We start from the raw sequence: 60,948 nt of genomic DNA, 5'->3' as shown, positions 1-60,948 counted from the left end.
TTGAACCGGGATAAAAACCGTTTACAACGCACCGTTAACAAACCGCAACCCGTCTGCACCAAACCGTTTACTACCGGGACTGTTTACAACCCGAACCGAATTAAAACGCTTAAGAATAAACCGAATCGAACCGATAACTATTTAAACCGAACCAAAACCGACCCGTGAGACAATTAAACCGATTCCAAATCGACCCGATTAAATACCGAACCGATTTCAAACCGAACCGAAACCGAACTGTTAAACCGTTTTGACAGTGCTACATATGACTATATGAGCAGGTTCACCTAATTACTGTTGACTTAGATACCAAAGAATTTGAGGCCTAATTTCAGGTCATGATCCAAACTATTACTTCGTACTATTTTTTGAATCTATTTTGAAATTTTTTTGCCTGCAACTAAAATTTAATTAAACCATGTAAAAGCTAATATTCAAGGTGCCTTACATTGCAACAATACTACTGACTTATTAAATTTTATTCAAGTATATAACATTGATCAATCACCATTAGTATATGTTATACAGATAATATAATGTGGAGAATTACCAGAAAATGAGTACAAAGTATAATTAACTAATTTTAGTATGACTTTGGCCTAACAAAATTTGGCCTGAATATCAGATAAACTCCTTAACTAAGTTGGTACACTCCCATTAGAGTGTTACTTCAACTCGAACAAGTGACAATGTTCATAGCAAGCTTATGTTATAAAAGGAAACATGGAGGAGAACATCCTTAAAACACACATCAAAACTAGAGTAATCAATCCAAGAAAATGAAGGGAGTAACATTGGTGGTCATAGTAGTTGTCTTCATCCTTGCCTCAGCGTTTGCTGAGGCAGGTCCTCCGAAACACAAGCCTAAGAAAGTGAGGTGCAATAACAAGTACTCCCCTTGTTATAAAAAAGATCTGTTTTGTCCTGCTTCGTGCCCTCGGACTTGTTCAGTTAATTGTAACAGTTGTCAGGCTGTCTGTGGACCTGTGCCACCACTTCCGCCTCCACCACCTAAGGTACAGAAGCCTAAGAAAGTGGAATGCAAGGACAAGAAGTTCCCTTCTTGCCACAACAAGCCTCTTTTCTGTCCTGCTTCTTGTCCGCGTAGTTGTAGTGTTGATTGTGCAACCTGTCAGCCTGTTTGTCATGCTGTCAAATCACCGCCTTTGTCTAGCCCCAAGCGTGTTAGGTGTATGAACAAGAAGTATCCGGCGTGCTATTACAGGGAGTTCACTTGCCCTGCTGCATGCCCTCAGACCTGTCAGGTTGACAGTGTCACTTGCAGTCCTGTTTGCAGTAAGCTAGCTCATCTCATTTTCCTTACTGTCTAATTCTTCCTTAAACTTACAGAAATACAGCATTGCCATTAGTAGTTGCACATTGTGAATAAGAGTTGCAGGCTTTAAAAGCATCCGAATTAGGACAAAAACATCATGAAACACCTAAAACTTTCAATGAAATTAGTCCTTTGATTATAAATTAATCAGCTAACATCAATGTATGTAACATACAGTAAATCGAGTCCTAGTGTGCAGTGTCTAAACAAAGTTACTAAATTCTCGATTTGCATCAAATGCAGACTGCAACAAACCCGGAGCAGTGTGTGAGGATCCAAGATTCATCGGAGCAGATGGCATAACATTCTACTTCCATGGAAAGAAAGACCAAGATTTCTGCCTTGTTACTGACTCCAATCTCCACATCAACGCTCACTTCATAGGCAAGCGCGATTCCAACGTGGGAAGGGACTTCACTTGGGTGCAGTCCTTAGGAATCCTGTTTGACAACCACAAACTCTACATAGGAGCTCAGAAAACTGCCACTTGGAACGATGTCCTAGACCGTCTCTCACTTTCCTACGATGACCACCCCATCACCCTACTAGAGACCGAGGGTGCAAGCTGGAAATCCAAATCTGGTGGTGTTACAATCACAAGGTCTAAACCCACAAACGCGGTTGAGGTAGAGGCAGAGGGCAAGTTCAAAATCAAGGCCGTGGTTGTCCCAATAACGGATAAGGATTCATTGATACACAAGTATGGGATAACCCCCCAAGAGGACTGTTTTGCACACCTTGACTTAAGCTTCAAGTTTAACTCCTTAAGTGATGAAGTAAATGGAGTGTTAGGCCAAACCTATGGAAGCAACTACACGAGTCGAGTTAAGATGGGAGTAGCTAATCCTGTCCTTGGAGGTGATAAGGAATTCCATTCCTCAAGCATGTTTGCTACTGATTGCGCCGTTGCACGGTTCAATGGTAATGGAGATGAGAATGAGGTTCGTTCTTATCAAGGAATTGAGTTTGCTGATCTTAACTGTGCTTCTGGCATAAGTGGCAGCGGAGTCGTCTGCAAGCGCTGATAAAGTTCAATTCTTAAACACTTATTTATTAATTAATTTCATTACAATATATATCAAAATGTTGTTATATTGTGTGATTGTTTGTTGTATTAGATCATGTTATTTTCACTTATAATTTCATTATCAATTGATGTACACAGTACACCATTATAAAATAAAGCTACTTGTATAAAATTTTAAGTTTGTTACTTGCTCTGTATCACTGTATGTTTTTAATTTCTTAGTAACAGCCTCTGAAGTCTGAAATGGTTCTAATAATGGACCGCCCCATGCATAGCCCCGGCCCCATATGACCATATCACAAGTCAGGTGGTTACCGCGGTTCAAGTATCTGATGTATGGAGCCCCGACCCAAGCGACCTTGAGAGGTTAAATGTCTAATAAGAATGCCTAATGAATAGTTAAGCTATTTAATTAGCTCAAATTACTTGGTGGCGAGTTTATTAAAAGACCAAAGTACGAGTACTACGTGTATGTTTTCTCTAAGAATATGTATTTCTAAAGAATTTGTTTTCCACCTATATTTCTATAATTCTATGTACTATTCCACTAGCAAATAATTTTTTTTATTTTTTATATTTTATGATTCTAGAATTTATATCCGTATTCGTTTCCATGCAACCTAATTTAGACCGTTAATTTTTTTAAACAAAAAGTCAAGCTAAGGCCTAAGGGTAACCTATGTCCTTAACCTTAGGTTACAAGTCTACAACCATGCATACACTAATTAAAGAAATTAAATATGACTTGTCATGAACGTTGAAATTAAACACTTCATAAACATTGTAAAACAACATATATGAAATATTTTCCCACTTGAACATGAACTGGATCGAAAGCCATGCATGGACGGCTTACTTCTTTTATAGTTTTATTTAGTTTATTTACGATTTAATTGATTCTACCAATAATAGTTGACTTAGCTTGCAAATGTTTAAGGGTCTAGGCTTCATTATATTTCAAGCCATTGACTAAAACAATGGATTTTACTCACATTAATTATTACGGGCTTCTAAATATGAAAGTAGAACTTGTTTTTCACATACATTAACAACCGTATAAAAAAATATTTCACATTTTATGTTGTACTGATGGTATAATTGAAGTACTACCTTCGTTTTTTTTAGTTGCGTTTTGAATTTAGCATTATTTATACAATTTTCTTTGACCGTATTTTGTAATTTATATGTAATAAAAAAAAAAGTCATGCGAAATCTAGTCATATTTGCCGCGATATATATTTCTACCAATCATTTTTTTTATTTATAATTTTTACTTAATTATTGGTATTCAAAGATATTAATGATTGAATTTGTGCATTATCAAACTGAATAAATTAAGAAATTTGTCAACTAAAAATGAAATAAATGGAGGAAGTATATATGTACTAATAAATTGATCGTGTGATGTAGAATAGGAGAGCCTATGAAAATTTGATTGCTATCTAGAATATCTAAGAAAAATTTGGCAACTAATTAAGGCCACAGCTATGTCAGTTTAGTCCATCTTAAACTATGATTAACTAAAAACAAACTTAATATAAACTTAATTATATATTTCAATTCGTAAATTGAGTCACATTGTAGGTTAACCTATGGTACATGACATTCACATAACCTTGCAGTTGATGACTTTCATAATAAACACCATACACTATAATACGGTAATTAATTAACCGTATGTCTCTCGCCTATAGTTCAATCTAAGTAACGTAAAATATAATCTAGCTATCAACACACTACTAGCATTAGTTTATATAATCTCTCCTCCTTAATTTGATGGGAGTACTAAAATCCCAAATGTAATAAGGTACTTAAAAAATGTTGTAATTTCATGTACTCGGTATTCTCTTGTGAAAATTTTGTTATGATGCTTAATTTTACAGGACGAATACTCCAAAGTCAAAACATATTCAAACATTTTAATTTTAGTTTTTTTCAGATCTCTTATTAATGATACCAAAACTTATTATGTATGAGTGAGTTTTCGAAAAAGAAAAAATTATATGAGTAAAAAATAACTGAAAAATGATCAGCTTTGTTTCTATACGCAATACTATTATGTACAACTTCAGAAAACTAATTAAGATACAATTTAGTTTTAAAAAAAATGAAGCTGAAAGGAAGGCCATCTCCATGTGAAAACTAGAGTAGAATACCATTAAAGGAACGCCATTTACAGAATATTACTTCTACTTAAAAACAACATTAAAAATTAAGATATGCATCTTATTAACTCCACTATAAAAGGAAACATACAAGTATTGGAATTCTCATTACCAAAACATTAATCTGTATCTTAAACACCTTCCCTTCTAATTATTTTCAATAATCAGTTACTAAAAACCTCCGCGAAAATGAAGCTTTCGCGGACTAGAGTGATGGCTGTCATCCTCCTCCTTGTCTTGGCTGTGGCCGAGGCAGCAGCCGTTGATTACACTTCCCCTAGTGATACAACTACTACCAGTCCTTCCACTCCCACCAAGGAGCCTAAGGATTCCAATGTCTCATCCAAAGAACCAAAAGAGCCCAAAGATAAGGAACCTAAGGAACCCAAGGAGCCTAAAGGGCCGGGGGGTACTCCACCTTATACCCCTCCATCACCACCCACGCCCACCCCGTCTCCACCAACACCCACTCCATCGCCACCAACACCTACCCCGTCACCACCCACTCCCACCTCGTCACCACCAACACCCACCCGGTCACCACCCACTCCCACCCCATCGCCACCCACTCCCACCCCGTCACCACCAACACCCACCCCGTCACCACCCACTCCCACCCCATCGCCACCAACACCCACCCCGTCACCACCCACTCCCACCCCGTCACCACCAACACCCACCCCATCACCACCCACTCCAACCCCATCACCACCCACTCCCACCCCGTCACCACCAACACCCACCCCGCCTTCATCCTCTAATCCTAAGCAAGTAAGGTGCATGGACAGGTACTATTCATCTTGCTACTATAGGCAGTTTACTTGTCCAGCTGCATGTGCTGATACTTGCCAAGTTGACTGTGTTACTTGTAGTCCTGTTTGTGGTAAGTTTCAATCTTATACTCCTCTACTCTATTTATTATTCAATTCGTTGATCATGTATTAATATACGAACTAGCTTTTAAAATTTGTACATTTTATTTTCAAAATTAAGCATTCCAAACCTGTCTAATGATAATGTTCCACACCTTCTAGTTGCATTTTAGTCTTAAGAAAAAAACAAAATAAAATAACCTTGCATGGATAATTTGCAATTTTTTTTCCATAGAAATATAGAATTACGTAAATTTTACCATAAATATGAACCAAAATTTAAGAGTAATAATTCATCTAGATTTTGGCAAATAATACTCCGTATAAGGCTTGATACACATACAACTATTGTATGTTGTCCCTATATACAACAACATTAGAAATTTGACACATCAACAGAAAATGGGAATAAATTAGGAGTCAAATATAAATTAAATTTAATAGAACTTGTGCCTATTATTTTAACTAATAGAAACATGACAGATTAAAGTTGTATATAGAGGGCCACATACAACAATTGTATGTGTAGCCTTTATCGGCTACATAACAACTTTATCAAAAAGTCTAGATTCTAATAATTTGGATGGTACACATACAGATTGCAACAAGCCAGGTGCAGTGTGCCAAGACCCAAGGTTCGTAGGAGCTGATGGAATTACCTTTTACTTCCACGGTAAGAAAGACCAACACTTTTGTCTAGTCTCCGACTCTAACCTCCACATCAACGCTCATTTCATCGGAAAGCGAACCGCCAACATGGGAAGAGACTTCACCTGGGTCCAAGCCCTAGGTCTCCTCTTCAACAACCACAAGATCTACCTCGGTGCCCAAAAGACCGCCACATGGAACGATGCCATTGACCGTATCTCCCTCTCCTTTGACGGCCAACCCATTGACCTCCCAGAGGAGGAAGGTGCCAGCTGGCAATCACCAGCTGGGGATGTTTCCATCACCAGAGCTAGGGCTACAAACGCGGTAGTGATAGAGGCCGAGGGTAACTTCAAGATCAAGGCAGTAGTTGTCCCAATCACCGAAAAAGATTCCTTGATCCACAAGTATGGTGTAACCCAAGAAGATTGTTTAGCTCATCTTGACTTGAGCTTCAAGTTTAAGTCATTGAGTAGACAAGTCAACGGTGTCTTAGGTCAAACTTATGCGAGTAACTACGTGAGTAGGGTTAAGATGGGCGTTGCAATGCCGGTCCTAGGAGGCGAAAGGGAGTTCCATTCATCCTCTATTTTCGCTACCGATTGCGCCGTAGCTAGGTTCAATGGAAATGGGATTGAGAGCTCTGAGGAGAGTATTGAGTTTGCTGATCTTAACTGTGCTTCTGGTTTCAGTGGACGTGGTGTTGTTTGCAAGCGTTGATGCATGAATTAAACTAACTTAAGAGTAGTATATAAGTTATTACTCATTTAATTATTATCTATTTCTACTTCTTTAATTATTTGATTACCAAGGAATCATGTTTAATTTGTATGTGGCATATTTATACTTTGATCAATTATTTGATTGTACAATAAAGAAAATTGTGAGCCTTGTAATGTGTAATTATGACCACTGACCACTGTTTTATTATTAATAATAAATTTTCAGTGTATGTTAGTTTAATAAATAAGTGAAAAAATTAAAAATGGAACATAATTAAAAATTTACGTATGAGGACGGAGGACAGATAATGATTCAAGTCATAGTAGTTTATATAAGAACAAACCTTCACTTTCTGCCCACCAGCTAATTAAGCTTGATTCTTTACACTTACATTCCAAATTGAGTCGGATTTTAATTTACAATTTATAGTTATTTATTAAAAATTTGTAATAATACGAATCTAATAAGATCAAACTTAATAATATGTTTCCTTATATATACACACATGATCAAATTTAATATGCAACTCAAAAAAGGGGTAGTATTAGCTTATTGCTATATAACTACGTTTGTTCTAAATTTATTTAAATTTCTCACCAATATTGTTTAAATTTCAACTGAAAAAAAAAAAAAAAAAATCGAGCATGTTCACAACCTTTTCAAGTCAATATTTATTATACTAAGTCTATGTCCAGTTTACCATCATTTTACTTATTTGATTTGATCTAATTATGAGACAATAAAATATGATCACAACTTCTTTTTTCTAATTTGATGTTAAATAATCCATAAGTATTAAACCAACTCTAAACAAATGAAATTTGGACCCGATGACCTCTGATAGGGATCGCCCATGCTCCAAAGTTAGTTCCCAACTACCTGTACTCTATAAATCTATAATACTCGTACACAGATTATGAGTTCGGTTTTCGGGTACCGCCCATATGTTTAATATCCATACATGGTACTTGTATTTAATTGGTCATGTGATGATTGTTCATTTGGGCCTTAGTGATAGGCTGATGCCCACGTGGGTCGATGTCTACATGGGCTGTAAGCCTAATTGCAACTTCGTTACTTTCACCAAATATTACATTCGTTACATATTATTTGTAATTTTAAATGATCACGCATACTTTTAGGCTAGATGAGTTTGAGAGTTGAGAGTGCAAATAAAAAGATAAAATATGAATGTATGTGATGAGGAGAGAGATAAAAACAAATGATAATTTAAAAAGAAAAGAAAACATTTATGACAAATAACGATTAGCATACATTTTCGGCAATAGTTGAACATAATACTTTTTTTTTTTTTGAACTTAGATGTTAATGATTGAAATAACAGATTGACAAGCATGAGATGAGAAATATTGTATTGAAAAAAGAAAAGATATTAATTAAAGACATAGACTTAACTTAGACAAAGATTTGAAGATATAAGTTATAATGTTCAGGAAATTTTGACAATTACCACCTTCTATTATGTCCATTTTAGCAATTACCACCTTGTATTTTTTTTTTTGAAAATTACCACCTTCTATTTTCAAAAACATCAAAAGTTACCACCTTCTCCACCACATGACATCATGTGGGCCCCACCCTTTACCTTTCCCTCCTATTTCCCCTTCCTCACTTCGATTCTCATCTCCCTTGTCTCTCTTCTCTCTCCTTCACCATTAATGGCAATCAATTCTTCCTCACCCACCTAATACTTTCTGAAAATTTACTTCCTATTGTCACATCCTCTCTCTCCCTCATAATTCTTGGTCAAAATAGTTGCTAAATTGCCCAAAATCGTACCTTGTTCCAGGCGCACTATCATAGTACAATTGGGTTGGAAACGTCATTGTTGAAGGGGGGGACCAAGCTAGGATATCTCAATTAGTTCACCAATTGAACACCCTCACCCCTAATTTGATTCACAAAACCCTAATTTCAACCAGGTAATAATTCACAATTTGTTGTCAATTAGTTCATCAATTGAACACCCTCACCCCTAAATTGATTCGCAAAACCATAATTTCAACCCTAATTTGTTGTTAATTTGATTCGCAAAATTACAATCATAAACCCTAAAACGCATTGAAAACCCCTAAATTAAAAAATTAAGATGAACAACATACCTTTCTTTTGGGAATCATTGTCATGTTGCAGCAATCACCAATAATTGTTCGTCAATTTGGATTTAGAGTAGTGAATTGAAGTGTTCTGATTTTTTGGGGGGAAAAAAAGTGAGAGGAGGGATGAGAATCGAAGAAATGGGAGGGAAAGGTAAAGGGTGGGCCCACATGACGTCATGTGGTGGAGAAGGTGGTAACTTTTGATGTTTTTGAAAATAAAAGGTGGTAATTTTCAAAAAAAAAAAAAATACAAGGTGGTAATTGCTAAAATGGACATAATAGAAGGTGGTAATTGTCAAAAATTCCAAATGATCATTAACAAATATGAAGACTTTATAAAGTAAGGTGCTGGTAGTTGGGAAAATGATGTAAATTATATTTCTCCGATTTTTTTTTGCTTGACTTGTTTCTTTTATTACACTTGTCGATACATAACTTAAACCACTAATAAAATTAATTTTCTTTAAGAAAAAATTATAAAAGTTGTATATTATGATAGTACTTCAAAATCCCACACGGTTAAAGGGGTACTGGTGAAAAGTGTAAAAGTTAAACAATGTCAAATAATAAAAAAAGAACAAAGGAAGTATTTTTCATTTTTATATTTATTTTTTAGGGGAACATAAATTAGATTATGATGCTTAAGTGAGCCATTACTCAAAAAAAAAAAAAAAAAAAAAAAAAAAAAAAAAAAAAAAAAAAAAAAGCTCAATTGAACCAAACTCCTTTAAATATATTACTGGGACACCAGCTTGCACTACATTAAATGTAAGCTGCCCAAATAAATGGAGTATTCATTATTTTTTGCAATTTGTCAATATTCACTCAATACTAATCGAGTGTATATATATCTTTTTAAAAAATAATTAAAAAATAAAAATAATAGAGTGTATTACTGTATATATAAGCACGAGTGTACTACATTTCTATTGGAGAGCCACCACAATTTCTTAAATATTTTCTCTTAATTCCTTATAGTAATTATCGATCACCTTAGTTAATATTCCTCTTAGTATTATTCAATCACCTTAATATAATAATTCATCAAAGATGGAAGCTGAAAACGGAGTTGAGTTTCTTTGCAACAAAACTCTTTTAGTCACTGGCGCCACTGGCTTCCTAGCAAAAGGTGATGACCTTAGCCTCATCTATGCAACTAAATAGCTTAGAAAGGTGATGACCTTTAGGACTCGGTCGAATGGCAAACTACAATATTTTAACATTTTTATTCGAGCTTTTTAAGAGTTTGACTTGTTCGAGTTTTAGTCATCTAAATGTATTCATTTCCATTTTGAGACTAAACTTCAGCTGAATAAGCATCCCACATAACAAAAATAGCTTAAACACGACATCTTTTACATCTTTAAATGCATATAATATAATATTTGTCTTATTGTCTATTCAAAGAATAAAGGTAAATTTGGCATACATTTAATTTGTTTGTCTTTATAATTTAATTTTTTTTTCAAAAAATTAAACAAAAATTTAATTTCGGGAAAAGTTATACAAATATGTCAAAGTTACAAAGTATCAAGTTTGAATAAGCCTTAAAAACCTATATATACTTGTAGTTGTACTCCATATATGATTAAATTTATATCATGTAAATAAAATTAAACAAGGTTTTCACAAACATTAATGATCAGTTGAACAAGGAGTAATTAATGTATTTTGCTCGTATTTTTCAATGAAATACTTTTTCTCACATCAAGTTAATCATTTATTTGATTATGTATAGATTATAGCCAAGGAATTGTTTCAAGTGCTAAGAGAAGTACATGGAGCCAAGTTCGATTCATTCATATCTAAAAAAGTTGCACCAATTGACGGGGATACATCATTGATCAATTTGGGATTAAATGACGACAATGAAATATACAAGGAAATTGACGTTATCATTCATTCGGCTGCGGTGACTAAGTTCCAAGAGAGGTAATGATTTTACATACTTATCATAATATTTCAAACATAGTCGTGACATTTTTGGTTTAGAAAGACCAACTTCATGCTAGCAAATGACGTAGATAGCCAGATAGGATTTGACAGTGTCTTATCTGACATTTTTGTGGCCTGGAGTGAAAACTAAATAAGGCCCCCTAAGACCTAACTAATGAACTCTTATTTCATAAAAAATACATCGATGAATAATTTCATGAATTTTTAACTCATGTCTTAGCATTCACTTTGTTAATGGTTATTTGCAAATTTGGAATTTTTTATATTTCACAAATAATATCCTAAAGTTGCAGATAATCGTTAACAAAGGTAGTATATAATATTTTGTTGTTATAAACTCCCTCTGTCCCTAATTGTTTGCTCCACTTTCTTTTTTAACGTGTCCCCAAAAGATTGTCCCATACTATTTTTGACATGTTTTTCCACTTGCACTCTCTCTATCTCTCTTCTCATTGATATTTGTGTCAATCCATATGCACCATTTTTTACCCAAAGTCTTAATAAAGTGAATTTATAGTTTGGGGCAAACAATTAGGGACAGAGGGAGTAATGCATTAAGCCATTAATGCATGTCAATATATAATTACGCAGGTATAATCTGTCACTAGAAATCAACACCCTTGGGGCTAAAAATGTGTTGCAATACGCAAAGACGTGCCCAAAGCTGCAGATTCTTCTTCATGTATCAACTGGTTAGAATTTCAAATCACTTTGCATTCTTTTCTAATTATTCTCTTTCTGATAACTCTATTTCCCACAATCCTTAAAAAAACTACCCCTAAACGCATTCATCTCAATTTTAGCATAATTTCTTGTATAGCTGGTAAAAGAAGTACTAATATTAGCATTATTCTTGCTAATAAGCTACTCCCTCCGTCCCTAAATTACATTTCTGATCTACTTCTAGCATTTATTTCTCACATAATAGAGAGAAGTAGGAATACAATTTAGGGACAGAGGGAGTACCGAAATAGTAAAAGAAGTACAAGTATATAGAATAGATGATAAACTTTTTGTTTCATTAGCTTATGTTTGCAGACAAAAGGCAGGGCTAATACCTGAAACCCTGTGTAAGACATTAAGTGACATAGTTGGGTTAAACATTGAAGTAGAAAAGAAGTTAGTTGATAATAAGTTGAATGATCTCGCGAGGAAGGGAGCTTCCACAAAGAAAATCCGAGATACGATGAAAAGTTTAGGCCAAAAAAGGTGAGTTCACGTTTCGATTTTTAAAACAAATTCATTACTTAGCTAAGCTAGTTAAAGAAGCAAGTATAGTGTAAGATTTGTTATGTCATTGTGACTTTGGTTAATTGTGCTTCTATACATGTAGGGCGAATATGTACGGATGGGTTAATACATACGCGTTCACAAAAGCAATGGGAGAAATGCTTATATGGGAGCACAAAGAAGATTTACCAATTGTTATTGTTCGCCCTACAATGATTGGTAGTACTTACAAAGAACCATTTCCTTGTTGGATCGAAAGTGTAGGGTAAGACTTTTTTATAACTACGATTTTATTTGCTTAGAGATTATTTGATAAAACCTAAGCTACTTTTAAAACTTCGCTTATATGATTTTAAATTATTCTCGTAAAATAAATGAAAAAAATAAGGCGAGGAAACATATAGTATGATAATCGATGTATTGAAATGGTGCTTAAATTAATTTTTCAAGTTTATTCTTCTTTGGACATATCGACGTTTTTTTGAAGTAATTAACTAATATATAATTTGTTCTATTTTCTTTATGTTGTTTTTTCACAGAAGCATAAGCATGCTTTCAATTGTATATGGCAAAGGACTAACTCATTTTACACACGCTGATAGTAACGCTATCATTGATATGGTGAGTGGAATCTTATTACGGGCGTGCCAATCACGTGAATTTTCCCTCCTTTTTTCTTAATTGGCACGTGACATGATCAACGCCGAAAAATAAATGTCAATGATGACTTTTCGACTAAGGGTAGTCTCTTACAACCTTTATCCTCTTATTAGGTAGTTTCTTACAACATTTTTTTTTATTAGGTAGTTTCTCGCAAAGAAAGTGCTTTATAAGGTAGTTTTTAGGCCATGTTTGAGCTTTGACCTAAAAACGCATTTTCGGGCTACCCAAACCCGCACTTTTTTTCTCTATTGATGGTCCGCTCTATTTATGACCAATATATTATCGAATGGATATTGGATGATTGCAGATTCCAGTTGATATGGTGGTAAATTCAATAATCATGGGAATGGTGGCAAATGCGAATAAGCCATGTTTAACAATATATCATGTGGGTTCATCTATGAGAAATCCGTTAGCTCTACATAAGTTGGTTGAAAACAATTATCGATACTTTAACAATAACCCATGGATTGATGCTCAAGGAATGCCTGTGAATATTAAGAAAGCCTTGTTGGTGAAAGGTCGACTCCATTTTTCAATGCTTTTGGTGCGGGACATCCTTAAATTAATGGTACGTATTTGTTTAATGGCAATTTTCTATGTATAATCATATCGGTTTATATCTTATGTTTGGTATGATTAGAATATTTTTTTGTTCATTTGCAACATATATAGTCTCATATAATAATATAGGGATTACTCACTTATTCTGTCAGTGTTATAAAGGTTACTCGATCTGTTGTTTAATGATTATTCCATAAGTTGATAAGTATAATAAATTAATAAATGTAGGTAGTTATACAGTGTGGCCAACTAGATTATAGTATTATACGGAGTACTTAATACCAACCACTTTTTCTTTTCTTTTTTTTTTCCTTGAAAAATGCCAACCAGTCAACCACTTTTTTTTTTAATGTCAGCCAAATTAGTTGACAACAACGTTATTTATTTCAATTGAAGATATATACTACTCCGTATCTGTAGCCATGTACTCATGTACGTAGGTGGAATACGAGTATCTTTTTAGGGATCATGGTTACGATGAAAGACTGTCTATCCATTTGTTCAGTTTGTTATACTTCGTATATGATGTCATATTACTTTCAATTTTATTACTCCATAGTAAATTGATTCTACTATTAAAACAACAGAGGTTTTTCAGTGCGGCAAGCCACATGGTGTGGCAGAGGTTATTTGTAAGGTGTTACTTGTATTTTAGGGTTACTTATATGGGTTATTTGTAAGGTGTTACTTGTATTTTAGGGTTACTTATATGGGTTATTTGTAGGGTGTTACTTGTATTATGAGGTTACTTGTATGGGTTACTTGTAGGGGTGAACATGGTCTAGTTTGGTGTGGTTTGAGTCTAAACCAAACCAAACCGCAAAATACGGTTTGGTCAATTTTCCAAACCAAATCAAACCGTAATAATGCGGTTTGGTGCGGTTTGGTTTGCGGTTTATAATTAGACGATATTTTTTCCTATAAATTGTCAAATATTAATAAAGTTCAAATAATTAGCCTAAAGGGATTAAATTCTACTACAAATTTTTAATAAAAATAACAACCAACTAATCAAGTGCTAAGTGCAACACAATAACAAATTAACAGTGGAAAAAAACATAATACATTTGTCCAAAAAAATAATTCATACTACATCACACTACATTATAGTTATACGACCTATTGAATTTTAAGTATTGATATTTGAGATTGAGTATAGAGTATAGTAGTATACTGACCGTATAGTCTTCTAATGATTTTTTATTTTTTTTATAATATATAATAACTATTTTAATTTATTTAAAAATTACATAAATATAAAAATGCGGTTTACTGGTTTACGGTTTGGTTTGATTTATAATTTTTGAAAAACTAAACCAAATCGCAAACCGTATTTCCCAAAAAATCGAAACCAAACCGTATTTTTTCAAACCGTAAACCAAACCAAACCGCTAAACTGTGTACAGCCCTAGTTACTTGTATGAGTTACTTGTAGGTGTTACTTTTATTCTGAGTAACTACTACAACCTACAAGTAACTCTAAACCAAAATCCCATACCAAACTAGTAACACCCTACAAGTAATCCCAGAGTACAAGTAACACCTACAAGTAACCCCTGACCAAAACCAGTAACACTTGTACAAGTAACCTCATGATACAAGTAACACCTACAAGTCACCCCTGACAAAACCAGTAACACTCTACAAGTAACCCTTGACCAAAACTAGTAACACCCATACAAGTAACCCCATAATACAAGTAACATCTACAAGTAACTCCTAACAAAACCAGTAACACCCTACAAGTAACCCCTGCCGCACCATGTGATCAGCCGCATTCAAAAATTTGTATTAAAACAAAGCAATATTTTCAATGAAAATGCTTAATCTTTATAGAGTATAGACACACTAATTTTGTCAATATATTATGTAGGTGTTGAAAATAGTGGATGGAGCATCATGCCATAAATTCAATGTTAATCAAGAAAAACTTGAGTTTCAAATAAAAGTGTCAGCGACAATGGCGATGGTATTTAGGCACTATTTGTTCTTTGTTGGCATGTAAGTTCAATGATTTAAAACATACATATTTGTATGTATTTTTTATCTTTGATTTTTGGTGTTGCAAAAATAAAATTCAAATACAAATTATTGAAGATAGATACTACGTATATAGTATAATCTGATTTTAGTTTATAATAAAAGTATTAATAAACTGATTTAATATTATTATTGCAGCTTTGATGACGAGAATACCGAGAAGCTAAGGAGAGCAATGAGCAAAGAAGGAATGGATGGAAAAGTTTTAAACTTTGATCCCAATTGTATTAATTGGGATGACTATCTTCTTAACAATCACATTCCAGCAACAGTCAAATACTTGTTTTGATATTTCATTTCCTTAGCTTATTACTCTCCCTTGTATGTTTAGATGATGTTGTATCATTACTCATTAGGGTAACATGTAATATTAGTATTAGTTTTCACAATATACAAAGTAATGAATTTGGTTATTATGAATTATATATGTATATGCGTGGCCATCTTCATTACACTCGTACATATGTATTATATTATAACTTTATAAGCATGTAGGGTCTGTTCTCATACGATATTTTTATTTCAGTTCAGTTTAGTTCAAATCTAATAAGTTCAGTTCAGTCAATGAGAACAAATTCGTGGACTTTAATGTACTCTATAATAAAAATTAAGGTACAACTGGTTAATTATACAATGAAATTGCTATCAAATGGGTTAGTGAACATTTTTGGTGTATGTGTTTGAGAAAGACCCATTATATTATTATTATTAATAAACAAGGAAGAGGAGAGTATAACCCATAAATATGAGTATACCAAGAAGCAAAGAAGGAATGGATGAGAAAGTTTTCAGCTTTAATCCCGATTGTATTAATTGGGATTACTATCTTGTTAACAATCACATTCCAGCAATAGTTAAATACTTTTTTTGATATTTCATTTCCTTTCTCAATCTATACTCTTTTACATGTCGATTTATTATGCATCACATGTACGTACTACGGAATAATTTTTATTTTGCCCCTTTTGCCAACAAATATAGTATGTCACCTTTGTTCTATTAGCATTTTTCCTAAAATCATTTCTAATTGTGAGACTTGATGGAGATTTTTTAGGAAAAGGAGAGTATTTTTTTACAAAAAAATACCAATAAATTAGGGTCTATTCTAATAGAATGAAATCAACTGAACTAAACTGAGCTAAACTGAACTAAAATGAATATTTTATAAGAGAAGGAAATTAGGAGCTGAACTGAACTGAAAATAAACGTATGAGAATAGACCCTTAGTATCTAAACTTAGCAGCACTAAAACACAGTTGCTAAGTTTAGATACTTAACTTTGAGTCTCATTTGATAAAAAGTGTGGGTCATTTATCAATATTATAATATATATTGTAATTTATTTTTTGAAAAACTTACAATATTGACTTGGTGGGCCATAAATTGAAAAGTGACATTAGTATACTTTAGAGACTATCACCGAGAAACTAAACTTCACATGATTTGCTAAATTGAGAAGTGAATTAGATATCGCTAATGGAGTTAAAAAAAATAACTCATTTTGCATTTCAATACTCTAAATTGAGTCTCATCAATGAAGATTGTCTAGCATCGACAACAATTATACAATTTTATTTATTTATTTATTTTATTTTTCTTGCCCAAAAAAACTTTCTTTTTTCCTTTTCTTTTTGAGACTTACAAATCGAAGTTAAGAATTTGACCCTACATACATAGCTTGTTCAAGTTTTTACGCCGAACTTATTCATTTCTGATCGAACATACATCAATCATTAAATATAACAAATGAAGTTGCAATTTGCAAATCAAATTTCAAGAAAATTAAATACATTTAACTCAAAACAGCGAATTTCTTGTCAAAGTGTCGTCATGGGAACTATTTTTCAGCAACTAAACAGGAAGGCATTATGAAAGTTGATTATTGATACGAGTAATAATCAACTAAGAAGGCCACAATTAAAGTATGCAAAAATCTTTCCATTTCAAATTAAACAATTTTTGAATTTTCAAATCTCAACTAAATTCGTAATTAATTTTTTTTTAATAGACACGTTAAACATTAATAAACACATAATTAAATATGGATTGAAATGGAAGGGAAACCCATGTCTATTCATACTCTTGCCAAAATTAGAAATTTCCATAATGCATTTTCTTAGTTTGCTAGTAATAACTTTTTAAATTACTACTCCCCCATCCCTTATTTTTTACCTCATTGCAAATATATAGGTCAAACTAATAAAACTTTTACCATAAATTCTCGCTAACCTATAGAACGCCTCATAGTATATTTTATCAATATCAAGTTTTTTGTAATTTTTACGTGTATAAAAATATACGGTTGAAGACACATCTAGGAGACCGTGAAAAGTCAAATGAAGCATAAAATAAGGGATAGAGGGAGTATTAGCAACCTAACCTTTAAACCTACTTGGGATTAACTGCATAGGATGAGTAACTTTTTTTTGGAAAAGATTATTTGATTTCAATATACTCCGTATTTAATACTCCGTGATTAAAAAGTTTGCTCTTAAACTAGTCCCACCAGCAGGTTGTTATTTTGTATGTTGCACCTATTTAGCTTGTTAAATTTTATTTGATCTATGTTGTTCTGAGTTGTTTGTATTTGGAAATCTATGTCTAACTCACATGATCCAACTCGAATTAAATCTTGATGATCAGATGTTTTTAATTTTATTTGACTTAGCTTGTATGAGTACAATGATTTAGCATGACTTACACTCGAATTAAATCTGATAATCAGATACGGTTAAATCTAACCTATATTATGTAAATACTCTAGCTATATATTGTTAGATTAGTCACGATACTAATTTTCATAGTATCAAAGTTTTATAAATATTACTACTCGTAACACATAATTAAAGATATATTATCAATTGGTTTTATGTTACAAGTCATTTTATTTACGGAGTACTAAAAAAGTTCATGTACATATTCTATATTTCAAAAGAGCTTCCTGTAAGATGTAGCTTATGAAATACGGAGTATTAATAATTTATTGAGCTATTCCGTGACATTTACTACCAGTTAGTTTTACTCCGCCTATTCCTCGTGAGAAAGGCTTCCCAATAATGATTTTATATATTACCATTTTTTTAAAAAAAAAAAGTTTTACTCCGTACTTGGTAGTTGTACTTCGTAAAAACTTGTATATGGTCTTATTTTTCTTTGATCTGATGCGTCTGACCTTGTCACATTCAAGTCATGTTATTGATAGAGTATAAAAACATATTCCTGGGCCTCAACCATAAGCTTAAGCGAATTAATCAGTTTTAAAATTTTTGGGTAGAACCTAGCCACGCAGCCAATTGTAACTTGATAAGTAACTTGATGCCGCAGCAATCCAAAAGTACTATATATATAGCATTCTAACGAATAAAATGAAGCGCTTGTACATATATATAAATCCATGTACTTATTACTCTTAAAATCTTAAATCTCAAATAGAAATACACTCTTAAATTATTGTTATCTCAAATACGCAACGTCTTTTTTCGTCTTTTGTTTTATATTTAGGTTTACAAATGGAAGTTGGAAATGGAGTTGAGTTTTTTCGCAACAAAATTATCCTAATCACCGGCGCAACTGGCTTCCTTGCAAAGGGTTACTTCCCTAATCTTGCATGCTCTCACTAAATTTTTTTTTGTTACTTTTCCTTTTTTTTTTTTATCATTATTACGTTATGGAGTAATTTGGACCATTAAACGTACAATAATCATTTAAGCATGCTTTGTACTCTGTAGTTTAAACCCAAAAAATATATTTATTCATTTATTTAATATTATATCTGTTTGGGTCCAATTTAGTCAAAATTGGGCCTGAGCACTAAATGATCCAATTAAAAGCCCAAGGTCAAGGTTCAACTCTCCAATTGCTCAAAAGTCAAAAGTCAGCCCACAAAGTAAGCCAATTGGGCTAAAGCCCAACCTCTCCAAGTATGATGAGGTATAAAAGCCCTCATATTAACACATTCAAGGGGAGAGTCATATTCCAATTCGTATGCTCATTCTTGCATTCAGAAATATTCCACAAAAGCCTCAAGCTACAAACTCTCTTGCATAGTGTCTTCCTTTTACACATTATACTGACTTTAGCATCGGAGGGGCCTTCCTCGGAAACACCCCCGAGGCTAGTTTACGTGTGTTCACTGTGCAGGAAACCTTCGGCCCAACACAACTTGGATCGAATCCAGTCTTCTCCATTTCAACGGACCTTCGGCAAGGTCCCATTGTTTTCAACCGAAACAATTTGGCGCCGTCTGTGGGGAAGACTTTCAAAAATCTTTAAGCCAAATTCCTAACCAAGATCATCTTGCAATTATCTTAGCAGCCATGGCTAAGAACCGCAAGAGCAAAAGCCTCCGTCAAGGAGCGGGCGAAAAGCCTAAAACCCCTACACCATCGCCCACGCCGGACCGGAACTCTCCCAAGGGTGCCGGCTCGGGGGGAGGATCACACAAGGAGGATTCCCTATCTCCTATAATGCATGACTCTCAATATAGGCCGGACCACTCTCGGTCTAGCAGGGGTCAGTCTGATCATAGGACATATTCAGTGTCCCGAAGCCAACCATCGGCTGCACGGCCTCATGCCCACACTCGGCCGGGGACCCCTTTGACGGGGCCCAGTTCGGAAGAGGTGGCAAGAGCGTTGGCAGTACTCATGGAGGCAATGAGGGCACAGAATATGCCACCGCCTCGTGATCGAACTCCTCCGCATACCCAGCATCAGCGGAGGAAGTTAGACCATGACGGTGGGAAGCTTCCTTCCTTCCGGGAACTGGAAGAGTGGGAGGAGGATTCTTGGAAAAATGAAAAACAGAGGAAGAAGAACTCTCAATTATTTAAAGGATCCTCATCCTCAAGACCAGCAGCGCATAAGAGCAGCAGCTCAGCTTCTCGGCCAGAATCTACTCGCCGGGAACCCGAGACTGCTCGCAGAAGCGTCCTTGACCGACTCGGCGGCCAGGAACCGAGCGTGCGTAGTCGCCTCTCGTTCCCTGCAGCCGAGGCCCAGACTTCCCAGCCAGGGACGAAAACCACTCCTACCTCTCTAAGAGGGCGGAGCGCGGTCCCTTCGGCCGGGAACAAGGGCAAGGCCATTATGCTTCCCGCTAGTTCACCATTCGAGCAATGGATACTGGAAGAGCGCGTACCCACGGTTAAAATACCGTCGCATATCACATATGACGGGACCACGGATCCGAAGGACCACGTGGCCTCGTATGAGACTCATATGCATCTTTGCCCCAGATCCGAGGCGACTTGGTGCAAATATTTCCCAACCACTCTCAAGGGGGTCGCGCAAGCGTGGATCTCCAAGGGAGTAAGGCAAGGCTCCATAACAGGTTGGGATGATCTGTCCTCCAAGTTCAGGAGCAAGTTTTCCACGGCAAACCGCCGAGAGAAGACTACCGCAGAGCTCATGGGTCTGCAACAGGGGGAAACTGAAAGCCTCCGAGACTACCTGACCCGTTTCAGTAACGAGTCATCAAGCGTCTCCCAGCTGGACCAGGGGCTAGCTGTTTTTGCAATGCAGAATGGCCTTCAGCCAGGAAAATTCCTAGACTTTATGGTCATGCATACCCCGCAGACCTTGGAGAAAGCTCTTAGTGCTTCGGATAAGTTCATCCGAGCCGAAGAATGGAATAAAGCAAAAACCCAACCTCAATCCGGGGGAGGGAAACAGAGGCAAATACCCTTGTCTGAAGGCCAAGGCCATAAGGCAAAGGGAAAATCAAAGGCCTCGGAGCCATCTTCGGCCAGCGACCTAAAGAAGGACAGGTTTGCCTCATACACAGGCAGATATGAGTCCTACACTCCTCTCTCTCTTCCACGCGCCAAAATTTACAGTGTGACGAAGGAGGAGCAGAGTTACCGAAAGCCGAGACCACTCCCAGAGTGGTATCAGCGAAAAAATAAAAATCAGTGGTGTGAGTTCCACGATTCTTCGGGCCACAACACTGAGGAGTGTATCCAGCTGAAGGACCAGATAGAAGACATGGTCCGGAAGGGATACTTGAAAAAATACATCGCGGATCACCGCGAGAAAAAAGAATCCGAAAGGTTAGCAAAGGACCCTCGGCAGGACCTTGATTTCCCTCGGAAAAACAGTAAAAAACCGGAGGGGAAATTCCCTCCGATCAATGTTATCTCGGGAGGAATATACTCTCGGAGGGAGCACAAGCGTCACCTTAGAGCTTTAACTCACCAGGTGAACAACGCTGACATTCAAGCTCCCCAGTCGCCGGTGCCGAACATGACGTTCACAGCCGCCGACTGCCGGGGGATTACGTTCCCTCACGAGGATCCGTTGGTGATCATCGCCACGGTGGCCAACCACGACGTCAGTAAGGTCCTTGTTGACGGTGGCAGCGGAGCAAACATTCTGTTCCGAAAGGCCTACAACCAAATTAAGCTGAAGCCCAAGCACCTTACGCCGGTACCCTATCCGGTATCCGGGTTCAATGGGGCTTCAACTTATCCAGATGGGAAGGTGACACTTCCTGTCACCATCGGTTGCGATGAGGCAGCCCGGAACGTCATGATTGAGTTTTTGGTCATCGACGCTCCTTCAGTGTACAACGTGATTTTGGGGAGACCCATAATTCACGAGATCCAAGGGGTCGTCTCAACTTATCATCAGCTGATGATTTATGTCTCAGACGCCGGCTTCCCCGAAAGGATACAGGGCAACCAGAAGGACGCCCGAAGGTGCAACTACCTCAAGCCATCCAGTAGTCGCCCAGATAACGACAAGGATGAGGAGGAGAAAGAAAAAGAAAGAGAGCCAAGCACAAAAAAGCCGAAAGGCCTAAGTGCTTCGGCCCAAGGATCAGTGCCCAGAGAAAAAGGTCCCGAAAGGGAAAAGGTTGACTCTTCATCTGAGCCGAAAGACTCAGAGAGCCAGCCGAAGAACACAAAGACTGGGACACCTGCTGACATTGGCAGCAGACCAGATTCTGAAGAGTCCAGTCCATCGGCAATGGACATGGACCAACAGACTGAAACAGCAGAGTTGGCCGAAGGAGATGCTGAGAAATGTGTAACAATCGGGATGGACCTTGATCCTAACACCCGTTGTGAACTTATTCAGCTCCTGCGGGATAACAGAGATGTGTTTGCTTTCTCGGCAGCTGATATGCCCGGGATAAGTTCAGACCTCATCTCCCATAACCGAAGGGTCCATGCAAGGCCTCTCAAAATTGGGGATCTTGTCCTTCGGAATGCTGCTGCAGTTCAGAAAGGCCGAATCCATGGGAAGCTCTCAGCTACATGGGAGGGACCTTATGAAATTTATGATGAGCTTCAGACAGGGACATACCGACTTCGGCAGTTGGATGGAACTGAGTTGAAGAATCACTGGAATGCTGATGTACTGAAAAAATACCATGTGTAAACCCTTCGGGGCAGAACAATCTTTGTAAGTACATTTTGAACTAATGACAGGCCTTGGAGCCGCCATTTATATAAAATTTACAACTTTTTATCCTTTCAAAATTTTCTTTGTTCTATCTACTCTTTGAGGGTTTTTTATTCAGCCTCGTCTGAAGCCTTCGCCTTCGGGTAACTGGGTTTCAGATTGCTGACAAAACCTGTCTTTTTAAAGAACACCGGTCTTTCAGCTGAAGTCAAACTTCAGTAAGACTTGTTCTCCAAAGACATGAGTCCATGGACAATTCTGGGATATTGCCTTAACTGAGCCTTGTATCCCAGAGAGCCATTATCCGAAACATTGCCTTAAGTTGGCCCTGTGTTTCGGGTATCCATTTTTCAAAGATAGACAGAAAATCAAGGATAACAGCAACAGTTGAAAATTTTTAAATCAGCCTCGTCTGAAACCTTCGCCTTCGGGTAACTGGGTTTCAGATGGCTTACAAAACTCAGTCTTTTTAAAGAACACTGGTCTTTCAGCTGAAGTCAAACTTCAGTAAGACTTGTTCTCCAAAGACATGAGTCCATGGACAATTCTGGGATATTGCCTTAACTGAGCCTTGTATCCCAGAGAGCCATTATCCGAAACATTGCCTTAAGTTGGCCCTGTGTTTCGGGTATCCATTTTTCAAAGATAGACAGAAAATCAAGGATAACAGCCTTTTTAAATCAGCCTCGTCTGAAACCTTCGCCTTCGGGTAACTGGGTTTCAGATGGCTTACAAAACTCAGTCTTTTTAAAGAACACTGGTCTTTCAGCTGAAATCAAACATCAGTAAGACCTGTTCTCCAAAGACATGAGTCCATGGACAATTCTGGGATATTGCCTTAACTGAGCCTTGTATCCCAGAGAGCCATTATCCGAAACATTGCCTTAAGTTGGCCCTGTGTTTCGAATATGCGTCTTCTTTAAGAACGCTGGTCTTTCAGCTGAAGTCAAATTTCAGTAAGACTTGTTCTAAAGAGGTTAGTCCCAGAAAGCTAATATCCCAAGCATTGCCTTCAGTTGGCCCTGTGTTTCGGATATCCAACTTTCAGACAGTCAATCTTCAGTAAGACTTGTATCCCAGAAGCATTGCCTTCAGTTGGCCCTGTGTTTCGGATATCCATTTTGAAGAAGTTCAGAAATTGCTTATTCAACTAAAGTCATACTTCAATTTCTGTGGGGGCAAGAAGCACGCAGTGCAGCTATGTTCGGCAGAGTTGAAGAAAAGAAACAGTAAAGCATTCAAAAATAAAGCAACTGAAGAAAAAAATTGAGCTACAAGTTCAATAATTCAGTATCGGCAGCCGCCCACAAGCGGAAAATAACAGCTGCCGAAATACGTACATAAGCAAAAAAATAAAACTGCTGTACGACAAGGCAAGCTGAAGCAAAAAACAAGGCAAAAAACTCAGAAAGCGGCAAGTCTAAAGTTAAGCACATGATGAACCGCAAGATTCTGAAGACGACTGCCCGAGTTCCTATGCTTCAGCCGGCGGATCAGACTGATCAGCGTTGAGTCCCATGGTGGCCTCAGCCCCAGCAGCAGAAGAGGCGGGCTTTGCACTTTGCCGAGCCTCCCTTTCCCTCTGCTCAGCTTCCAACTCCAGTCTTTCAGCTTCCTCTTCGGCTTCCTCAGCCTTAAGAATTTCAGCTTCAGCTGGAGTTGCAAACTTCATGTGAGGGTCTTCGGGATTCTGGACCCACTCAGCACATTTAGACCAGTCCAGCTTCGGCTCAGCATGAAGGCAGACTCTTCGGCATACTCGGAATCCGTTTCTGAAACCCATCTCATATTCCTCTTGGGTATAGACACGGACTTTGAGTAAAGCCTCAGCATCAGCCAGCTTCTTCTGGGTCTCCTCCAAGTCTTCCTTGGATTTCTTCAGCTCATCAGCGACTTGGGAGGAGGAGCCTTTCAGCTCATTCAGCTCTTGCTGAATTTGGGAAGCCTTTGTCTGAGCCTGGGCCACTTCAACTTTCTGGATCAGCAGTTGATCCTCAGCCTTTTGGAACTTAGCTCTTTGAGCTCCAGCAGCAGCAGCAGCCTCTGAGAGTTGGACGTCTTTGGCCAGGAGCAACTCTTCAGCAGCCATTCGGCTGGCTTCAAGAGCCTCTAGACGCTGCTGTACTTCAGCTTGTGCAGCAGTTCCTTCTTGAATTCGGCTCTCAATAGCAGCCTTGAATTTGGAGACGTCCACTCCCATATGCTCCTGGAGGAATTTTTCCCCTTCCATCAGTGGGGGAAAAACCTCCATCTCCATAGCATCGCAGAAGGTTTTCAGAGCTTCGGCAGCTTTTTTACCGTACTCCTCAACCTCCTGCTGCTTCTCTTCAGCTGCTGCTTGCTTCAGCTTAGCAAGCTTAACTTCCTCTTCAGCCACCTTCCTTTCGTGCACAGCAGCGTCTACCCTATCTTGTAGGGTATCAATCAGCTCTACAGTGAGAGTCTGATTGTGCACGAACTGAAAACAGGAAGACAAAAAAAAAATAAGTAATAAGAAAAAAATAGAGCTGAATTTCGGAGGAAATGAAGGAAAATTACCTGCATCATCAGCAGTTGGTTAGACCTGGCTGGGTCAGGAACTGATCTACTGGATTCGCCCATCCCAGCAGTGGCCTTCAGCGACCAGATCCTTGCCCTGTCTACTTCGGACATGCCAGCAAAATTGCCGAAGTAGGCTGCAGCTCCTTCTCGGTTTTGACCCCATATGAGGTCCCAGATGTGATCTGGGATTGGAATTCGGGGGGCCGAGAAACCCATTTCTCCAGAATGCAGAGTCTGGAAAGAAGGGAAGGACGACGATGGAGCTTGATTAGCCTTGGTTGTCTCAGCATCGTCCTTCTCAGAGGAGTCAAGTACTATGACCTCCTCTTCTTCAGGGGTGAGGACGAAAGCCTCAACCTCTCTTGCGATATCTGCCGTGAAGCCTTCAGCACTTGACATCACGGCATCTTTATTTTCGTGCTCAGCAGCACTCTCCTTGATTTCTTCTTGGACCCCTCCCTTAGGTTCGGGAGTTCTCTGATCCACCTCCATCTCAGGAGGTGGCGGAGGGGTCTTTTGAGGAGATTGGGGTGTTGGCTGGGGAACCCTCGGCGATCCATTGCCTTCCTCAGGTTCCCTTATTGCGACGCCGATGGTCATCGGCCTCTGCTGAAAATCATGAGGGCCGATGATGGCCATCCTTCGGCGCCTTTTCAGAAGGGGCTGCTCGTCCATATCTGAGTCTGAAGACTCTTGTATTTGATCTTCGGGACGAACAGGAGCTTTGCCTTCTCTGTGTCTGTTACTCTCTTCAGACTGTAACAGACAGGGGGGAAGAAGAATGTGAGTAAAAAAAAAAAAAAAAAGAAGAAAAGAAAAAAGTTGTCTGAAAGCTCACCGAGGTTTTCAGCAAAGCCTCGTCTTCTTCAGCTGCTCTAGCTGCAGCTTCGGCTTCAGCAGCTCTGGAGGACCCTTCTCCTCCTTCGCAAGCCTCAAGTACCCGTGCAACCTCTTCGGCTGTGCGGGCAGCTTCAGCTTCTTCGTTCAGCAGCTGAAACCAAGGGTCTCTCTTCTTCCACCAAGGCTTCTGCCTCTGATACAGAGCAACAGCCTCAATTTGGAAGTGGGAAGAGTCCAGATGAACTTCCCTATGCCTCGGCTCAGTGATAGACGGGGCCCGTTCAGTTACAACTCGCTCTCGGTTAACACCAAGACGAGTGTAGTTAATACCAACGTTGGTCTCGTCCCGCTCTGAAAAAAGGAAAGGGAAAAAGTTTAGCTCAGATATGTTGGCACAGCATAAAAAAGCAAAGCGAGAGAAGAAAAAGAGGTAGTTAAAAGCCTCGGCCCCAGCCGAAGAAGCTTACCATCCTTAAACTTTCGGCTGAGGCCAACAGCTGCTAGCATATTCTCTTGGAAAACGTAATGCGTATCGGGGAGCCAAGTCTCCGGGATATGCTGCATTCGACCACTCCCCCCGGGTTCGGCAGCTTGCCGAAGATATGTTGCTGATCCAGGTTCGGATCCGCCCCGTTATCTGCGGGGGGACCTAGACTTCCCATTTCGGGATCAGGCTCAGCTAAGTACCGGGGAGCGCTGAAGACGCAAGGGTGGCCCGGATCTATGGGTGCCCTAACCCAAATCCATTGACCTCTCCAGTCCTTGTCTGAAGAGTCATTTGGCCACATGGTCAAGTATTGGGGCCGGGACTCAATCCGATACCACCCAGAACCATGGCTTCCGTGCCCACTCTGAATATTTGGCACTAGCCGATGGAGCTTTCTGAAGCAGTGCAGGTTCGGCACGTATTTGAAGAACTTGCAGACCCATAAGTATGTCATCACCCTTCGGATGCTGGTGGGGGTTAGCTGACATAGGGAAATGTTGTAATGGATCAGCAAGTCTCGGACGAAAACGTCCAAAGGGAACCTCAGCCCATACTGAAGCTGTCTCGTGTACACCCCCACATACCCCGGGGGTGGACGATGGATTCTATCGGATGCTGAGGGCATTCGGCACCAATATCCATCAGCTTCAAAAATGCCGTAGTGCAACTCAATTTGCTCAGCAAATCGATATTGATCGGCGTTCTCTACCCACCATGAGTAGGGGCGGTTCTTTATCATGGCCGAAGCGACTTCGGCATTCTCCCACTCTGAAAACCCAGGGAGGATATCCCAAAGGACAGCGGGAATTTCATCGTCCAGTCCAGAAGCACTCGGCTCATCCGTTCTTTGAGGAGGAGCCGAGGAAAGGGGAGTCGCCCTAATCCCTTCAGCAGGGTCAGACTCCGGCCTTTGACCATTCCAGGTCCCAATCCTATTCCTAGGATCGGGAATCGGCCTTGCTCTTCTTGGAGCACGGGCTCTACCTCTAACTCCTCTTGCCATGGATTATTTCGAAGAGAAAAGTCGAAAGAAAAGGGGAAGGAGTTCGAATTCGAAGAAAAATAAACTGAAATCAAAGGAATTTACCTTAATCTGAAGCGAAAGTTGCCGATTTACGAGTTCGTAGTGGCAAGTCTCAGTTTCTAAGCTCAAGGCTCGGGGGAATTTGCGAAGTTTTGATGCGGGTTCTTGGTTTCTCTCTCGAAGAATTCTGGGTTTGTGTTGGTGAATAAGTGAGGAGAATGACGCGCCTCTGTTTATATCTCCAGGTACGGGATACGAAGAGTCTGTGCTTTAATTTCTCTTAAGTACCCACTAAGTAACCATTAAACACATGTCTTGTGATTAAACCGCCCATTATCCGTCCAACTTCCGCAAATCATTAACCGTTGTTATCTCATTAATTACGGTTTAAATTCAAATTTTTGGATCAATTAAATCATTTACTTCCCTCCTTTTCTGAGTTAAATCAAACCCGACCCGTCATTCTTCCAAATCGGGTCTGGGGGGCAAGTTGTTTGGGTCCAATTTAGTCAAAATTGGGCCTGAGCACTAAATGATCCAATTAAAAGCCCAAGGTCAAGGTTCAACTCTCCAATTGCTCAAAAGTCAAAAGTCAGCCCACAAAGTAAGCCAATTGGGCTAAAGCCCAACCTCTCCAAGTATGATGAGGTATAAAAGCCCTCATATTAACACATTCAAGGGGAGAGTCATATTCCAATTCGTATGCTCATTCTTGCATTCAGAAATATTCCACAAAAGCCTCAAGCTACAAACTCTCTTGCATAGTGTCTTCCTTTTACACATTATACTGACTTTAGCATCGGAGGGGCCTTCCTCGGAAACACCCCCGAGGCTAGTTTACGTGTGTTCACTGTGCAGGAAACCTTCGGCCCAACACAACTTGGATCGAATCCAGTCTTCTCCATTTCAACGGACCTTCGGCAAGGTCCCATTGTTTTCAACCGAAACAATATCTTTGGAAAAATTGTCTACAAGGAACAAATATGTTAACTATTTTGTCTAAAAGGACCTTATATGTTTAAGTTGGTCTAAGACCTTATTGATTTTGTTGTTTGGGGGGACCTTATGTGTCATTTGGGAATTAGAAGAGAGAAGAAGGAATTGGAGGGAAATCGTGGAAAAAAAAAGAGGTCATTTTTTAAAGTCACGTGAAAGGTCAACGTCGAAAAAATAAGTCAATTATTTTCGGATTCAGACCTCAAGGTCCCTCCCTAAACAACAAAATAAACTTATAAGATTCTTTTAAACCACTTTAAACATATAAGGTCCTTCCAGACAAAATAGTGAACAACTGAACATATATGTCCTTTCCAGACAAATTTTCCTATTTTTTTTTGACACAATTTATTTTTTGATGTTGGATGCATGCATGAACAATTAAAAAATAATTAATTAATAAAATAAAATAAAATTGTACAAGTATCAATTAGCTAATAGCTTCTAAATGTAGTGCTCGTAGAGAAGATACTTCGAGTTCAGCCAAATGTGAAGAAGTTATATCTTCTTATAAGAGCTAAGGATAACAAAGCAGCACTTGAAAGACTACATAGTGAGGTAGGTATCTTAATTACTTCGTATTTATTTTGTGCTTAGACCTTCTCCATTGGTTTGACTTGAGAGAGTTTCTTTGGAAGAGAGAGAGAGTATTTTTTGTAAAGGGTACCAATAAGTTGGTATCTAAATTTCGCAACTCCAAAAGAAAGTTGCTAAGTTTAGATACTCAACTTTAAGTCTTATTTGACAAAAAGTGTGGGTTATTATTCAATATTATAATATGTTTTGCAATCTATTTAAGTTTAATTTTTTTTTTCTCTAAAAAAAATTTATAATATGATTTGATGGCCCATAAATTGAAAGTGACATTAGTATACTTTAGAAAGTCTCACCATCATTGGGAAATTAGACTTTACATGAGTTGCTAAATTGAGAAGTGAGTTGGGTATCACCATTAAAGATAAAAAAAACAACTCATTTTGTATTTCAATACTCAAAGTTGAGTTTCACCATTGAAGATGATCTTAAGCCGGAAAATATTTACATATTATCGTATGTTCATCAATGTTTATATTGTTGAAGCTATATGACACTTAATGTACACGTGATTGATCGTATATATGCACTTATGCAGATCATTGGGAAGGATTTGTTCCGAGTTCTAAGAGAAAGACATGGCAACTTATTTGATTCTTTCATATCAGAAAAAGTGGCACCTATTACTGGCGACGTGTCATCAATCAATCTGGGTTTAACGAACAATGATAGCGACTTTTGTAAGGAAGTCAATGCTATCGTTCATTCAGCAGCAATTACTAGATTTGAGGAGAGGTAATAAATAAATTTTGTGATTGTGAAGTATGATCTTTTGGAGATTTGGTACTATATGAATTTTATGGAAATAGATTTTGACACATCCTTAATTGATTTTGGCACGCTCTTATGTGAAAAGAGCATAGAAAACTATGCTCTCATATAAAGGTGTGTCAAAATCATTTCCCGAATTTTATATAATACAATATTTGTTTATGAGGATTATGATATGATTATTGATATATATAGGTATGATTCGGCTTTGGGAATCAACACTTTTGGAGCAAGGAATATCATTGGCTTTGCAAAGACGTGCCCTAATTTGCAAATTCTTATTGATGTTTCAACGGGTCAGTGAAATTAAAGCTTGATATTTTAATACATTTTCTTATAAAAATAAAAATTAAATAATAATCAACATTATAAACCCTAATTCGAAGAAATGATTATTGTAAGTTACAATTAAGTTTGTAGAAAATTAAAATGAAATGCATTTTTCGGATACTGTGATGTACTATATATTGTGTCTTTGAATTTTAAAAAAATTTAGATTTTTGATAAATCTGGTAACATTTCTTGTGTTTGATTTCATCGTCGAAATAGCTTATGTTTGTGGAAAGAAGACCGGGCTTATTCCGGAAACACTGTATAATTTGGATGAGAATTGTTGTGGGATTAGAGGGTTTGATGTTAATACAGAAAAGAAGTTGGTTGACAACACATTGCTTGATCTCACAATCAAGGGAGCTTCTTCTAAAGAAATCCGAGATACCATGAAACAATTGGGTCTAAAAAGGTAATTTAATTATTTTTCGAAACTCTCTTGATCGTCATCTATTATGCATGTAATCAATTTTAAGCATTAATTAAGTCATCGTCGTATAAGTTGATGAGCTGAATATAGTTGGTGCAAGAGGACATTAAAATAGAGAGAAGAGAGAAAAGAGATAAGAGAAAGAAGAAGAAGAGATGATATTAGGTTTAGAAAATATCTGCTCTGCTTGAGCTTACAGAGAGGGCAGCCAAAGAAATAAATAGTCAAAAGATGACAAAATTACAGAATCACCTACACCTAATCATTGCACTGAAAACGGCAGCAACGGTATACAAAAATTCCTATAGTACTATGACAGCACACAGCACACAAATAGAGCAGTTGGTAGCAGCATGTTACAGGAATGAATGGGTGAAAGGATCTTTCCTTATTACCCCCCCTCAAGCTGAGTGTGGGGTGAAGCTTGAACACCCAGCTTGAGCATAATATCATTGTGCTGCTTCACATTTAGAATCTTTGTTAGGATGTCTGCAAGTTAATCTTTGGAAGCCACATGCTGAGTAATTATAGAGCCATTGTTGACCATGTATCTTACATAGTGACAGTCGATTTCAACATGTTTTGTTCTCTCATGTAACACAGGGTTTGCTGCAATAGCTATAACTGCTTGACTGTCACTTTGTAGAAGAGCTAGTGCCAGAGAAGAGATTCCTAGGTCTTTCAGTAAGGCCTTGAGCCATGTGACTTCACAAGCAGTTAATGCCATTGCCCTGTATTCTGCTTCAGTAGTTGATTTTGCTACAACTGACTGTTTCTTTGCCTTCCAAGAAATTGGAGATTTTCCTAACAGAATGCAATATCCTGTAGTTGATCTCCTGGTGTTAGGACAGCTTGCCCAATCACTGTCTGAATATGCTATCAGTTCAGCAGTAGAAGAAGAAGCAAGCAAAATTCCTTGGTTCACAGTTCCAGCCAGATATCTCAGGAGCCTTTTTGCAGCCTGTAAATGAGTTGCTGTAGGTGAATGCATAAATTGACTCAGAATTTGCACTGAGAAAGCAATATCTGGTCTTGTAACTGTTAGATAGATCAACTTTCCCAGCAAATGTTGATACTCAACAGGATTAGAGAGAGGAGTGCCCTTGTCTGCAGTGAGCTTCAAATGAGAATCCATGGGCAGCTTTAGAGGTTTGACTTGCAGCATGCCTTGATCCTTGAGCAAATCCATAGTGTACTTTCTCTGAGAGATAAAGATACCTTCATTAGACTGTATAATTTGGATGAGAATTGTTGTGGGATTAGAGGGTTTGATGTTAATACAGAAAAGAAGTTGGTTGACAACACATTGCTTGATCTCACAATCAAGGGAGCTTCTTCTAAAGAAATCCGAGATACCATGAAACAATTGGGTCTAAAAAGGTAATTTAATTATTTTTCGAAACTCTCTTGATCGTCATCTATTATGCATGTAATCAATTTTAAGCATTAATTAAGTCATCGTCGTATAAGTTGATGAGCTGAATATAGTTGGTGCAAGAGGACATTAAAATAGAGAGAAGAGAGAAAAGAGATAAGAGAAAGAAGAAGAAGAGATGATATTAGGTTTAGAAAATATCTGCTCTGCTTGAGCTTACAGAGAGGGCAGCCAAAGAAATAAATAGTCACAAGATGACAAAATTACAGAATCACCTACAACTAATCATTGCACTGAAAACAAGGCAGCAACGGTATACAAAAATTCCTATAGTACTATGACAGCACACAGCACACAAATAGAGCAGTTGGTAGCAGCAGGTTACAGGAATGAATGGGTGAAAGGATCTTTCCTTATTATAAGTCAATAAATAAATTTGTACTCCATATATGATACCTGATGTTATATCTTACTCCATCTGTTTCATAATGTTAGTCTCATATGGAATCAATCACATAAAATAAGAAAACAAATATATTTGGAATCTAACATTAAAGTACAACAGATTTCATAATTAGTTTACCTTATTTAACTTTTTTTATTTTTCATTAGGAAAGCACAAGTCATAATTGCATAATTTAAGGTAAAAATTTCCCTACTTAGAGTCATGCCATCAATCCACAATCAATTAAAGTAAAAAAAATCAAGTCATAAATGATATATATTCAATATGGGTAGAACTTTTTGAAACGCCCAAAATAGTATATGGGACTAACATTATGAAACGGATGGAGTAATAAAATGAATTGATTAGTTTTTAAATATATGCATTATTACTATTGGTAGTTGAATTTAACAACCTAATATATATTGTCACAATCATGGACGCGATAGGATATTCAATTCTATAAATTATTGAATTAAAAAGTTGGAGATCAAATTATTAAATTAAGCTATAAATCTAGTATTCTTGTTATAGATGTTGATTACTTATATTATACAGGGCAAAATTGTATGGATGGCCTAATACTTATGTGTTTACGAAAGCCATGGGAGAGACGCTTATCCACGAGCACAAAGGAAATTTACCACTAGTCATTATTCGCCCTACCATGATTAGCAGCACTTACAAAGAACCCTTTCCTGGTTGGATTGAAGGTTTAGGGTAAGCAAGCTCTTAATATACAATGAATAGAATTTATTTGAATGTTGAAATTGTATGTAATAGAATGACAAAAGTACGTAACTCATAAAATAATCACATGCATTGATGCATATATAATTGTGTATATTGATAATGTCTAGCTAGTAGTTTAGTAAAAATTTTAAAACAGTTGGCATCAATTCTCGTCTACATCATACTTACATTTATGTTTCACAACTTATATCTAGCTAATTTATTTTAAATTGTATGTTCATGCTTATTATTTGATGACAGAAGTTTAGCCAATGTTTCTATTCTAAATGGTAAAGGATATATCAATCTTATAAACGGTGATGGTAACACTCTCTTTGATTCGGTAAGTCAAAACAAATCCTTATTCCTTTTTGCATAATATATATAATTTGAACTATATAATATGGTGATTGCAGATTCCGGTTGATATGGTGGCAAATTCAATACTAACGGCAATGGTAGCAAATGCAAATAAGCCTTGTTTAGAAATTTACCATGTGTGTTCTTCTTTGAGAAACCCTTTATTTCTTGGTAAAGAACTTGACATCCATAGCAAATACTTCGCCAAAAACCCATGGTATAATGGTCAGGGAACGTTGGTAAAGACTAATAAGTTCAGATTGGTGAAGAGTCGAGTTCAATTCCAAATGTTATTAGTTCTGCTTATCGTTGTGTCCTTGGTAAATTTTCTTTTTCGCAAATTTTTTTATTGGGTATTTATTTTAACTTTCTTGGTCGGAAGAAGTTCATGTATATAATTGATAGCATGATAAATGAAATCATACTTAATTAATTATGTGTTTCTAATTTTGAATTATTTAATCTTTTGCAGATGTTAAAATTAGTGGATATAGCATCATGTCATTTTTTCAAGGCTTATCAAGATAAACTTGAAATGTACATAAAGGTGACATATAAAGTTGCAACAAATTTCAGGCCCTATACATGTAAATATGTAATACATCGTTTGCGGGCATGTAAGTGTTACACATCCACCCTTGTATTATTTCAAATTAAATTCTATATTCCATAAATGTAACATTTGAATATTGGTCCTATGTAAGGCAACCAATTACATAAGCCCCCTATTATTATATGGCTTAATTTGAATGAATAATGTGTAGTAGTATAAAAAATCATCGATATAATTTTCCTTATTAACAATGTATCATCAATTTCGCCTACATTATCGTAGATTCGAGGACGAGAACACCGAGAAGCTAAGGACAACGATGAGCAAACATGGGATGGAAGAAGAAGGTTTTAACTTCGATCCAAAGTGCATTGATTGGGAAGACTATCTTCTTAACAATCATATTCCAGCAACAGTCAAATACTTGTTTTAACGTATGCTTTCATTTGTTAAAGCTAAAATAAACTTCATTATCTGATCTATTGTAATACTTTTTTTTTTTCTTTTATCACTGTTTTAGTACTTCTAGTTGCAACTTGCAAGTATTGATTATATGTATATTATTTTGATATTTAATCTAAAGGTGAATATCAAAAAGATTTTTTTTTTTCCCTTTTTCAAGAAGGGTTAAAGGATTGAGTGGATTATACTAGACATATATATCCAATTTTAGCTATGACTATCAAATAAACACATTTTTAAATGTAAATGGAGTAGTTTGATTCGATATGTATTTTTTTTTATGTATTATGTAATGTTTCAATTCAAAAAAAAAAAAAATTGTATTATGCCATCGAGAGAAATATCATACATATGGATAATGTGCACTTTGAAGTGTGCATACATCTCATTGGTTAAACACTAGATCGAAGTGGTTTTGTGATTGTTGAAGAATAAAAATGTGGCAAAGCTAAGTGAAGGGTTAAACACGTACCAATTAGATTTATGTTAGGTGGTGAGTTTTTTTCTATATATTTACGCACTACTCGTATTATATTCCTTGTCAGTTGTCAGTCTTGTCACAATAAAGGCAATATCAACCATATTTGATATTGCCATATTTAGCACAAGTAATAATAAATATATGGATCATTCTTACGCTTGCTTAACTTGTACAATTTTGAAACATCAACAGATCAAGCATAATTTTATACAGTAATACTTATCAATGAATCAACCTAATTTTGTACTCCGGAGTCCAGATCTTATCAATGAATCAACTATATGATCTCATTGAAGACATATCAAATCATCAATAAATAACCCAGGCCAGCCAATTGTTTGTACTTGACTCATACATTTCTATATAGCTAGTAATCTACATACAATATTGTCAGTATAATATATATATAGACCTCTAAGAGCGTGTACAACGGTGAGTCAGTACCCTCTTCAGAACTATCTCTCACTTTTTTTGAGTTAGCTTACCATTGAAATATCTGACTCATTACTTACTCACAGTATGAGGTAGCAACGTCTGAAGCGGCACTGAGTATGAGCGTGAGTTGCTGACTTTCTAAACCAAAGAATCTGATTTTTTTTAGGTCCAATTATCACATGACACTTGTCATGAATATTGCAAGTTGTGTTTGATGTTTGCTATTTGTGTTTGTTGTTTGCTGTAGAATGCAACGGCTATATTAATTTTTAACAGTTAGTATTGCTATAATGCTCCAACGGTAGTTTCTCACTTCATTTAAACATATTTCCAAAAAAATAATTTCACCAACGGTATAATTATAATTTTATCTATAAATAGAGCCTAATATTGATATAGTTTCTCACCCTTAAAATTTCACTCTTCTTTTTTTCATTATAAAAATAATTTGTGATTATGGATCTTAATAATCCTAATTACGGAAGTGGTTCCTCTCAAAATAATCCAAATAACCAATCTTCCAATAAATATAATTGCTCTTTGTTTATTACCCAATAAATTATATCTTGTAAATAATAATAATATAAAATTAGCTCAATAATGAGAAATGTTGTAAAATATGACCGACATGCAATGCTACATTGAAATGTCACATGTTGACAAGAAATCCTTTGGAGTGTTACAAGCTCGATTTGCAATAATACGTCAACCAAGTCTAGCATGGTCGACCGAAATTTTATGGAAAATTGTAATGGCTTGTATTATCATGCACAATATGATTGTTGAAGATGAGCGAGATGGATATTTGCATTATGATGCAACTGAATTTATCAATGACCAACCCCAAAATGTAGCTGAATCATCAACTAGTAACAACAACCAACCATTTACTGTGAGAAGTGGACGATTGGATAGGCTCAATCTAAATGGTTATATGAAAAATAGAAATAATGTTCGTGATAGGGAGACCCATATTGCACTAAAGAATGACTTGGTTGAACATATATGGGGACGTTTCGGCAACGAATGAAGAGATGACAAAAGTCGCTGTTAATGAATATTGTATTTTTAATTTTAATGGATGTCTTTACTAAATAAACTATGTTATTTATATATTGTATTATTTTTGTACTTTTTATTTCAAAAATTAGAAAAAAAAATTGTTTCAATTTACATACATAAGTGATTATTAATATTGTACTATTTATAATGACTATTAATATTGCACTAAAGAATGTCTAACTTTTTTTAATTAATTATGTAAGTTCAAAAATTACAAATAAATAATAGAGATTAATACATGTTTTAAAAAATATAAAATAAAACAAGAGTGAGAAAGAGAAAATGATGGGGTAGTTAGGAGAGAGAATGGTGAGTAACCTCACCATTGTAGATAAATAAATAAGGTGACTCACACTAGTAGCTTATGATAGTGGAAGGTGAGGTGGAAGATGATTTGGAAAAAAATAAAATAAAAAAGATAGTTGAAAGTGAGGTGGATAATGGTGAGTAACCTCACCAATGCTCATGCTCTAAAGAATCTAATGTGATGAAGTACTTGCATAGTTTCATTCATATTTTGCATGAACGAGTTACTCTTTAAATCTTGAAATACTCTTTAAATCTTGTAATCCCAAATACTCAACGTTATACATATGTTTGGTATACAAATGGAAGTTGGAAATGGAGTTGAGTTTCTTCGCAACAAAACAATCTTAATCACCGGCTCAACTGGCTTCCTTGCTAAAGGTCATTTCCCTCATCTTGCTCTTTCTAGCTAGATTTATGTGTTTACTTCCCATTCTATATGCTTTTGCACGAGCTGTACCCAGTTAATTCCTCATTTGTTTATCTGGGGGTATAATCGTATTTTCAAGTACCAATGGAAGGGTATATGTGTCTTTTTATATACTAGTTGAGGTGTACATGTGTAATTTCCTCACCAAATAGTAAAAGCAAGTTGCAAACAGTAATTGGACAGCTTACCAAAAGTTATGAATAAATAAATGACCACACTTTTTCAATATATTTACAAAAATGTCATCAGATTAACAAAAATTCGTTTATCTGGCAGATAAACTTGTATTTGTCCCTTTTGCATAATTTCAATTTCTATTTCAATTTGATGTTTTATACTTTTACTAATATTGTAACGCTTTTTTATCTTATGCATTTTTCATATACTCTGTTTTGACTATTCATACACTCTACTTTAACAAACTTTCATAAAAAGTAGCACGCCAAAGATTGCATAAACTCTGCCCTTCTCTTTCTTGTATAAAATGTAGTACTCGTGGAGAAGATACTTCGAGTTCAGCCAAATGTGAAGAAGTTGTACCTTCTTTTAAGAGCTAAGGATTACAAATCAACACTTGAAAGACTACATAATGAGGTATCTTATATACGTACACTAGCTTAACTAGGAAATATTACCTCCGTTAAATGTTGTGTGCAACTTTGGAATATTTTATATCTAACAAATAATCAAGGGTAGATCCAGAAATTTTTAATAGCCCGGGCCGAAGTTATAAAGCATTTCAAATAATAAAGCCATAAAAGGGATATGAGTTTAAGAAATCCACACCAAAAAAAAAAAAAAAATTCTAACAAGGGAATTGAACCTTGACCTTCCAAAGTTATGGAACAAGTAACTAACCAACTAAGTCAACTATAAAACTTGAATACTTATACAAGATTTTTTATTTATATAATATCAAAATCTGGGCATTGGGGGGGGTGAGGGCGGAGGGCCAAGGCCCGAGTAGTCCCCCCTTGGATCCATCTATACAAATAATACCCCAAGGTTGCACGTAATATTTAACAGAGGTAGTAAATTTATCTAACACCGACTTAACATTTGCATAAGCATACGTGTATTTATGTTTGATGAATGAAGCTATAGCATGCACTTAATGTATACGTAATTGTTCATGTATGTACGTAGATCGTTGGCAAGGATTTGTTTCGTGTGCTAAGAGAAAGACATGGTACACAATTTGATTTCTTCATATCAGAAAAAGTTGTTCCAGTTGTTGGAGATACGTCATTAATCAATCTGGGTTTAACAAACGATAATAGCGACTTTCATAAAGATATTGACGCAATCATTCATTCAGCTGGAAATATTAAATTTGAGGAGAGGTAATAAAGAAATTAAAGTGATTTTATGATCTAATTATTTTTTGGTGGATTGTTAAATTATTTGTACTCGTATTATATTACATACTTGGTACATATTGAGAGTGCCCTTGTGGCTCTCTAAACATCAAAAAACACTTATTTTGTAGATATTAATTAATTTACAAGGGTTAAAATATTATTGTTATGTATATATTAGGTATGATTTGGCTTTGGGAATCAACATTCGGAGCTAGAAATATCATTGGCTTTGCACAGATGTGTCCTAATTTGCAAATTCTTATCAATGTTTCAACGGGTTAGTGAAAACATGATTTTTTTTTTTTTTTATGAGGACATATTTTAATTCATCTTTGCTTCATTACAAAAATAAGAATTAATTAGATAATTGACACCAGATTTCCTAATTCGAAGCATAATAATTGAATTTAGTAGTACTTGATACAGAAAAGGCGGTCTTATGTTTAAGTAGTAAGAACAACTCCAATGGTAAGCTAATTGTGAAATTAGCTTGCCATGCCACCTAAGATTGCAAAACTAATCTACCTTGTAGCTAATTAATCCCACAATGGTTAAGCTAATTTTCAATAAATTTTTTATTTATTTAAATTTTTTTAATCCCACAATTTGCTAAGCTAATTAGCTTAGCTAAGCGAATAGTTTTGCCCAGCTAATTTGGTAATGCAATTCCAATGGTTAAGCTAATTATTTATTAGTTTCATAAATTGCAAGCTAGTCCTAATTTTACACTGTTGGAGTTGCTCTAATAATACTTGATTGCTTTGTTTCAACATTATAGCTTATGTTTGCGGAGAGAAAGCCGGTCTTATTCCAGAAACACTGTATAATTTGGGTAAGAATGGTGGTGGAATAAATGGATTTGACATTGATACAGAAAAGAAGTTGGTTGACAACACATTGCATGATCTCACAATCAAGGGAGCTTCCTCTAAACAAGTCCGAGACACCATGAAACAATTAGGGCTAAGAAGGTAAGATTTTGGACCTTTTTTCTTAAGAATAAATAAATTCTTAAGAATAAATAAAGGGATTTAGATGGGCGTAGAATTAATGTCTTGCTTAGTTTAATTTATTGACTTATTTCATTAAAAATAAGTTTATATCAGATAAGAAAAAACATGTTCAGATCCAAATTATCATTTTATGTGCGATTTTTATCACTACATATGAAAAAAAATATGAAAATTATACTATGTTAATAAAGTACACATTATTATGAATATAATAAGACTACACTTTGTATATTTTTTTCTTATACATTATCGTAAACATAAGCTCAAAGTTTGGTCAAATCAGACTAGACTAAATCAGATGAGATCAGACAAAACCAAATAAGCAAAAATAAGGTGAACTAAACAAGCTCTAAATCATATCCCCATATGCATATTGTTGGTTAACCGAAAGTGAAAGATAATTCAAGTGGTTAGAACTTCCCTCCAATTCAACGAGATCTTGTCCTGCCTTTGTAGCTCCCTGAAAACCAATATGAAGTAATAATATTAAGGAAATTTTGTTTTTTTAACACCAAAAAAAGGTTGAAATTGATTTTTAACGTCACCAAAAAAAATTATTTTAACACCAATAAAAATTTTAAAAATTGAATTTTACTACCCTTAACTAATTCCGTCTAAAAAGCCGTTAAGTGGGGGCCACATTGTCATTTGTCACTTTGTTATATATCACTCAAAAAGGAAAAAAAAATAAAAGAAAAAAAAACCTTAACTACCCAGCCACACCGCCCTCTTCTCTGCTCCCAGGCCACTCGACGCAGCCTCCGCCCCCAGCCCCATATCCGGCACACCCCTTCCCCAAGGCCAAACCTGCACCACTAGAACCCCCCCGACCCTAGACCGCCCAAACTGCTATACATCTTGTTTTTATACAAAGCATATATAATAAATGTTAAATACAAAAAGAGAGTTCATTTCACAAGAACAAATAAGGTTCCAATGTTCCATCTAAAAATTATTCGGCAATAGGAGAAGTAACCTCTTAGCCTTATAAAGTATTTAACTCTCTCTTCTTTTCTGTCAGACACGTACATATGTTATTTGGTATGTTAAAATCAAATCTTTTATGGCTTTGATTATGTATTTATTGTACAGGGCAAAATTGTATGGATGGCCTAATACTTACGTGTTTACGAAAGCCATGGCAGAAATTCTTATCTACGAGCACAAAGGAAATTTACCAGTAGTTATTGTTCGTCCTACCATGATTAGCAGTACTTACAAAGAACCTTTCTCTGGTTGGGTTGAAGGCTCAGGGTAAGCGAGCACTCGAATAACTATTAACACCACTTTATTTATTTGATTGTTAATTAATACTCTAGCATTGCATTGCAATATTGTAATGACTCAAGATCTGGGTTGGACCAAATCTCGTCTGCATCATATATTACTTACGTTCATGCATGCTTTATAACTTGTGTCCAACACAACTAATTTTGATCTATATGTTCATATGTATCTGATTACAGAAGTTTAGCCACTGTCTCTATCATAAATGGTAAAGGATATGTCAATTTTACAAATGGTGATAGTAACACGATCTTTGATTCGGTAAGTCAAAACTCATCCTTTCTACTGTACTTCTTTATCATGCTAATATAGGAAGACAAAATTAGTAACACTGTCCTAGAATTTGTGTTTATGGTGATTGCAGATTCCGGTTGATATGGTGGTAAATTCAATAGTTATGGCAATGGTGGCCAATGAAAATAAACCTTGTTTCAAAATTTATCATGTGGATTCTTCTTTGAAAAACCCTTTACCTCTTGGTAAACTGCTTGACATCAATTACCAATACTTCACCAAAAAACCCATGGTACGATGGTCGAGAAATGTTGGTAAAGGCTAATAAAATCATATTGGTGAAGAGTCGAATTCAATTTCAGATCCTTTTAGTTCTACTCATCATTTTGTACATGGTATATATTTCGAACTTCATATATATTAGGGGTTTATTTTTACTCTCTTGGTCGGTAGGACTGGTAGGAGTTCATGTATGTGGTGTAACAAAAAGAATATCTGATCATAACATCATATAATGCTTGTCAATCGTACTTTAATTTGCATCGTACGTCTTTAGCTTTAATTTTCTTTTCTTTTTTTTGGAATTGTTGTCCCTAGGATTTTTATTGCAACGAACTTATGTTGCCTTTAATACTAGACTGATTTTTATTGCAACGAACTTATGTTGCCTTTAATACTAGACTATTTTTTGTTATGCAGATGTTGAAATTAATGGATATAGCATCATTCCACTCTTTCAGAGTCGATCAAAATAAACTTGGTATGCGCATAAAGGCAACATATAAAATTGCAACAAGTTACAACGCGTTTACATTGTTTACGGGCATGTAAGTGTTAAACATCCCCTAATTTCATTTCAAACTTTATGCAAAGGCAAAATCGTCAAATTAGCTATATATGTAGTCATTAGTGACCAACATCATCAATTGGTCTTCTTATTAATTGTCATCGTAGCCTAGCTTTACCAATATAATTACTTCATTCTACGTTGCATGCAGCTTTGATGACAAGAACACTGAGAAGCTAAGGATAGCAATGAGAAAAAATGGCATGGATGAAGAACATTTTAACTTTGATCCCAAGTCCATTGATTGGGAAGACTATCTTCTCAACAATCACATTCCCGCTACAGTCAAATATCTATTTTAATATTTTCATTTGCTAGCCTAAGATACAACTGTAAAATTAGAATGGAACGCGTGCTAATGCACTGAAAATGCAATATATTTTGCAGATACTGCTATTTTTTTATATTTTAAAAAAATACGGAGTAATAATAAATAAAGATAAGAGTGCATGAAAATAGGTTTATTAATGATTGAAGGGTTGTGATTAAAAGTTGGAAAAATACAAATATATTTATATTATTCATATAAGCTTTTATTCCCCTAATCTTGGTTCTAGACTTCTAGTACAATTATTGAAACTTGATGTAAACGGGTTTGGGTTACACGTGCCATGAGACATGAGTGTCCACCGTATTAAAAGGCAAACAAATGGAAGTTGATGATATTGAATATTGATCAATAAGGCCCAATAAAAAAATTCATTTGTTTTGCCAATCTAAAAATCTTGAGCCAAAGCCCAGATTGTAGTAGATTGGCAAGGCCCGATAATCATAGTCCCCTGATTTTGATGGTTTTTTTTCTTAATAAATAAGGTGAATTGCTAAACCACGTCCGGTATTTACTGGGTAACGCCCGTATTTTAACATGACTTTACAAACATCTCCCCATATAAAATTGACCCTATTCCACTTTCACTTTCTTTAACCACTCTCTAACTTGTTACCCCACCAACCACCAAACAACCATCACCTACGAACAACCACCATGTCATATTTTTTTTAAATATTTGTTTTACACCAATTAGCACAAACGGTGGATGAACGAGTTTAAGGAAGCAATGATGCCACTAGAAAGATCGTCGGAGCATAGGGAGTCGGTAAGTGCTATGAATTTTTTTATTTTTTTTTTCGTAATCATAGAAGGAACACCTGAAATTTTAGAATCACCCTTGGAACATTCTAACATTTTAGGCGTTCAAGGGGGGAAGCACCTGAAATTTTAGAATGTTATAGGGGAAAACGCCTGAAATTTTAGAATGTTCGAGGGGGGATTCTAAAATTTCAGGTGTTCCTTCCATGGAACATCCTAAAATTTCAGGCGTTCGTCTGGAACGACTGAAATAAAAAAAAATAAAAACAAATACCTGACGCCAACCCCCTTACCTTTTCGATTGATATCGTCCCTTGTAGCCGGTCGCAATCCTTGGTGGCGACGGAATTACGGTGGCTTTGTTTGGTGGTGACGGAATTGTGGTGGTTTGCTTGGTGGTGGTGTTTGTGAATGAAATTTTTAAGGTGAAGAGAGAGAAAAGTAAAAGTGAAAGTGAGAGAGAGAAAATTGAAGAGTTATTTAAGAAAGGGTTACTTAAGGGAGTTCATAAAAAAATACGGGCGTTACCCGGTAAATACCGGACGCGGTTTAGTACCCCCCTAAATAAGGTCACTTGAACCCATATCTTATATTTTGAGTTTTTGATGCCATCAAAAGAAATACTACGCGGTACCAAGAGTGAGGGATAGTTCAAGTGGTTAAAGTAACAATAGATTCTAAAATCGATTTTCACCTCGCCCTTGTGACGATCTAAACACCAAAAAAAAAAAAAAAAAAAAAAAAAAAAAGTACAAGTATCAATCATCTGTATAATCCAAATGACTACCACCAACAACCATAGTCTTATATTATACTTCGTATTATATATATATATATAGGGGAGGGATCATGTGAGAACCAAGGCTTATATGAGAACCTGGTTAAAATGAGAACCAATCTCATGCCATCCATTTAATTAGATCTGACGGTACATATTTTGCATAGAAAGTGTAATTAATCAGCCCCATTTTGCACGCATTCCAGAAATTGAAGAGAGAGAAAATCTTATGACCCACCACTTTCTATTCTTTCTAGAAATTCTCCCATCTTCCAATTTCTCTTTCCTCCATTACTGAATTCTTTCTGCCATTGAATCAACCATGTCTACCTATCAAAAAAAGCAACCATGTCTAACCTACCTCAAGAATATTGATTTTAGAAGGACGAAAACGAAGAAGAATTATCAATAATCATCCTGAGTAATGGTCTTCCTTCTTCAATTGCGTCAAATGTTTATGGTCTTTTGGTTGGATAAAGCTCATTCACAATGTCATTAATGGTGGAAAACATCCTTTTATCATTTTGTTAATTTCGTTTTTTTTTGGGGTAAAGGTAGTATAAGATTTTTATTTCAATTGATTAGGACAATTAATTTTTGTTTTTTAAGAAAAAAAATGCACATTCATGTAATAAATCTGCGTATTTTGTTTACAAAATTTGCATATTTTATTTTTAATTACTTATTTTATTGTATTAAAGAAATAATTTTTAGATGTTTCAAAAGATATTATTGTTTCAAAAAGAATTGTCGATGTTTCAATTAAAAAATGTAATGTTACATTGAATTGTGTTGTCAACGTTACGTTAAAATGTAGTTGGTGTACGTTAATGATGTTTCATAAAATATATTAAGTGTTTCAATTTATAATATTAATGTTTCATATATATTATTGCTTGTTTCATATAGTTGGGCTCTATATGTATAAAACTTTATTAATGTTTCAAAAAACATACCTTATGTTTCATTTTATACTACTTATGTTCCATAAAATATATGTATTGTTTCATATACTAATGATATCGTTTTATACATAAAAATCATTGATGTTTCATATAATATTTCATTCGAATATTATTTATATTGTTCCAGAAATATGAATTATTGTCCCATAAATATTATACATTGTTCATACATAAGAATTAGTGTTCCAATTATATGATATGCTATAGTTCTCGAATTTTAATTATGTTGTTCCATAAATTTGAAATGATGTACCACACATATGGTCTATTGTTCCATAGCCATGAACTAGTGTTCCAATTGGATGATATGCTCATTATTGTCAAATAGTATTTACATTGTTCCAGAAATATGAATTATTGTCCCATAAATATTATATATTGTTCCATATATAAGAATTAGTGTTCCAATTACATGATATGCCCATAGTTCTCGAATTTTAATTATGTTGTTCCAGAAATTTAAACTATTGTACCACACATATGGTCTATTGTTCCATAGACATGAACTAGTGTTTCAATTGGATGATATGCCCATTATTGTCAAATAATAACTATATTGTTCAAGAAATATGAACTATTGTCCCATAAATATTATATATTGTTTCATTTATAAGAACTAGTGTTCCAATTACATGATATGCTCATAGTTCCAATTACATGATATGTCTCACCATATTAATTCTTATGTATGAACAATGTATAATATTTATGGGACAATAGTTCATATTTCTGGAACAATATAAATAATATTCGAATGAAATATTATATGAAACATCAATGATTTTTATGTATAAAACAATATCATTAGTATATGAAACAATACATATATTTTATGGAACATAAGTAGTATAAAATGAAACATAAGGTATGTTTTTTGAAACATCAATAAGGTATAAGAAATCACAGTAAACCTAGTTCATTTAAAGTCCAACTATATGAAACAAGCAATAATATATATGAAACATTAATATTATAAATTGAAACACTTAATATATTTTATGAAACATCATTAACGTACACTTCAACTACATTATAACGTAACGTTGACAACACAATTCAATGTAACATTACATTTTTTAATTGAAACAGCGACAAGTCTTTTTGAAACAATAATAACATCTTTTGAAACATCTCAAAATTATTCCTTTAATACAATAAAATAAGTAATTAAAAATCAAATATGCAAATTTTGTAAACAAAATATGCAGATTTATTACATGAATGTGCATTTTTTTTTCTTAAAAAACAAAAATTAATTGTCCTAATCAATTGAAATAAAAATCTTATACTACCTTTACCAAAAAAAAAAACGGATGATTGAACCAACCAAGCTTGAAATATGCTGGATGAGAGTGATAATGGCGTCAATGAGAAAGAGGAGATAGTTCATATATATATATATATATATATATATATATATATATCAGAAAGAGGAGAAAATTATGAATGGAATAAATTAGCTAGTTAAATCTCTTGGTTTTCCAATGCAAATTAGCGTGTTTCAATGCAAGAAATAAAAAAAAAGCATGCAATAATGACAGACTTTGACAGATTGTGTGTCCCAATACAAAAAAAAAAGGAGGCCCACTTGCACAAGTCATAACACCAAGATTTAATCTCAACCATCCATAACATAAAAATGGATGGTGTAAGATGGGTTTTCACCCTTAAATGGTTCTCACCTAAACCATGGGTTCTCACATGATCCCATTTCTATATATATATATATATATATATATATATATATATATATATATATATATATATATATATATATATTATACTCCATATTGTTTTTAGTTTTAAATGAACCCTTCCCAAGTGGAGTTGTATTCAAACAATCACCATCACCAATTCCGTTATGAGTGATCGATGTGAATATTTAATATGGTGTATATAATAATACAGATGATTTTTAGTTTTAAAAAAAATTAAAAAAATTCATCAGCCTGTGGTCGTTCAGATTTTTAGACATATATAGTTCATGATCGATCTTAAATATATACTCTTTTAATAATTTAAAATAACAATATAATAATAAATACCGATCATATGAGCTATAAGGCATAGCATAATATACCGTTATTTCTATTGTTTAAGCCAACTTTTTTTGTAATTACATAAAAATTATTTTATACATTGCATACGAATAAGTAATATATTATGAAGCATTATTAAAAATATATAAAAAAAAATTAATAAATAAAAATTAGGGATGATGCCTAACTAATTGGAATAAGAAGATGCCCTTTAGTTGTATCCAGAGGAACAAGTGAGCATATTAGATTGATGAGGGACCATTCTAGAAGCAAGTTCAAGCTAGAGAAGTAGGAGGCATGTAATTTAATTAGGGTTAAAAACAATATTTAGTGGTCCTTACTTATCACAATTTTGTTCTTACATATATATACTAATAAAAAAAAATTAAGTAGTGGTCCTTATTTCCAATTAACTAGTAGTCAATTATTTAATCAAGCCAATTGGATTTATTTGGTACTTTGATCAAGGTTTGTCACGTTTGTGTAAACGTGTTTAGTGGCGGACAGAAAATATAGGTTGCATTTTTTTTATTTCTGGTTATTTTAATGTGAAAATGAATATTGTTGTTGCACCATAGTATAATTTAAGTAATAAAAGTTTAAAAAGCAACATTTCATCAACCAACAAAAAAGGGAAGAAAATTGACTAAAGGCAAGTGATAGCAGTAAATCTGATATAATGACAAATTAGACAATCTTCCTCCTCTTCCGTGCAAGACAATATTACTATCGCAAAACATGGATAAGTGAAAGGAACAGGTAATAAAGCCACCCAACATCTTTACCGAACAAGGATCACCTTACACCCCAGTGTATCTTCATCATTGTCTATCTACTATCTAGCAAGAAAATGTTGGTTGCTTTGTTTGATCATTCACACCAATGAATAGATCTATCAATGCTGCTTATATTATTTAATTCGATTGATCATATTGGCTTTGCTCATTTGCATAAATGCATAAGGCCCCGTTCTTTAGAGCTGCTTTGCTTTGCTCTGCTCTGCTGAAATCTGCTCTACTCTGCTCAAATATGCTCTGCTTCAATCTGCTCTGCTCTGCCCTGCTCTGCTTAAAAATAGTACTTAAAAATAGCTGCTTCAATCTGCTTTGCTCTGCCCTGCCCTGCTCTGCTCTGCCCTGCTCTACTTCAATCTGCTCTGCTCTGCTGAAATCTGCTTTGCTCTGCTCTGCCCAGAAGCTTAAAAGAACAGGGCCTAAGACTCATATTTTAATTCAATATTTTATATTTTTAACATTTTATTATATATATATATATAATACGGTACAAAGTAATCATTATTTTTAGTGAAAATTTTACAATAGTCTTTTGAAAAGTGACTACTAGCTATAACATATTATGTTGACACATTTCTTATATCGCATTTTCACTTTTTTTTGGAATGAGGCAGGTGATTTAAACTATTATGACTAACTTATTATATGTCATTTAATCTTGAATTTTTGCCATAGTAAAAGCTTAAATTAATGTAATTATTGATGGAAGTCCTGCATTATATTTTTGTATATACTTTATCTTTTTCTTTTTTACTTACAACTAACATAGTATGTTGACACACACTTCAAAAAAATATTAGACTAAATAAATAGACATTAAATAAAATAATACGGAAGTGTCAAGTCAACCCTAATATAAAAATAAATACAACATAATAGAATCTTTTACATTATTAAAAATACTATACACTATGGAGTAGTGATTAAATTAACATAACATAACACTTTTTTTTATCTGACATAACACGTATGTATTTGTTAATTTAGATTTTATTTGTAAATGTCGTATGACTTTTTATTACAAGTAATAAATTGATTTTGTTCAAAAAAAAAAAAAAACTTATGCCATTCTTTCAATATTGCAATAAAAAAAATGTTTAATTATATTGTACAATATTTACATCAAAATCTACCACTTTTGATTCGTTGACTTACATTATACAAAATTTAAATTATTTGCACCAGCACCAGGGGAAAAAAAATAAAAAAAAAAAAAAAAAAAAAATCTAACAATATATAATAATACAACTATGGTACTTGTACTACGTAGCATATATTTATGAACGCCTTACACATATACCCAGTGGCGGATCCAGGATTTGAGTAATAGGTTGTCCCATCATCGTCTATTGACCGTATATAATATTAAAAAATAGTCAAAGCTTGTATGATTAGCAAAAAAAATACATAAAAAAAGCAGGTTACTTGACACGTGTCTGCATGTGAATGGTCTATTTTTTTCTAAAAAAAATTAATTAAACAATTCCCCACCCAGCCCAACAGCCACTTCCCAGCCCAGCCCCAACAACCACCCCCTCCTCCTACACCACCACCAAAACCACCCTCCTGCATGTGAATGGTCAGCAAGAAACCCTTGAAGAGCACTAGCCCTTGAGTATATCGAACTAGGATCTCCTTTCCAGATAATTTTAACCATAGCTAACTATGTCAAGTGCCGCACCGGCCTCCGCCCACCCAAAACCAGCAGCGAAAACAATGCATCTTCACATTTTCTTTGCCATAACATAAATAAATAATAGGTTCCTAATTCAATCCATATCAAGCCCATTCATAGTTTAAGCAAGAATTCCCAATCAAAACTTAATAATTCTCTAAAACAATCCAAATGCCAGTATAATTTGCAACTAGAATTCTCAAAATTCAACTTAAACAACCTAAAAATAATTAAATTGATTGCAATACAAACTTAAACATGCTGAAATTCCATGATTTTGAACAATTAGCAGCAACATAGATCTAATCAAGTAGAAAAAAGATAAAAAAGGAGAAAAAAATTAAGAAATGGAACCTTAGGTTCGTCATTAATGGCGAAAATGAGATCGGAGAGAAGATCAAAACAGAGAAGAAGATCGGGAAATTTGTGAGCAGCAGAAGCGACAATGGATTGTAATTGAGCAACATACATCAAAGTATTGATTTTCCACAAAGTATGAGCCACAGATTGACATTGACGGACGAACCATATATTGGCGACGGTGAGAAAATGGAGTGACGGAGTACGGAGCTTAAACTGGCCGGTGAACGGTGGCGGGGCTACGGGTCTGCGGGTGGGGTCTGGGGATTTCGATTTAGGGGAGTTAGAGACTTAGGGTTTTACAATTTGGGGGAAATGTTCTGAATCCCAAGTTTTAATTTCTAAATGTTGAAAATTGGGTGTGAGGTTATAAAGCAAAAAAAAGAAAAAAAATGTCAGTAATGGGGTTTGAACCCACATCTCGCGTGTGATGGGTGGTAAAAAAACCACTAGGCTGCAAGCTGAACTTCTTGACATTTAGTGTTTAATTTTTTTATAAAATAATAGGTTGTCCTGTGACACACTATGACTACACGTGGGTCCGCCCCTGCATATACCCCAGCCCACGCACCGTCCAAGAAGAAATCATATTGAATTATTGATCCTGAAATGTTGTAAACAATCACATAATTAATCTGATGATCATTTAATTTATAATCAATCTGTATAGTAGATATATGATTAAAAATGTAGAATTAATTACAAGTTCGATAAATTAGAGACAACAGAGAAAAGAGATGATTAGAAATAAACACTCGTCTTAATTATTTAATTAAACATGGGGCGGCGACCGCCCGTGGTTAATCTTTAATTATTTTACGGTACTTTTAACGGCTTAATATGCGGAGCTCTTTAGGGTAATACTGTATTAGCTACCTTTAATTTAGATGGTGTATACTATAAGCAGTGTGTAATGTAATTGTAATAGTGATAATTAACGGCTAAAATAGTGATTAAACAGAAAATGGAACAAACGAACAGTTCGATTATTAAGATTAGCGCAATTCGTGTTTAACGTGTCACGGTGGTCCTACTACAAGTTCGTCTGTACTATTGGGTCCATAAGCTAGCTAGCAAAGTAGAGAAGCTTTAATTAATTAGTTTTCATAAACTGATTAATTAATCAGTTATTATAACTAATTAATTAATTAGTTATTGTAACTAATTATATTGATTAGGTATAATAAGTAATTAATTAATTGAAGGAGGCTAGTTATTTCACATCTACTCAAAATAAAAATTTTGAATAAAAAATACATTCTTTTTGGAGATTAGTATATAATGTTATTTGAATGAAGTCTAGCATTATTGTTTATTTTTTTTTAAATTTATTATTATTATTATTATTGAACAAAAATGATAGCTTTAAGGGAAGGATAAAGTAGTACATTAACCCCTCCTGTGATTGGAAGGGCATCCCCGTATATTATCGTTTAAAAAAAGTAAAAATAAAATAAAATAAAATAAAATAGATTAATAGGCAAAGTTTCTAGTATGGATTTTGGGATTGACTTAATTAATTAAAACGCGTACGCTGAATAGATGATTTTGAATTCAAATCAAATACGAAGTACTGAAGTTAAGTATTAATTAATTAATTAATTGTATCACACAGTAAGATGATTAAATATTCAAATGTGTTATATGCAATGTCTGCCTTTTAATATTTATATATATTATAAAGGATCATGGTTATGACCAGACAAAATCTGTAAATATGTGTGGATCAGACCCCAGATTAGATTTTTTTTTTTATATATATATAATAAACTATAGAACCAGATAAGAGAAGAAAAAACAATTATAACACAGATTCCAAAGTTATAGTCTAAACTCATTCTGCTCAAAATTTGCAGAGAATAAATAATACCAGTATTTGTCTTTTTAGTCCAAAACAAGATATATAGCAAAAAAAAAAAAAAAAAAAAAAAAAAAAAAAAACATATATATTGCAATTAAGGTTAAAAAACAACCTTAACACTAATCCCAAAATTATAATCTTGACTTTAAACTACTCAAAGTCTCAACAAACTTCAAAACAATGATAATTAAGTACATATATATACAAACATGATCAAACCTTTCCAAAGTTAGATAATAACCTTTGTAGTCAATTGAGATTTAAAATTCTTTAATTTTTACAATAGAATGAGTATCTAACGTAACTTGCATTAGGGTTAATTGTACTAGTTATGCAAAAACAATTCAAAAAGAAAAATAACTCCTTAAAGATATCATTTTTAATTTATCAATAATAAACTGCATGTTCATCTTCTTCCCACTTATATATACGAAGTATAAACTTATTACAACTGATTTTATGTACTTGTATTGTAGTACTACGTACTAATATCTCTACCATTTTTCTCCTGATATACAATACACTAAACACTACTACATCATTGAAAGAATTGGATCTCCGTACCTTAAAACATGCATATATATATATATATATATATATATATATATATATATATATATATATATATATATAGATATATGCTTGTTCAAATAATACTAGTTTGTATATTATGTGTTACCTAAGCACTTACCTTTGTTTAACTTACACTAATTACTTGCATGTGCTGTGCAATTAATTATAACTCGCCACGCAATGATCGATGTCTTCAAGATCTCCTTCGTTCATGGCAGTGATTCGTTCGTAATAATTTAGTATCAATCATTAATTTGTCTCCTTAAACTAAGCGTTCCGTCACGACTACCGGCATGCCACCTTTTAGGGTGGCTGTAAGACCAGGGACGAATTGTGGGGCCCAACTCGGATTAGCCAGTTTTATATGAAACTGTCTCACAACAGCAAGGGCTACTACCTTCATAGCCAATAACCCCATATCCTTTCCCAAACAAGGCCTAACCCCGGCTTGAAATACCGGGTACCTATATGGATTTTCTGGCACGAAAACCCCTTCGTTGTTTAACCATCTTTCAGGCTTGAACTCTAAACAATCCGGTCCCCATATTGTCTCCATACGACCCATTGCATACGGGTGGTATGCCACCCGGGTACCCTTCTTGACGTAAGTCCCATCGGGCAAAACGTCGTCGTTTTTAGCAAACTTGGAGTCCATTTGGACCGGTGGGTACAATCTCAATGTCTCATATACCGCCCCTTGGAGATAATGCATTTTCCTTAGTTCCTCCATGGAAGGAATGGTGAGGCTAGACGACGACCGTCGACCTAAAACCCGGTTACTCTCCTCGAGTATCCGGGCTTCGGCACTTGGGTTTCGGGCCATAAGGTAGAAAAATACCGTAAGGCCCGAAGCCACCGTGTCCCGGCCCGCTAGGAGAAAACTAACCACAATGTCCCTTAAATACTTATCATCCGAAACACTCCCCATAAACCTTGATAACAAGTCACTTTTGTTGTTGAACTCCTTTTTCCTCCTCTCCCTTATGATACTCTCAGCTAGATAATTGACTTTCGAAATCGCGCCCTTAAGCTTCCTCTCCGACCCGATGTTCAACACCCGCTTGGCCCGCCAAATGAGCGAGGTCCGGCAAAGGGCCCGCTCCGAAGATATCATAGAAGCAACATCAAAAGCCTCCGCAAGCCCGTCCAGGCCCGCCGGGTCAACCCCGAACGAAAACTTACAAATATTAACGAATGAAAATTTCTTTAATACGTCTTGCAAGTCTACCACTGGTGAACCCAATAAGGCGGGAAAAAGGCGGTCCTCGATGACGTTATTGAGGACCTCATGAGCGTAGGCTCGGACCGAGACCGAGCCTAGCTCGAGGCTGGCGATCTTTCGTTGGAACTTCCAGTGTTCTCCATCAACTATAAATATCCCCTTTCCTAGCAAGTCCCCAAGGATAGCCGACATCGGCTTACCCTTGGGGTAGTTATCGAACTTGGCCCGAAGAATGTGCTCCACATTCTTCGGGTCAGCGATAATAGTGTTGTTTAGGATATGAATATGGATCGTTTTTGTGGGAGAGTTTTGTAAGAGATGTGCATACCAATCTGGAAGATTTGTGAATTTTTCCCTCCAACTCGAAGTTACGAAAGATTGACAAATCTCACATTTACACCAAGGGTTGATGTATTTTTTGGAGATAATGTAATAAGAAAAAAGAAGGAAAATAAAAATGGAGGAAATTAAGAAGAAAAATGAGGGAAAAGTAGAGAACTCCATTGAAGAAAGAAAGGATATATGATAAGAGGTTATAATAATAAGGAAATAATAAAGTTCGTTGAGGAAAAATGGTTTGAAGAGAGAGAATGAGTGAGGATTTGAGGTGAAGGTAGCATTTTATAATGTGGGGTTATTTTGGAGTTATTTGATAATTATTTCTACAACGACTAATTTATTTTTAAAAATTAATAATTCATCAATACGTGTGTAATGTGTTTCCCTTCCGCAAATGCTACAAGCCTACAATTGGAAAGAACACAAATTTCCCCAGTATGTATTAGCCCAATCGGGCCCGTTTCGATATTTGAGTATTAGATCCGATTTATTTCACCTTATTTTGGCTGAATTAATTTTTTTTGTATTGAACTGATATTATTTTAGCTGAATTTAAAATCTTTTTATTAATTTTTTTTTACTGATTTTCCATTATATTTCTTCTTTAAAACTACCAATTTTTACTAAATTGGGCTTATTTTTACTAAACTAAACTTATATTTATTGAAGTGAACTTATTTTTACTGAATTGAAATTATTTTTACTGAATTGAAATTATTTTAAGGTGAAGTGAATATGATCTTACTTTCTAATAAAAAAAAGTTTTATGCACTTCTTCTGTTTTGGATGTTTCACTTTGATATTATTCGCAACTTTTTTTACTTACTTTTTTTTTATATACTACAATAGTTTAACGTTTATATTATTTTATTTTCCATTTTAAATGGCTTTGAGTAAGAGCGCTAATCAGGTGAGCCGAGCGCGAACTATGATCAGCTCAACTTGTGTTTGTTTAAGTTTGTTCAAATTTGAGTCGAGCTCAAACCCTAATGAATCAAGCTTTTCCGAGCCAAGCTTTGAACAAACGTTGATCAGCCAACTCAAACTGTTCACGAACAAACTTGACTTATTATTATCCTTAGTTTACGTGTCTTCTTTATTGTTCATTATTAAAATTTAATTTTGCGAAGAGTTTAATTTTTTTTTTTATGAAAATACTAACTTATTTTTTTTATTGTGTAATATATATTATAAATATATTTATTTTATATACATTAAAGAGCTTGTTTACGAACTTTTCAAGCTGAGCTTGGCATAACTCATCTTGGCTCTTTAAGGTCTCAAGCTAAATTCAAACCCGAGCCGAGGCACCACGAATTGAGCTTTGACTAAATTTTGACCGAGCTGACTAGCCAAGCTCAAATTGTTCACGAATAGGCTCGGCTCATTATCACCTCTAGCTTTAAGGATTTTTAACTTAGAAAAAATATAGTCATGTGGAATCTTATTAGATTCGTCTGGATTTATTCTATTTTAATATCATATATGTTTATATTTTTACATATTGATAATTAAAGATTAACTATTGAAATAATGCATCGACTTTCTAATAAAAATTAATATATCAACAAGCATGAAAAGAAAAATATTGGTAGTATTTTATTTCATTTTTCTTACAAAGTTTTAAATTGAACATTTTCTAGGAAATTAATCCGCATAACTTTTATTTTTATTTTAAGTACCCACATCAACTACAATTTCAGTTTTATTATAATATTGTATTATTAATTTTCAAAAAAGATTGTAAAGAGAGAAAATGTAAAATACTCCATACTATTGAATTTGCCACAACTATAGAGAACATGACCTAATCTATCTCAACTTTTAATCAAGATGGAGTACATCTGTACATACCTACGTAGCTCCAAGCTAGGATAAACTGATGAAGCATAAATATTAAATATGACCTTAAAACATCATAATCAATTTAGACATACATGTTGGAATCACACATCAATAAATAGTAGATTAGTAGTTAATGCTGCTTAGATGATGCTTACTTTTTAAATTTTAGCATCTTAGCTATAGAACTTTATTTTAGCATCTTATAGTAATTAATAACGTTTTAGAGCATCAGTTTGCCTAATACTGACAAAGTATAAAAGATTTTTTTAAAAGAGAATAATTCACATGTGAGTTGATTCATATTTTTTTTTTCTCACTTGAAAAAATAGGGGCGTTCAACATACACGTAGTTATGTACTTATATAGTACATATTACATCACATATTACCAATTAATTTTAAAACAAAACCTAATTAAATTATATCTATACTTTATATATACGTAGTTAGACTCTCCTGTAATATGGACCAATCGCATGCTATCTCAATGACTGATTTTTCAATTCGCTTAACGGTAGTACTTGTCTATTTACTACAGAAAAATACACGCGAATGTGAAAGTGATAGATGAAATAATGCACTCTACTAGTCATAGTCAATTTGATAATTTATAAAGTTACTTGGCAAGTTGTTTTGTGGTTTGGTTTTGCAACTTGGTTTTTAGTATTTTAGGTACAAAAATACAACTATCGAACATCGCTAATGACAGGTAATATAAAGTGGGGTTGAGTAATTGTCATTACAATCATATTATATAACATGAATAACATGTGGGTTTTTTAATTTTTCCAACATGTGATGCCAAATTGTTAGGCTTTTGGTCCGCCGCAACGATGACTTAGTGAATAATTTGACAATATTTTTGTAATTTTTAACTCTATTGTTTATAGATTTTAGTCGGCCGATAACAATGACAAATGTTTTGTTTAATCTTCTGCTTTAAGTAAATTAATTAATTAAGAATTTGTAGAATATTCTTTAGGAAAAAGGGGTTAATTAATTCGTTTTGGAAACTGATCTTTACTTTTTAGCGGGTTTGTGGGGCTTAATCTGTCCATTTTCTATTTCGTAATCTCTTGTTTAATTGATTAAAGATTTGATTTAAACTTTAAAGTTATTAGTTTTTTGACCTATATGCTTATGTCATGACCATGATTTTATGTCAGTTAATTTTTTAGTTTGTGGTGAGAACGAGGGATAGCTCAAGTGATTAGAGCATTATTCTTTCTGATTTTAGGAGATTATGGGATCAATTCTCATCACTTACCCTTGTGGCTCTCTCTAATTAAACACCAAAAGAAACCAAAAATCTTGTTTTTGATTAGCAAATAATCTTAATTTGTTGAATGTCAAATTTGCTTTGGCTGTGATAGAATGTGTTGTTCTTTAATTAATTTGAAGATTATCCATTTATCCATTATATGGAGTATAAGCTCACTATTAATATTCTATTCACATTTACTTAATTTCAATTCAATTCACTTCAGTTCAGTTAAGCTCCTAATTTTCCTCTCTCATAAAATATTCATTTCAACTCAGTTCAGTTCAACTCCCATCAGTTCAGTTCAATTCGGCTCCAATCAGTTCAGTTCAGCTCAGCTCAGTAAATGTGAAGAGACCCATAGTTGAATGTAACATAACTTTATTTTCAAGTACATAAAATATAAAATAATATAAATATCGATTATTAATACTCAATAGAACATAAATTAATATAAAGTATGACAATTGATTTCAATACACATTGGATTATTTGTTACGTAAAGGTAATTAATTTGTGGGTTCAAAATGTACTAAATGACTACTCTGCATTATTTCACAAAAATACATACTCTAAATGTTGTTTGCATTGACAAATTATATTAGTTTGAATTATTAGACTTTTGGGTGGAGGATAATTAGAAGTCAGCCCTAATATTAATTAAAATCAAAAGACACCTAGATGGATCACAAATAGTGGTCATTAACTAATATCTCCATTTTTAATTAAATAAACTCATGTATATTGTTTTTTTTTTTAAAAAAAAAATGTATATTTGACTTTAAGAATGTATAAGTACTAATCTTCAAATAGAAAGAATAATATAAGTACTAACTATATACAATATTAAAATTTTAGCAATTTTTCAAAAGACACTGCATATATATATATATATATATATATATATATATATATATATATATATATATATATATATATATATATATATATATATATATATATATATATATATATATATATATATATATATATATATATATATATATGCATGAAGTCCGAGCCACTAGTACGACATTTGTGAAAGCACTTTGTATGTCCATTTTAGCTAGGCTCATAATTAGGGTTAGTTGGGAGAATTTGACCCAATTTGCATTGCAAATCCGAGCCAAATTTGATATAATCAAGTTTAACTAGTTAGGGTGAGATTTTTTTTTTTTTTACCAATTTAACCTATTTAATTGAATAGTTTAGACTAAGGTTGATATCTTCATGTCAAAAATTAGCATGTTTGGCTTGTTAGTTTAACTCATTGACAAATAAATATCCCTAGATATGATAATGAAACATGTGAATTTGGTAAAATTTTTAGAAATAATAATTAATAAGGGTATCCTAAGATAATAATTATTTTGAAAAAATTATCATTATCTATAATTTTTGAAATTGTGTACTCTGTAGCTAACTTATTAAAAATAACTGGTACAAATGTAATACTCAGCTTGTATTCTCGTAGTAATAAACGATAGTAATACGGAGTAAGAATTACTAGTCCATAAAAAAATGGATTAAATGAATTAAGGGTTAAGGTTAAAATTTTCAACCCGTTTATTAAATAACACGTAGTTGATTTAGTCTAGCCTAGATTAAAGACTACAACCCGTTCATTATCAATCCAAAGTTCCAAACACAAATAAACCCCACCCAACCTAATATGATGACCAATTAACTCTACTCATAATTATAAAGAAACATGAAGAGTGTGACGAGTTACATGCCATGTGATACAAATGTAATAAGTTGCTACACTATTAGGGCATACACTTAGTACAAGTATGACATCCTAATTTACGTTGAAATTCAGTTCAGTTCACTTCATTTCAGTTCACTTCAGCTGAGTTCAGTCAATAAGAACAGACCCTTAGCTTAGCTTGGATAGTCATCGGTCATCACCATATGTATATTACATTATACACGTTTTTTTTTTTTTTTTTTTTTGAATATATATATCCATTCAAAAAAAAATTTGTATGACATCATTATATAGCCACCATATTTATATTCCATGATACACGATGGAATTGAAATAGATTTGATGAATGCGTTTGTGTTATTCATTGGTTGGTCCATACCACGTACTATCAACATTATTAACAAGATGTCAACCCCACTACTGTGAAGTCTTTGTTTTAATTTGGATAAATGTTGCACTGAAATTTGAGTGGCCGTAAAATGTTCAGTATTTCGACATTAGTCTGTAGTATCCAATTCAATGTTGGGTACATCTAAAGGTCTTGAAATTAGACGACAAATTGTTGAGTACAGCACAAATTAGGGCCTAAATTGATAGAAATTAGAGAATCCTGGGGCACGTCCACGTGAATTTAGCCATCAAGGGTCACGATTCAAGGTGTGGCGGCCTACTGTGGCCTGGTATGGTGGAGCTAAGACTAGGTAACTACCGATCGGATGGATCGGAGCCACACGACCATACACTCTAATCTGTGACCACACGTATGGATGGTATCTGATTGAATTTTATTGGACTTGATTAATTAAATTAAACCTATTGGACCTTATTTAAAATTATCTAAACTTATCCAACCTCAAATATACGTTTATAAGGTGAAGAGAACACACCCTTGATTATTTGTCTATTTTTTTCTACTAGGACTTAATCTCTTCAGCTTAAGTACAGTTCAGTTCCTAATTTGCTTTTCTCGTAAACAGTTCAGTAAATCAGAACCGGCCCTTTAAGCGTATCAATTTACTTGCCTATATATCTTTCTTAATTTTTAATTTATTTTTCAATTAAGTTTGGTTTTACTTCCACTGAGCTATTACTTTAGTATGTGTTTTTTTAACTTGCATAAATCTTGTACTCTGTACAAATTAAATCTTGTCACGAGTTTGATTTTACTTCCACTTACCTTTTATGAGACCAAAAACTAAATTCGGCGGGATTATGCCAAATTAAAAGTTGCTTTTTTGGTAATTAGGACTTGTAGATATTTAATTTAATTCCTTATTGATTGTTGAGGAAATTGTATTGATCATGTGTCATTGGTTCTATAGTAGCTCACCACGTGGCTCAATTAATTACCTAATTAACTGACAATGACATGAAGTGGTTTGTTTGTTGACGTTGTCTTATTAATAATAATAATAATAATAAATAAAGGTTAGTTACATATATACATAGTATATATACTACTAGTTCTTGAGAAAGATGGTAACATTACTAACATTATTCTTCTTCTCCAATCATTAGCGTTAGAGTGAGCTTGAGCAACTTGATCTCTTTCTACTTTATGCACAACACACTATCCAACTTTGGATTTGTTTTTGAATTCTTCATGATTAGTGTTGTCCATTGAAGGAGTATATCCTCTTTGACACGATCTTATACATACATAATAAGAAACTTATACCAATATATTTGCTTTGTCGCCTATGTCTATACAATGTATTGTCACCTTAATTGTCATTCTAACCTCTATTGTATTGTAACTTTAACCCACGATCTTTAAATCTGAATTCTAGCGAATAGCGATGGAGAAGTCATACGAAATATATAAAAAAAAAAACTATTTTAAAATCAACATAATAATTTATAGGAAAACTCATCATACACATACTACTTTCATCGGGTACGGTGTAATTTGAATATCAACATGGTTAGTTAAAAATTGAGTAATGTTTGAAAAAGACCTAGCTAGAACTTAAGAAATAGCTGGAATGTTCAATAAATAATTAATTGATATGATTCATATGAATTCAATCAAGGAGGGACACGTCTATAGGTCCTGGTAGGGCACGTGCCCTACCAATTTTTTATATATTTATTTAATTTTAAAAAAATGAATTTTTTAAATGGAATACAAAGTGTATCTAGGGGTTAGAACATTACCTTAATCTACCCTAAGGTCATGGGTTCTAATCCTCTTACCAACACATTTTTTTCCTTTTTTTTCCCCTCAATGTCATTTTTTTTCCTTTTTTTTGGCTTAATGTCCTTTTACGGTAAATAAATGTGTCTTGAT

General features: G+C 34.6%; 6 protein-coding genes and 1 pseudogene across 8 annotated transcripts; 6 read left to right on the top strand and 1 right to left on the bottom strand.

The window, feature by feature from the left end:
- Positions 1-758: 758 nt before the first annotated feature.
- Positions 759-2,549, top strand: LOC110683967. Its single transcript, XM_021860362.1, has 2 exons — positions 759-1,296; positions 1,580-2,549. Exons 1-2 carry the CDS (start codon positions 780-782, stop codon positions 2,359-2,361), a joined length of 1,299 nt encoding a protein of 432 aa, XP_021716054.1. The 5' UTR covers positions 759-779; the 3' UTR covers positions 2,362-2,549.
- Positions 2,550-4,623: 2,074 nt separating this feature from the next.
- LOC110684275 lies at positions 4,624-7,132 on the top strand. Its single transcript, XM_021860714.1, has 2 exons — positions 4,624-5,411; positions 5,999-7,132. The coding sequence occupies exons 1-2, from the start codon at positions 4,718-4,720 to the stop codon at positions 6,766-6,768; spliced, it is 1,464 nt and encodes a 487-aa protein (XP_021716406.1). The 5' UTR covers positions 4,624-4,717; the 3' UTR covers positions 6,769-7,132.
- A 2,809-nt stretch (positions 7,133-9,941) lies between these two features.
- LOC110684487 (fatty acyl-CoA reductase 3-like) lies at positions 9,942-15,834 on the top strand. Its single transcript, XM_021860943.1, has 9 exons — positions 9,942-10,043; positions 10,630-10,823; positions 11,439-11,539; positions 11,873-12,056; positions 12,181-12,342; positions 12,617-12,698; positions 13,048-13,311; positions 15,178-15,305; positions 15,483-15,834. Exons 1-9 carry the CDS (start codon positions 9,942-9,944, stop codon positions 15,631-15,633), a joined length of 1,368 nt encoding a protein of 455 aa, XP_021716635.1. The 3' UTR covers positions 15,634-15,834.
- A 2,896-nt stretch (positions 15,835-18,730) lies between these two features.
- LOC110684274 (fatty acyl-CoA reductase 3-like) lies at positions 18,731-35,039 on the top strand. Of its 3 annotated transcripts, none has more exons than XM_021860712.1 (10): positions 18,731-18,932; positions 29,093-29,196; positions 29,771-29,967; positions 30,199-30,299; positions 30,553-30,745; positions 33,142-33,303; positions 33,580-33,658; positions 33,732-33,995; positions 34,148-34,292; positions 34,511-35,039. In XM_021860712.1, the coding sequence occupies exons 1-10, from the start codon at positions 18,854-18,856 to the stop codon at positions 34,537-34,539; spliced, it is 1,353 nt and encodes a 450-aa protein (XP_021716404.1). In that variant the 5' UTR covers positions 18,731-18,853; the 3' UTR covers positions 34,540-35,039. The 3 variants fall into 3 exon arrangements, with proteins under 3 accessions (XP_021716404.1, XP_021716405.1, XP_021716403.1); XM_021860713.1 differs by having other exon boundaries at positions 33,577-33,658; positions 34,148-34,284; XM_021860711.1 differs by having other exon boundaries at positions 33,577-33,658; positions 34,511-35,037.
- Positions 35,040-36,225: 1,186 nt separating this feature from the next.
- On the top strand, positions 36,226-36,636 carry LOC110684486. Its single transcript, XM_021860942.1, has one exon. It carries the CDS (start codon positions 36,226-36,228, stop codon positions 36,634-36,636), a length of 411 nt encoding a protein of 136 aa, XP_021716634.1.
- A 308-nt stretch (positions 36,637-36,944) lies between these two features.
- On the top strand, positions 36,945-42,448 carry LOC110683966 (annotated as a pseudogene).
- A 9,880-nt stretch (positions 42,449-52,328) lies between these two features.
- Positions 52,329-54,437, bottom strand: LOC110684273 (cytochrome P450 94C1-like). Its single transcript, XM_021860710.1, has one exon. The coding sequence runs from the start codon at positions 54,005-54,007 to the stop codon at positions 52,544-52,546; it is 1,464 nt and encodes a 487-aa protein (XP_021716402.1). The 5' UTR covers positions 54,008-54,437; the 3' UTR covers positions 52,329-52,543.
- Between the last annotated feature and the right edge of the window lie 6,511 nt (positions 54,438-60,948).

This window comes from Chenopodium quinoa, unplaced genomic scaffold (genome assembly GCF_001683475.1).
Source record: "Chenopodium quinoa cultivar QQ74 unplaced genomic scaffold, ASM168347v1, whole genome shotgun sequence".
Taxonomy (NCBI): domain Eukaryota; kingdom Viridiplantae; phylum Streptophyta; class Magnoliopsida; order Caryophyllales; family Amaranthaceae; genus Chenopodium; species Chenopodium quinoa.
This window is presented reverse-complemented; position numbering and strand designations above follow the sequence as displayed.

Bases quoted from the DNA above. Each gene is read 5' to 3' on its own strand.
- LOC110684275 (XM_021860714.1), top strand. From the start codon at position 4,718: ATGAAGCTTTCGCGGACTAGAGTGATGGCTGTCATCCTCCTCCTTGTC. The intron at 5,412-5,998 runs GTAAGTTTCAAT...GTACACATACAG, and splicing joins TACTTGTAGTCCTGTTTGTG to ATTGCAACAAGCCAGGTGCA.
- LOC110684274 (XM_021860713.1), top strand. From the start codon at position 18,854: ATGGAAGTTGGAAATGGAGTTGAGTTTTTTCGCAACAAAATTATCCTA. The intron at 18,933-29,092 runs GTTACTTCCCTA...TTCTAAATGTAG, and splicing joins AACTGGCTTCCTTGCAAAGG to TGCTCGTAGAGAAGATACTT. The intron at 30,300-30,552 runs GTCAGTGAAATT...TCGTCGAAATAG, and splicing joins TCTTATTGATGTTTCAACGG to CTTATGTTTGTGGAAAGAAG.
- LOC110684486 (XM_021860942.1), top strand. From the start codon at position 36,226: ATGACCGACATGCAATGCTACATTGAAATGTCACATGTTGACAAGAAA.
- LOC110684487 (XM_021860943.1), top strand. From the start codon at position 9,942: ATGGAAGCTGAAAACGGAGTTGAGTTTCTTTGCAACAAAACTCTTTTA. The intron at 11,540-11,872 runs GTTAGAATTTCA...TTGTTTCATTAG, and splicing joins TCTTCTTCATGTATCAACTG to CTTATGTTTGCAGACAAAAG. The intron at 13,312-15,177 runs GTACGTATTTGT...TATATTATGTAG, and splicing joins GGGACATCCTTAAATTAATG to GTGTTGAAAATAGTGGATGG.
- LOC110683967 (XM_021860362.1), top strand. From the start codon at position 780: ATGAAGGGAGTAACATTGGTGGTCATAGTAGTTGTCTTCATCCTTGCC. The intron at 1,297-1,579 runs GTAAGCTAGCTC...CATCAAATGCAG, and splicing joins CACTTGCAGTCCTGTTTGCA to ACTGCAACAAACCCGGAGCA.
- LOC110684273 (XM_021860710.1), bottom strand. From the start codon at position 54,007: ATGGAGTTCTCTACTTTTCCCTCATTTTTCTTCTTAATTTCCTCCATT.